The sequence below is a fragment of the Clupea harengus genome, chromosome 24, assembly GCF_900700415.2.
Source record: "Clupea harengus chromosome 24, Ch_v2.0.2, whole genome shotgun sequence".
Taxonomy (NCBI): domain Eukaryota; kingdom Metazoa; phylum Chordata; class Actinopteri; order Clupeiformes; family Clupeidae; genus Clupea; species Clupea harengus.
The window spans coordinates 190,932-263,020 of record NC_045175.1 but is presented as its reverse complement, the minus strand read 5'-3'; the positions used below and the strand labels follow the sequence as shown (position 1 = coordinate 263,020).

At 41.2% G+C, this 72,089-nt stretch overlaps 1 protein-coding gene and 1 long non-coding RNA gene across 2 annotated transcripts; one reads left to right on the top strand and one right to left on the bottom strand.

The window, feature by feature from the left end:
- Positions 1 to 16,515: 16,515 nt before the first annotated feature.
- On the top strand, positions 16,516 to 36,349 carry LOC116219336 (interferon-induced protein 44-like). The gene is made up of 7 exons (XM_031562589.2): positions 16,516 to 16,912; positions 17,109 to 17,142; positions 17,534 to 17,732; positions 24,697 to 24,846; positions 26,932 to 27,106; positions 34,793 to 34,893; positions 35,341 to 36,349. The coding sequence occupies exons 1-7, from the start codon at positions 16,570 to 16,572 to the stop codon at positions 35,506 to 35,508; spliced, it is 1,170 nt and encodes a 389-aa protein (XP_031418449.2). The 5' UTR covers positions 16,516 to 16,569; the 3' UTR covers positions 35,509 to 36,349.
- A 21,541-nt stretch (positions 36,350 to 57,890) lies between these two features.
- Positions 57,891 to 58,603, bottom strand: LOC116219339. The gene is made up of 3 exons (XR_004163166.1): positions 58,578 to 58,603; positions 58,268 to 58,333; positions 57,891 to 57,921 (listed from the first exon to the last, which is right to left on the bottom strand). It is a non-coding gene; the product is annotated as an uncharacterized LOC116219339 (long non-coding RNA).
- Positions 58,604 to 72,089: the final 13,486 nt, after the last annotated feature.

The following is a 72,089-nucleotide window of genomic DNA, read 5'->3' as shown; positions in this document are numbered from 1 at the left end:
CTAGAAGTCTGCTGTAGCCCTACAAGTAATGCTGATCCATTCTGTCCTCTGCATTTGGTGTCAAACTTTTACATGTTTGAACTTCGCATTCACGGTAACATTCTTCTCTGCATTGCATCTTGGAAATACGTCAATCCAAGCCAAGTATCTGAAGACAGTGTTGATATGTCGGTTTGTGTGAAAGAAATATGCTATATAATTATTATCATGATGTGTTTGTAGTTTGATATTAGTCTCAGAGGTTCCTTTGTTCTGATGAGAGGAATTCTATCTGTGAGAACAGAGATGTTAAACTCAGACCTGTCATTTGATGTTTAGGGTAGGACTGAATTAGGAGACCATGTGTTTATGTGAACTCATTCTGGACTGTTGTGTTAAAGTCTGGGTTTGGGGGTCTTAGGTAAACATTCTTATCTCTTGGAACCAGAGTACGGGATGGTACAAGGGGGGAGTGTTTTCCTGCATGTTCTGTGATATTGTCTCTGCATAAAGTCTGTTACATGGTACCAGGGAAGTTAGTGATGGGTTGAACAGCGTTCTGAAAGCACTGCGCTCCTCTCGTAGGAGTGTAGGTTGAAGAAGCGGTCTGACGCCATTCACTCGTCTTTGCCAGAGTAAAAGTCAATTATTTATTATATTCTTGGTTGTGTGAGTCTTAATTCTGAGGTTATTACAGTCCTAAAAAGGGTGAAATAAATCCCTAACAGTTTGGTCCATTCGATCCGGAGCTCAAGAAGGACCAGATGGACGGGAGCAGAAATACGAAAGCCGAGAAAGAAGGACAGAGAATGACCCTGCGTGTTGAATTGTTCGTTGGGCCGGTTGACGGATTTCTGCCCCCGCCTCACTGCCTTTGACGAGTTCCGAATCCAGATGAGACGCACAACAAGAATATTACGTAAGTAGCCTGGGGTTACTTATTAGAAAAAGATCGGGGATCTTTTTAAAGAGATCCGGGATCTCTTGTTAGCGCTAAAAACTTAGTCGGGGACTAAGAAACCTAGTCCGGGACTATGGTTATGTTGTAGGCCTACGTAAATGATGTACATCTGTGTGTGAATGAGTGTGTGAATGGAGTAAAGTAATTAGGCAAAATTAAAACTTTAGAAAATATCCGGATATTTTTCATAGACTCAAGAGATCCATGTGTCTCATTGAAATAGCCACCAGTGACTGTGGCTGATTTAACAGCACAGGTGGGGAAGGGACACATTGGAATTGTGATCATCATTGTGTATCATCTAATTATCATTGTATCATTATATGATAATGATGGTGATACTGCTTAAATAAAATAATACAAGTGCAGATCGATTTGAGGATGAGGAATTTTGGTCTGATCAACTAAAAAATCTCTATCCAAATAATCGAATTGCATGAATAGCCGCAGGGGTAGAGGCCCGGAGTTAAGTTTAGATTAGATTCAACTGTATAGTCATTGCACAGAGTACAAGTACTGAGACAACGAAATGCAGTGTAGCATCTATAATGAAGAATAAAGGAGTGGGATTTAGAAGAATCTCAGAGTGCTATAAATATATAGATATTATAGTAATGAATGGAAATAATTCCAGTGTTGCAAGAATTGTATTTGCAAAAACAAGTTAATTTGTTTCATTAAGAGATTGTTTGGTGCTCCGAGGCGAGACTAAACGAAGATTTGAGGGTTTGATGATAGGTTTGACGTGCTTGACTGTCCTGTGGTGTAAATCGCAAATGTCCGTATATTTTTATTCAGGGTGTGAACTTGATAGATGAAATGACGAACACGGTTGCGTTGATGTGGGCATTCAGTCATTGGAGCAAGATTATTGATCGGAACCTAACGTTTTAAATTGATATTTAAAACTAAAATAAGCAAGTGACCAGTTGTTGGCATAGTTTACTTGAAGGTATTTTGTGTAACATCTGTGAAGAGAGAGCATTTAAAATTGCTGAGAGTGCGACGCACATAAAACGAAAAAGATCATATTAAACTTTCTCTCGTTATCTTAGATCAGATAATGCGCCGTCAGAGGGCATAACAAGAGAAAAGTGGAAATACGAGATTGTGATGTGTTGTGAGCTATTGTATGTGCCAAAGTACTGAGTGACTAACATAGCCCGGAATTATTGTAGATTGTTTTTAAGACGTAAAATCGCTAAAGGCAAATTCGACTTTTTAAACAAACCTGTGTGATTGGCTGTTCAGACGGACAGAGAAGCACACGGGTGGGGGCTGTTAGCAGGGGGAACAGAGAACTCTGGCCTCTGTGCATTCTCACACACACACACGCTGTATTTTAAAAGGAGAGGAGATGAGAAGAAGTGTCAGATTGCACATATTAGTGTGATTTTATATAAATGGGCAGCGATTAAGAGTCATGGTGATACTTATGTATCAACTGGGGGAATGGTTAGCATAGTACATGAGCACTATACAACATATGTATACAACATTTTTTTTGTATGAAATGTGAGATATGTATTCGGCATAACTCAATTAAATTTCACAGTAGCAAAAGCACTGTGCAAAACAATAAGACCAACTTTTGGTGTGTCACAAATTATACTACAAACTAGGAAATGTAAAGAACCAAATACTGTTTGAGTTTTTTTGTGTCTCCACAGATACAAGGCCAGGTGAAGGTGAAGGTGACTGGGTGTTCATCAAAATCATCAAATGAAAGAGCTGGTCTGACGACAGGTGGGAGGGACATATCAAGTGTACTTGCCACCCCAACAGCCGTCAAGATCGCTGAATGCTCCACCTGGATTCACCTGTCACACTGTCACACTGTAAACTTCGTTCATTTTTTTTAGGATGCACCACTAGCGTTGAGTAGGGTTTCGTGCCTACTTGAGGGGGTTGAGAAATATAGCTCTTTTCCGTCTTAACGTCACCTAACCTCCAGGGAGCGCTCTGAGGGTTAGAGATTCTGGTCAACATAGTAGAGGTGTATCTGTGTTTATTGTTTTTCTTGTTTATTTGTGTTTATTGTTTTTCTGTATACAATATATAACTCCGGTAAAACAATGTTTAAACTGTTACTATTAATGATTCATTCAGGGGTAATGTTGGGTCTATGGTCCTCTAAAAGTGTAATTGAGAGAATCCATAAGAGGTGGATTTCATATGGGGAACGTTACTCATCTGTATTTTACTAATTCATTGTATAGATATGCATCTTTGCAAGCGAACAGACTTGATAAGACCAATTGCTATGTATGTACCTTAATGCCAACATCCTACTTTCACCCTAGACTTAAATCAAGGCTACTCTCATTCCAAGCAATGATCTGTGTTGGAGAGAAGTGTGCCCCAGACAACTGGGGCTACAGTAAGCCATTTTATGATACAGACGATACCCAGGTGCAGGATCTGTGTAACAATACCCACCCACTAGCAGAACTAAAAGACATGCCACAACCTAGCTGTCACCTTAAGTGGCAGTCCATTCCATATTCCTAATGTGTTTATCTATTAGAGGAACAAAGAGAGTAGGCTCTCTGAGACGGAAACAGTGTAATGAAATTGTCATCGATACTGCTATACTGTCATCAAACACTGCTTCCTCAGCCAACGTCGTACCCTGTCCATTGGGAACAGGTCCTTATGTTGAGGTTGGAATGCAGGGCATTGCCACTCTGACAAGGGTACCCCTAAGGTGAGAGAGGTATTGTGGTTGTGTGGTAGTATATGGTACAGTCATCTTCTTCCACACTGGGGTGGCGTATGCGCCCCCGCCCAGGTCATGGACCATTTTTGTGTTGTCAGTGCTATCTCGAGGCAGAGTATCTCGTAAGAAGAGATTTGCTGTTGAGAAGCATGACAGCGTGTGGGGGGGATTGACGTGACTGGTGATTAAAAGATTTGGACCACCAGCTCCAAGGTTATTTTGTTTCTGATTTAGGCCCTAGGAGTAGGAAAAGTCATGTTAAGAATGGAAACGCTTAGATAGGTTAGGATTTTGTTCACTGCTGCTGGTGGGGGAGTTTTGTGACTGATATATGTTGTATTTGGATATTGGATTATATTCATAGTGTCTCTGTGACTGAAGCCTTACAGCAAATGAAGGTTGTTATGTGATGCTTTATTACAAGACAAAGTGGTTAATGTTCCGTGGTGAAATGTGTTTGCTTGGTTTACATCTGGTACATGGTGGTAAGTGGTGTTGAAAGGTCTGTTCTCTATTGTAGCAATTTGTATACTTTTTGTATTTTTATGATGTGTATTTCTACATGTTTCAAAGTTCTCATGTCTAGTCTTGTATGTACTTCTGTGTGGAGTGAACTGTTGTCTGGAACCATCAAGATGATGATGCTTTAGTTATGTTTAGACTAGTATTGTTTTCATGATAAACAGGAGGGAAATGTGAAAGAAATATGCTATATAATTATTATCATGATGTGTTTGTAGTTTGATATTAGTCTCAGAGGTTCCTTTGTTCTGATGAGAGGAATTCTATCTGTGAGAACAGAGATGTTAAACTCAGACCTGTCATTTGATGTTTAGGGTAGGACTGAATTAGGAGACCATGTGTTTATGTGAACTCATTCTGGACTGTTGTGTTAAAGTCTGGGTTTGGGGGTCTTAGGTAAACATTCTTATCTCTTGGAACCAGAGTACGGGATGGTACAAGGGGGGAGTGTTTTCCTGCATGTTCTGTGATATTGTCTCTGCATAAAGTCTGTTACATGGTACCAGGGAAGTTAGTGATGGGTTGAACAGCGTTCTGAAAGCACTGCGCTCCTCTCGTAGGAGTGTAGGTTGAAGAAGCGGTCTGACGCCATTCACTCCTCTTTGCCAGAGTAAAAGTCAATTATTTATTATATTCTTGGTTGTGTGAGTCTTAATTCTGAGGTTATTACAGTCCTAAAAAGGGTGAAATAAATCCCTAACAGTTTGCCTCTCACAATAGATGTCAAAATTGAATGTGGCAAATTTACTGTAATTACTGTAAATTGAAGAATTGCATTCTTCAATCACTGTCTTTCACTGATAGCCTATGACTTACATAAAGAGCAGTAGCTACTGTAATAGTGGAGACAACTTGTTTTCAGGAACAGTTACATCTATGTTTGCCTTCTATAGACTCTATTACTATTAGAGATAGTGAGAAGTCTGCAAGCCAAAACAAACTAAATAATCTAAATAAACTTTCTGCTAAATTAAGAATATTTTTTCTTATTCAAGCATATCATTTTATTTGTCTGTCTAAACAAAGCATCTTTCCATCTACAGTGATCTAAATTACTGTAAGTAAGGTTTTGAACTGAAAGTTAACTGTTCTGAACAGAGTATCTAAACATTGGTAAAAAATGCTGTAGTTCCACAGTGTTTTGCTGGTAGTGAACATTGAATGGGACAGGTATCCATGAATTTTGGGAGGTGTCATTGCCAGCATTTGTATCTAAGCATAGGGGCAAGTATCCACAGTTTGGTTCACATGGTCTACTGGTGTGCTCCATGTGTTAAGTGTTTTGGGAATGTGAACATGGTATAGGTACAAGAACTAAAATGATTGGAAAAAACTGTAACGGCCTACATTCCAGCTGATGTTCTGCTTGAGGCTTGTTGTTACATTTTTGGTACAGTTGCTCACAGAAACGTTACATTCGTAATTTCACATTTTTCGTCCATTTAATATACATCACAAAATGTCAAGTGAGCTACCATCTGAACTTAATGTGTACTGGAGGGGGAAAATAACATTTGAAGGCCTAAGATCTATGAATTACATTTACTATGGTTCATTCACGGAAATGTTAAAAAAAGACCTAAGGCCCTAGTTTGGCGGCAAAAATGGCAGAGTATGCGCATATTTGTACAAGCAGTAAAGCAAGTGTTGCACACTTGAAGAAAGTAAAACTCTCAACAGTGTGCTGGGAAAGGTTGTCTTCATTTATTCACACTTTGCACGTATTACAGCTCACTTCACAAGCAACGACTGCTTCCTTTCGCTCTCTCTCGACAACTCCGTCTAGGTTAGCTTTTTCTCTTCCTAACCGTCATGAAAACTGCATTATCCCTGGTATTACATCGCCATCTATAGGCCAAAACATGCAACAGCATCGTAACTTAAAAAAATAAAAGGCCACAAAATCATGAAACGGGACCAAAGAAAAGACAAAATTGGGGCTTTGCCACTCCCCTGCTTAACTAAATGTCGTCCCGACATTTCCCGTCTCAGTTAATTCTGTCTTAAACAGTTTGATCACTTACAAGTTAAGAGTCCATTATTCAAGGAAGGGGGGGCGGTTAAGTGTAGAGTGTGCTAGAAGCTAGAATGCCTACGGAAAAGAGAAGGATTCAGGAGAGAGAGAAGCAGCTAAAGGAGGCAGCAAAGGGGAGCACATCTTTGCAGAGTTGGTTACAAAGAAGCACATCAGCTGGTGAGACAGAGACATTGCATTGTGATAATTAATTCATATGAAACAGGCTCATATTTTTAGCCTACTAATGGCAATTTATTCTAATTACGTTACATTTAAATGAGGAGCAACCACAAGCCTCCAGACCAGAGGGAAAGGTGGACCATGAGACACAGGCAGGCCTAAGTGCTGATCATCAAATATCAGATGAAAGGACCATGCTAGAAAGTACAGGGATAAAGACCCTCATGCTAAATAATTGTAATCTTAAAAAAAGTATAGGCTATTTGTAACGGAGCGGCTGCCCGTTACCGCTAGGGTAATACATCCGTGGCCAAAACATACACAGTTGACAGCGCGGGGTACATGGACACTGTTTATTGGCACACAAACAATAATCATACTTAACCACGATCAGTAGGCTTACCTCATATTGGACATACATCCACCAAAACATACTGGGACTGAAAGCGTGTGGCTTGCAAGCAGATGCGACAGAGGAACAACCCGATCAGAAAGTCGGGAATGACCTTTGAACGTCGGGCGCATCCACGTCAGACGTGCACAGGCCAAGTTGGTGTGATGAGAGGGGGTGTGACAACTGGTAACTGATTAAGAGTGCTGTGTAATATAATAGTATTGTATGTGTGTAAACCCGTCTGTAGTTATATAGGGAAACGTAGGGATTGAATAATGAGTTGGAATATGTATTTTATCGTTAATTGATTTGCGATGTGTAATGGTTCAGGCCGGGGTAAACAAATACCGGTACAGAACTAGTGTTCGGGAGCGACGAGTTAGGGGAACAACTTCCAACCCCTCCAGAGGATCTATGTGCATTGTTTAGTTTGGAGTGCTACACCTGGTTATGTAACTCAGGATAATTGAGAGTTTACTTTTACCTTGTTGAAGCTGAATTGTTTAGGGAATTATTTATTTATTGAGTTCTATGGTTTTGGAGTTTTTGTTCGTTTTTCTTTTCTCCATTCTGGCGTGTTTGCCTGCTGCAACCGGCATTAAAACCTTTGCCATTTACCAACAACCATCAAGCGAAGATGTCAAAGTTTACTCCGTAACATCCACCTTCGGTGAGGTGTGCACTGCCCCGCTATTGTTTCTGACATTACATGTGACAGGGCAACAGCCGAGTGATTCTTTTCCAAATTGAAACTGATTAAGACCTACCTGAGGGGCAGCATGGGGCAGGAGAGGCTGAATGGGCTGGCTATCCTGTCCATTGAAAAATCAGATCATGCATCACCACTTTTATGTTTGAAAGGCGTCGTTTAGCAGGTGTAACCTACTGTGCCTGCTTGTAGGTCTTGACTGTCAGATTCTGCGCCTAAACTAGCTATATCGTATCGTCTCATCACATGATCAAATAGAGACTTGACATTGGACAAGATAGGCTACATATTACCCAGCAATCATCATTGCATATCTGTACATGACAAAAATAACAAAGAAAATAAGAAATGATTGATTTAATTCAGGGGTTCTCAAACTTTTGTAAGCTGGGCCCCCCCAAAGCTGGTTAGGGGTAGTTGGGGCCCCCCCAGCGCGCGGCCCGCCGCCACCGCCCTCAACTACACCACCATATATAGATAGATAGATAGATAGATAGCATATTGTTATTGATAGGCCTGACATGTCAAGGTTAGGCTATTGTTAGGCCCATACAGATAATTATTATAACTATTTATTATTATTATTATTATTGTTATTATTATTATCAGTAATAGTAGGCCTATTAGTAGGCTATTCATTATTATCACCATCATTATGTTATTATTATTATAATTAATGATTATCGACCAATTATTATTATTGTATTATTATCATAATAATAATTAGTGTTATTATTGCTATCATTTGGATACTGTTATTATTATGGGCCTCTTGTGATCTTTACAAAAAAATCCTACAGGTCTGTCAATGTGAGACATAAGCCTGCTTTGCACTGCAAAGGTCCTCAAATCTTGGGGCAATGTTTGACAAACATATCCTCAGGTCATCCTCGATCTGTGCGCGGTTGCGGTATTTAGTTTTGAGCGCAGTCAGTCTTGAAAAGCCTGCCTGGCACAAATATGTCGACGCGAAAAGGAGGGGCATTTTTAAGGCAAAGCTGATCATTGCTATCCAGAATGACGAAATAGGGGAGATGCTTAAGTCTACTGTCACTCTTCAGCTGCTCTTTCATGTCTATTGACAGCTCGTCTGCTGAGCAGAGAAATGGATCTCGAACTTAGGCGAATGAACGGTAGTCCTCTTTGAAATAGGACCCAAACTGATTTCTGATATTCGGCGTGATACAGTGTCATTTGACATAGGTATTGCGCTGAGTTTAGCTCCTATTCTACACGTCTTGCGCGGCCGGCAAAATCAGTGTTTCGGAAATTGTATGGGGTCGGCCAAGCTTAGCGATTCTATGAGCAACTACATAAGATGCCTGCATACACTGCTTGGAGATGGTGGTTCGTTGTTGCTGGAGGCCATCACGTTCATGTTTAAAGAAGTCCACAGGCTTCTCTTTCTGACTTTTACGAATCAGAAACGTGTCCATAGTTGTGTTTGTTTGCTGATACAGTGTGTGTGAAGTTAATAAAGTTCTAATTTCAACGTCGTGTGTGGGTGTGAACGACACGAATAATGGATATGGATAAGGCTGTGCTAGGCAATGATTCCTAACAAAACTAACTGTACACAATGTAGACAGGGACAGCAAAAAATAGTATTCAAGTGCTGGTGTTTTATTTGTTGCAACACGGTGGATGATACAAAAATGTAAAGGTAGGTGTTAAGGAGAAAAGGGCTAGCTGCAGTTGGAAGAAGGTAGCTAGCTAGGCTAGCTCTCGGGCTACGAGCTTTTTCAAAAGACTGTGGAGCAAATTAATCCTTAGAATAGGCTACGAATAGACCCACTGCAAGCGCAGTAAGGTATTACTAAGGAAGGAGTGAATCTTTTAAAAGACTGTTTATAAAGCAATGAATATCTGAATGATACAGGAAACAAGAGAAATTGAACAAACTCTGCAGAGTGTCGTCTCAGGGTGAGCGCTTACCAATGCCTGCGTTTTTTTTTTTATACTCGGAAACTTATGTGCAACTCGCGTTCAAATGATAAAACTCCGTTTTGATTGGTGGATCAGGAGCAAAACCGTATTTGATTTGTTTGGGTCAGTCCAGCCCCTTGCATTTCGCCACTGAGGGAGCTTTCACTAACCAGTGACAGGTCGGCGGTAGTTCATTTTTTTCTCCGTCTGTGACATCGCGCCCCCCCTGGAGAGTGTTCGCGCCCCCCCAGGGGGGCGCGCCCCCCACTTTGAGAACCACTGATTTAATTGAATCAGTTTTTTAATAGTTTCTATAGTGTATGTACGATAAGCATATCTTTTTGTTATAGATTGCTACTGACGATTTCCCCCTAAAAATGATGAAAACCATGACAAAGACAGGTTTGCCATTTTGAGGGAATATATAGCATAGGGTATCCATGGCAGTCCCAAATAAGTCATGCATGATCACTGTCACAGTAATCTAGCTTTTTCTAACACAGCACAGGTACACTGAATTAAAGCCATTAGCAAATGAATAAAATACACCTTTTTCAACCACAAATAAGAGATACATAACAGCGACTTCACGCAGAGGCTCTGGCCTAGGGGCCCCCTGAGCTCATGGGCCTGGGCCCGTTCGTTAATCCATCCCTGCCTTGCCGCGAGGCCGGCCATCCTACACTATTTTAGAGATCCTTTCAAAGATTTTGCCTGAGCAGAACAAAAATAACATACCACTGCTTCTAGTGGGCCTTACAATAGTAATGGTAATAACAATAATATATAATTGGACAGATGATTAGCCAAGTACATCAACTGCAGACAAAGACAAAGAGCCAGAGCCAGACCCAGATGAGAACAGAACAGACTTGGAAAACAGGGAAAGGAGAGAAGACACAGAAAGTCAGGACAGGATGCCAACAAGGGAGGATATTGAGATGTAGAGTGAGGCATAATCCATAAATACAGATTTTAGTACACTCACTTTAGTACAAGATTTTTCACATTCAGTCGGGCCTTGCCGTCCTATTGTGAAGTTCCCAAAAAATGCAGAAGGGCGCTCTTTTCAAGCCCACTGGTATGATGATGACCCCTGTCTGGAATTTTCCCCACAGAATGATGCCATGCTCAAATGAATTGCTGTATTTGAGTGTTTTATTGGGGTGTTGCCCTTTTTTCAGGGCAGAGCAATTGCCCTTCTAAATTCCTGTGCACGTCCCTGCTGCTCCACCTATCCTCCATTAGTACTGGCCACTGGTCAATCAGTAAGGCTTCGGCCATCTCACGTGCTCTGTATCGGGGTCCTAGCCCACTGGCCGCCATTGTATGTGCCTACTGTATGCATGGGTACTTGAAGTAACCCTGTATGGTTGGTTGTGTGAGAAGCAACAGCATGCTCTGGAATTGTGCCTTGTACTCTTTTTATCACTGATATTGGTCAATAAATTGTATTTGTCAATAAATTATATTTATGGAACCCATGTCTCTGGCCTAAGGAATATGTAGCCTATGGTATATTAGGGCTGAAACACACCTAACACGTTTTTAAAACCGCAGGCGCTTCAAAAACATCTTGGCAAATTGCGGCGGGCAAAACAGCCGCAGGCGCACCAGGCTGTTTTGCCCGGCGCCTATGAAGCGGAGCTGCGTGCGCAACCTGCCTGGGCTGAGTGTGACATTGATGACCGGTGCGCCTCCACGCCTTGCGCTGAAACGTTGAGAATATTTCAACTTGTAACTGCACTTAAAAAACGCTAGAAAGACGCGACGGATAAAAGGCGCACACGAAAGGCCAGGTTACCATATGAAACAATGGTTTTGCTAGCGTCACATTTTTAGAAACCCATCTGGTGTGTTCGTGCCCTATGAGTGTCAAGAACCTGTGTTGCCTTGTTGATTGGGTAAGCTTAGTCTAGCTTTGGTCCTCGGGTGACTACCCTAGGTAGCATAGTCGTCTGTCTCTAAAATTGTATTTTTCTCGCAACTGTCACATGAGCATAATATACCATAGGCTACATATTCAATTGAATGAGCTAAATTCGTTTTCGCAAGGAGAATTTGTTCTCTCCCTTTTTTCGCTCCATGCCACAATGATCAAGTACATAATTTATAGCTACCCTACTCTCAGTCGCTTGTGGTTAGTGCTGACCTGAGAAAAAAATTCCACAGCGCAACAAGCACTGCAAACAGGCTTCATGCAGCAGTACCTGCGCCGTGAGAATAGGCGAGGATACCGCGCAATCAAACATAAATGGGTTGAGTAATTAGTGGGTATGGCAATCAAGCCATTCTTTAGCAGCCAATCACAATGATTCGACCACACCTTATTAACTTTCAGACGTCTTAGACCACATGTGTCAAACCCAAGTAATTTTATTTGACCCGCCAGATAATATCTAATGTCTATTAGAGCTGGCCTGCCGCGTAATTTAGGGCGGCACTATGAAACGAAATACCAAGACAAGTGCAAACATCTGGACATGAAACAGAAGCTCCAGAAGTCTAGTGTCGCAGCAGAATGTGTTCCTAAAAGCCTAATCACAAAGTGAGGCTGCTGTGAAGGCAAGCTTTATTGTAGTAGTGGAGATCGCTAAAGCAGCCCGGCCCTTTACCGAGGGAGAATTTGTCAAGAACTGCATGATACAAGTTTGCGACATCGTGTGCCCTGATAAAAGGCAAGCATTTTTAAATGTAAGCCTGAGCAGAAACACCGTTGCTGATTGTGTATGTGATCTTGCCACCGACCTACAACAACAGCTGATTTGTTTGAAAAGATTTCATCGCACACTCCCTTGCTGTGGATGAGAGCAGCAACACATCTGATACTGCCCAGCTGTCAATCTTCATCCGTGGAGTGGACTCGACTCTCTACGTTACAGAGGACATTTTGGGATTTAAATCAATGCATGGCACAACTACGGGATCTCTTTGAAGAGGTATCCAAATGTGTAAATTAAATGGGGCTGCCTTGGGACAAACTTGTGGGACTGACCACAGATGGAGCGCCTAAGATGTGCAGAAAAGAGAGGCATAAGAAATGAATGCCACTGACTGATGCCATTATTTAGAAATGTAATCTCTGTGTTTATAGGCAATAACTAATAGGCCTAAGTTTTAGGCTTTGTGTCCCAGATTCAATAGGCCTATGTTAAACTTAAGTTCATGTTTACATATGAAAAAATATAATATATCCTTTTTTTCAATAAATACTGAATATGTCCGGCACTCGACTTGGAACCAGTTTTTAATTTTGGCTCTCCGTGTATATGAATTTGACACCCCTGTCTTAGACGGTGACATTTTAACTCATCTTTTCCGGAGGAAGATTCAGGGCGTTCCCCATAACGGTGTCTCTTACATGTTTGATTGGAAAGTAAACGCAGAAGTGAAACGGAATTGAAGCAAGTGCATTCTATGAGAGTGAGGGCTGCGGAGCGGAAATACAGACTGCACAAAGACTTCTTGGACGTTTCTTGGAGGCTCTGGTGAGTTGCGCTGATATTTTTTAATTTCATGATGAGATCTGTGTTTAGTAGCCTAAACACCTCCTCGTCTTCTCAGTAGTAGTTGTAATAGTATTGGTTTTTTTAGGTGTGGTTGTTGTATTGCAATTGTATTGTAGCCTAATTGTTCTGCTGGCTGCGTTATTACATTGTTGATTTGACAAAAGTCAGACACAGTGTAATGTTATATGCCATTTGATTACATTACTTACAGCCTACATTCCAGCTGATGTTCTGCTTGAGGCTTGTTGTTCCATTGTTGGTACAGTTGCTCACAGAAACGATACATTCGTAATTTAATAGTTTTTATCCATTTAATATACATCACAAAATGTCATAAGTGAGCTACCATCTGAACTTAATGTGTACTGGAGGGGGGGGAAATAACAGTTGAAGGCCTAAGATCGAAGAATGACATTTACTATGGTTAGTTCAAGGATGTTAAAAAAAATGTCTAAGGCACTAGTTTGGCGGCAAAAATGGCACTTTTGCAACAACAGGAAATCAAGCAATAATGGTGTGATCAAATGCCCTATACCACATCCCTTCTAACTGACTGGTATAATGTTGATAGCCTATGTGTTTTTGAGCCTGCTCACTTAGCATGACAATCTAACATTATTTTATGGAGATCAATATAACCCATCTCACGTAAGCCTGCATTCTGGAGAATAGATTTGGACAAATATTTGGTAAATAATGTATCATAGGCTACACATTAAATTTAATAATATAAATTCGTTTAATGGAATACATTCACAACATTGGCAGAATAGGCCGTTACCGCAAACCATTTTCCCTGCCAAACTAGGGCGTCTGCGTCTTTTTTTCGCAAGGATTCTTTTTTTTCAAAAAGCACTGCAAACAGGTTTCATACCGGTGACATGTCACATCTTTCGGGGGAAACGTAGTGCATACACCATTGTATTGTTATACAACACTGTAATTTAAAAGAGGTATACCAAAAACCATAATTATTTATTTACCTGGTCGTGGGCAACCTAGGCCCTCTTTGACTGCTTCCTGTGAATTAGTATGCTAGCATTGATGAATAGAAACGAAATTACATTGCAATACCACCCTAACACGTCTATGGTACACGTAGCTAATACATGGTGCTTCATTGATTGATTGATTCATAAGTTATTCTTGCCATCCCAGAGGACGTTTTCATTCGAATAAGCTACAATTAACTGGATTGAAGTGAAACTAAATGGAATCAAGTGCCTTATAGAAGAGTGAGGGCTACACAGAGATAAAGACTGCACAACAACTTCAAAGACTTCCTGTTTCATCATTTGCACAAACATCATTTGCTTGCATACGCATGTGTGACGGTGGTCAAACTGTTTGCATAGTTGCATAGGTCAAACTGTTTGCATAGTTATCAACATATAGGCCAAGGCTATAAATGATAGCCTACATACAGGCTATCTGAATTTGCATCGTTGTATCATTTGAGCATCAGTTAGTATTGGCAGTTCACATGAGGCACCTTAGAGTGAGTGTGAAGGGAGAAAAGTGTGAGAGAATATGAGTGACTGATAAATGTTAACTTGTCTGTGAGTTATGTTAGTACACAGTGCACTCAAGAATAGATTTCTTCTTTATCTTTAAGAATGATAGACACAGGATTCAGAACTGTGGTATTGGATGTAGGGATCTATCAGATCATTCCAAATATTCCAGCCAATATACCTGACATTGTGTTTAGACAGTAGACCCAAGAAAAACTGGAGACTTAATACAAGCCTTCTTAATAAGGAGACAGTTGTACAGCAGGTAAAAGCTGGAATCCAAGATTTTCTCAGAATAAATGATAATGGGGAAGTAAACCCAAATATTCTCTGGGGCAAACTGATATCTCTTAGCGCAGCTATGAAGAAGGCAAAAGAAAATAGACTTAATCAGCTTGAAAAACAATTAGGAGAACTAGAAAAAATGCACAGCAAGAATCAGAGCAAACAGATAATGTTCATCTGATCCCAGTTTACAGACAACAACTTAAAATGTCTAAACCTGCTGTGCGGAGAACAAAAAACTGGAACAACAGAGAATCTGTGGAGGAGCTGTGTGACTGCCTGGATGACACAGACTGGGACATTTTTAGAAGTTCTTCCAGCAGTCTGGACGAATATTCAGAGGCTGTGACGTCATACATCAGCTTCTGCGAGGACAGATGTATTCCAACACGCACCAGGGTGAGGTACAACAACGACAAGCCCTGGTTCACTGCAAGACCCAAACAGCTTCGTTTGGAAAAGGAGGAGGCTTTCAAGAGTTGGGATAGGCCCTGACCTCTGTGGTAATGAAGACCTTTGAGCGCCTTGTGCAGACCCACCTCAAGGCCATCACCAACCACCTCCTCGACCCACTGCAGTTTGCCTACAGAGCCAACAGGTCTGTAGATGACGCAATCAACATGGGACTCCACTTCATCCTCCAGCACCTTGATTCCCCCGGCACCTACGCCAGGATCCTGTTTGTGGATTTCAGCTCCGCATTCAACACCATCGCCCCAGCTCTCCTCCAAGACAAGACATGCAGGTGGATCACTGAATTCCTGTCAGACAGGAAGCCCCGGACAATCAGCACTGGAGCCCCACAAGGCTGTGTGCTCTCTCCTTTACTCTTCTCCCTCTACACCAACAACTGCACCTCCAGCCACCCCTCTGTCAAATTCCTTAAATTTGCGGATGACACAACCCTCATTGGACTAATCTCCAATGGGGACGAGGCCGCCTACAGAAAAGAAGTCGACAGCCTGGCTTTCTGGTGCTGCCAGAACCACCTGGAGCTGAACGCCTTAAGAGATGGTAACAGACTTCAGGAGGAGCCCAGCCCCAACCATCCCCCTCATCATGTGTGACTCCCCAGTTAACACTTTGGAGTCTTTCCAATTCCTGGGAACAATTATGGCACAGGACCTAAGGTGGGCGGAGAACATCACCTCCACAATCAAGAAGGCCCAGCAGAGGATGTTCTTCCTTCGGCAGCTAAAGAAATTCAACATGCCGCAGAAAGTGATGGTCGAGTTCTACACAGCCATCATTGAGTCCATCCTCACCTCATCAATTACTATCTGGTTTGCTGCCTCTACTGCAAAGGACAAAGGCAGACTGCAGCGGATCATTCGGTCAACCGAGAAGGTCATCGGCTGCGACCTGCCGTCTCTTTCCACTCCAGGACCAGCAAGAGAGCATGCAAGATCATCGCTGATCCTTACAATCCCGGTCACCACCTATTTCAGAGACTCCCATCCGGCAGAAGGTTCCGGGCTATAAAGACCAAAACCTTGCGCCACCTGAACAGTTTTTTTCCCATGGCAGTGGGGCTCACAAACAAGCCCCCTGCATCACACTGAGTCTGAGTTTGCTAATTCCAATTCACTGCATCTTAGCCCTACACGTGCCCAAATTATTTATTATTATTTAATATCTTGTAAAACATTTGTCTTTTAGTCTTGTTTTTGCTTTTTTGTTGGTATGTTATGTGTTTTATGTCCTATGCACCAACCACACCAAGTTAGTTTCCTGTATGTGTAAATATACATGGCTATTAAAAATAATTCTGATTCTGATTCTGATTCTGATTTATTATTGCTATTAAGGCTGTTGATCTTGTCTTGTTTGTACTTGTACATTCTTGCCTATTACATGCTTCACACAGCAAAAAATAGAACCTTTGACACATTAATGTCATACTACATTTTATATATCATCTGTGTGTTTTTAAATCTATTTATATCAGACATCAGTGTGAAAAGAGGACAGGCCATAACTTTCTGGTGGGACGCAAACTGTGAAGTAAAGGGCAAATGGAAGAAGGATGGTCTGACATTGCACAATGGTGGCAGGATCACTATCAACCAATCAGAAGACTCTCTAAGCTTCAGCCTGACAATCAGTAAAGCCACAGGCGAGGATGAGGGTGGATACACCTTAGAGTTGTCTAACAGAAAAGGTCAGGTGTCAGGTTCTGCAAAGGTCAAATTACTGGGTACGTTTTTGAATTCTACCTTGCTTGAATTAGAATATGTGTGCTCATTGTAAGCAGTCATTGTTGTATTCTGGAACTAGCGGTATTATGTATTAACAGATGAAACACTATGATTGAAGCAGTATCATATGACATACTTAAGTGTCCATATTGACCACACAGTGCAACTGTTGATCATGTAATGTGTGTATTGCAGATTACGCTTTGGCTTGGAGAACAATGGACTGTCAGTAAGTTAACATTCAGCATCCCTTATTATGGTGTACTGAAGATGCTATAAATTGTCAAATCATTATTTTATACAACTAATTTATTATGTCTTATTTGAAAATCTGTGTCAATGCAAACATAAGACAACTAAAACTTGGTGTGCCTGCCTGCATTTGACCATTAGACTACTGGTGCCCGGTGTTACCTTGGAGTGTGAACTTTGCCTGAACCCCTGATTATGAGATTGCTTAGTGACTGGAGTTTCTCCAGAATAAATTCACAGCCTTGAACATTGAACTATTGAAAGCTCTGAGCAGTTTTTCCGAATAATTTGGAAAATAGGATGTAGGTTTCGATATTGTTTTTAAAGGCAGAATTGTGTGTGTGTGTGTGTGTGTGTGTGTGTCACAGAGCGAATGACGCAGTGAAAACGGCCCTGAGGGAGTTTAGACCCAGCAACCCAGAGGCACAACGCCTTCGCTTCCTGCTACATGGGCCAGTTGGAGCAGGGAAATCCAGCATTGTCAACTCCATCAACACTGTCTTCCAGGGCCGCATAAAAGTGAACGCTCATGCACCCCCAGGCACTGACACAACTGAAACCAAAACTGTAAGTTGACATATAAGGCAGCCAGGATTAAAGGAACACTCTAGTACAGGGGTCTTCAACCTTTTTCAGCCCAAGGACCCCTTGGCTGAGAGAAACACTGAGCAGGGACCCCCACCCCCGCCGCCCCAAATTTGGGCCTGATATTCATATAATTTATTTGGAACTAAGTGTCAGTCCCACACACACACTCCCCTACACATGTTTGAACAGAATTACAAATCATCTGTGTCACACAACTCGTTTCAATTTATTCTGTTTATTATTGACATTTTTTCTCCCTTACAGTTAGCCATCACTCTGTATTCAATTAGGGAGGGACAAAGAATTGAGTAGCTTGAGAAGCTTAAGTATGGATGAAATATCTCATACCTAGTGAGAAATCTGACTTTGAGAATTCATCATTCATGTCTTTGGCAACAACATTCTCCCTATGAAGCATGCAGTGCGTCATACATGGCTCTTGCACCGTCTGTGCACATCGCAACACATTTTGGCCAGGATTTGGCCATCATGTTAACGGAAAAAATTGTCGATCACTTTGTAAATCTCTGAACTTTTTTTACCTCCAGGCAGCTGCTTACAGAATAGAAAATCCTCCTGCATCTCATTTTGGTCGACAAATCACAAAAAAAGCTAAAAGCTGAGCGTCGTTTGACACATCAGTGGATTCATCTAATTGTAGTGCAAAATAATCTACCTTCGAGAGTTTTGCGACTAGTGGTGCCCTCACATCAGCTGCCAATTCATCAATAGGGCGGGCATTGGGATGCTTTTCAGTTTTTTTACGTACTCATCCTTCACAAACATTGTTTTGCACATATCACTAGCTGTTGGCAATATTAAACTTTCCGGAATTATGTATGGCTGTTTGGTCTGAGCGACATGTAATGCAACTTGATAAGAGGCTTTTAAAGCTAGCTCGCACACTTTGGCTGATTGTCTCATCAAGGTCTGCTGGCCCTCAAAAGATTTGAAATGGGAAATATTAAATGTTTTTTTTCTTTCAAGTGAGCTGGGTTGTCTTTGAGTGTCGTTGCAGCTTTTATGGTTTCATAGTTTCGTTTGATAGCACGGAAGAGCAAACCACGCACACTGCTAATTCTTCACCATCGGTCTCTTTGTAGGTGAAGGCAAACTTCAGATAATTCTCTGAATATTTACGTGTCTTCTCCCGTTTGCGCTTTTGGCTGTTCATGGAAGGGGTGTTGGCATCCTCTGAAGGTAGATCATCTGAACCGCCATCAGTGGTGTCTGACGAGGAGCTTTTGTTCTGAGAAATTACAAAACGATCAATTATTTCAAATTGTGTGGTTATGGCAGGTAACGTCTTTTGGCACCAGATAGCATGTTGCTAAAAGTGCATACCGGTATGTTGCCATTATGATCAAATGATCGCGTGAAGACTCATGGGTAGCCTATGTATTATTTTTAAGGAATAGAAAGCAATTTTTACCTTCTGTTTATGTTTATGTAGTCTTTTGGACGTTTTAAATTTTTGGACTGCAGATGAAATCATTTGGCGGAGCCCCTGCAGTACCTCCGCGGACCCCCTGGGGGTCGCGGACCCCCGGTTGAAGACCTCTGCTCTAGTATATAGTGGCTGTTACTGCTCTGGGAGGGTGTGTGTGTGTGTGTCTGTAGACTCCACAATACCAAGCCCTGATGATCAACAACCCTCAACCAGCAGTTTAGGGACAGATCCGCAGAGAACCACCACCTCTGAAAGCACAAGTCCTGTCATTGAGAGTCCATCAGCAGGAGGCAATGTAGAGACCTGTGTGCCCCCTCCAACTGATCCTGCTCTTTGGCCGCCACAAGTTTTAGTTTTAGCGGATCGTGTTGAAATAGTACGAAGGGGTCCATTTAAAATCCCATCAGATTTTAATTTTCCAAGGGGACTAGATGGCAGGGCGTTTCATAGTAGTCTACAATTCAAAACCCTCTCAAATGGAGAGAAAATCATGAGAAGTTGGCTTGTTTACTCGCAACAAAGCAATGCTGTGTTCTGTTTTGCGTGTAAGCTTTTCAGTTTGAAACCTATAAAGCTGACTGCAGATGAGGGCTACAGTGACTGGTCCAACATAAACAGTAGATTGAAGAGTCATGAATGTAGCTCAGACCATGCCCAGTGCATGTTTAAATGGAGAGAACTGGACATGCGTTTACAGAAAAATATGACAATAGACCACCAGGAACTGACATTGCTGGAGGCAGAAAAAAGAAGGTGGCGAAATGTTCTCAAACACTTACTTAAAAAAAACCTATCTCTTGCCTCAAGGAATTTGCCATTTAGAGGCTCTTCACAGTGTCTGTATGAGCCAGACAATGCTAACTTCTTAAAGGAAGTTTAGGCAGTTTTGATGCTGTGATGGAGAACCACCTGACCAAGATAACCGATGAAGGCTCCCGAACGCATTATCTTGGGCAGCAGACACAAAATGAACTGATCCAGATCATCTCCACCAAAGTATTACAAACAATCCAGACACAAATTCAGGAAGCGAAATATTTCTCAATAATTCTTGACTGTACATCTGATATAAGCCACAAGGAACAAATGTCCCTCATCGTGCGCATTGCTGATTTGGTGCCAAAGCCAAATATCAAGGAGTATTTCCTTGGGTATATGGAGGTGGTTGAAACAACTGGCCAGAACCTGTCTACTGTCCTTCTAGACAAGTTTAAGGAACTCAACATTCCGTTTGATAATTGCCGCGGAGAGGCCTATGACAATGGAGCAAACATGAAGGGGAAGAAGCAAGGACTTCAGGCTCGACTGCTACAATGTAATTCGAGGGCGTTGTTTGTTCCTTGCGCAGCTCATTCGATGAATCTTGTCATAGCTGATGCTGCCCAGTCATCCAGGGATGCCACTGGCTTTTTTGGCTATTTGCAGAAGCTATTTTGTTTCTTCTCAGGAGCTACACAGCGATGGAGCATCTTGACAAAACACGTCAACCTGACTGTGAAGTCATGGAGTGATGTGAGGTGGGAGAGCAGGCTTAAGAGTGTCACAGCTGCCAGAAGCCAAATAAAAGAAATCAGAAATGCGCTCATTGAGGCTAGGGAAACAGTCATTGACCCAGTCGCAAAAATAGAGGCTCAAGCCCTGGCAGAAGAGGTGGCCTCTTTTAGATTTCTGATGTGTTCTGTTGTCTGGTGTGAAATTCTTACGGCCACTAACCAAGTAAACAAGCTTCTGCAGACTAGTTCAATGCAGCTTGACATTGGTGTCAGGCTCATTGACAATGCCAAAACCTCCCTCTCCAGATACAGGCACTCTGGGTTTGCTGAGGCAGTGTCAACTGCCAAGGACCTTTGCGAGGCCATGAACATAGAGCCAGAGCTCAAGGAGAAAAGGCTCAGGAACACAAAAAGGAAGTTTGCATATGAGGCTGCAGACGAGCCCTTCAGTGATGCCCTCAAAAGGCTTGAGGTAACATTTTTCAATAGTGTTGTGGACTCAGCTTAGATGTCACTGCAGGAGCGTTTTGAGACCATGACCCAGGTCAGAGACAAATTTGGAGTGCTGCTTGATTTCAGCAGAGTGGACGGAATGTCAAAGGAGGACTTACAAAAAAAACTGCATTGAAGTGCAGAAGACACTGACTGAGAAAGGAAGTTCTGATATTGATGGACTTGAGATGGTTCAGGAAATCATCAACCTTCCACAACTGCCACCACAGACAACTGCCTTGGAGTTGCTCACATTTTTCCATGAGAAATGCCTTCAAGAGGTGTATCCAAATCTCTGGGTTGCTCTTCGAATTGCATTAACTCTCCCTGTTACAGTTGCCTCTGCTGAGCAGAGTGTTTTTCAAAAGTAAAGCTCATTAAAACATACTTACGTTCAACAATGGGGCAGGAACGTCCAAGTGGTCTTGCTGTCATCAGCATCAATGGTGAAGTGGCTCAGAAGCTGTCATATGATGATCTAATTAGTGATTTTGCCTCTATAGAGCCTCCCAAAACTGGTGGAAATGCTTGATCCATACAGAATAGCATTATGGCTCTCTCAAAAATTATGTCTTTGGTTTATTTTGATAACATTTGGTCAAAGAAGATTTTGCACTTTACTTGAATGTGTGTTTTAGCTGTTCTACATAGCCTACTATGTTTACAAAGTAAGTAAAGTTGTGACTTTTCGTCCTCTAAATCTTTGTTTTATTTAAGAAGATTTACTATTCTTGTTTGTACTTATTGATGATTATTTAATGTAATTTATTCAAAGTAACATTGAATTTGGGAAAAAAACATGTCTGGTTTATTTGGATACGATTCTGTTTACTGAAGAAAAGTTTGCACTTTCAAATGTATAGTGTGTGTTGGTTATTCTACTTAATATGTTTACAAAGTCAGCAAAGCTGTGAAGATTTTCTCAATACTTGAATGTGTGTGTTTTAGCTGTTCTACATAGTGTGTTTACAAAGTAAAGTAAAATTGTGTGAATTTTCTGCTTCTAAATCTTTATTGAAGAAGATTGCTTACTTGTATACTCTGCTATTAAGTTTGTATTTATGGATGACTATTTCATTTCTAAGAAGATTTTGCACATCCCAATACTTGTGTGTATGTATGTTTTGGCTGTACTGTGTTTACAAAGTACATTTTCCTTTTTCGTTTTAATAAAATGTTAAACTGGCAGAAACAAACGTTTTTTTTTCTCGGGGGGGGGGGGGGGTGGGGCATCATTAAGGAGTTATGCTTAGGGCACCAAAATGGCTAGCAGCGGCACTGCATGTTGTAGTAGTAGTAGTAGAGTTGTATGAATTTGGCAGCAAGGTCATGGAGCAACATATCTTTACCTCTGTGGTTTAAAAAAGACACATTTGGCAATCATGGTAGATCTGGCTGTGTACATTGTAAAGAAAGAACACAACATTCATGTAATTCCTAGGCAAACATATTTCTCTATCATTTAACTCTCTAACTGTATTTTACTCTAACGCAGGGGTCTCAAACTCAAATTATCCGGGGGGCGATGAGCGTCCAGTCTGGTCATTGGGGGGCCAGATTTTTTGTATCTGTTGGCTTGCCTATCACAATACTGCAGATATCACTTTTGAGTTGGCAAATCTACCATGTGTGATCAATGGTTAGTGTTGTTGAATAACAAGTAGCTGACCTGAGTTTCAATTCCGGGGCAATGCAAGATGCTCTTTGGATAAAGGTGTTTGTTAAAGTTCCAGGTGTTGCTTAGCAACGCATTACTTGCTGACTTCAATTCCGCTTCTATTACGTTAAATGACTGGACTACTTGCGCAATGATATGAAAGACATGAATTAGAAGCACAAAACCCGTTGCAAATGGCAACGGTAAACGTTGGGATGGCCCATTTAAATCAATGGAACTTTTTTTTTTTTCTAATCAATGGAACTTTTGATAAATTCTGAGGAGCCTGCAGGCCGGATGAAATTGCTTGGGGGGCCGGAATTGGCCCGCGGGCCGGAATTTGAGACTCCTGCTCTAACGGAACATTCAGAAGGCTTGCGTTGCGTGACAGATGATGGTGGGCATGTCTGGCGATGTTTATAGGGAGATTGACAGGTCAACAACCAATCACGCCGCTAGTGAGCTGTTTACCTTGTGGGTAGTTACCTTGCTAACATGCTTACATTATATAGCTGGCTCAGACACCTCGCAAATCACCTCAGACGTATTCTTCAGTTACAATAACAGGGTTTTTACATTGTATAGTATCGTGTGTGTGTGTGTGTGTGTGTGTGTGTGTGTTTGTGTGTGCTCCACTGGTCAATTGTTTTTACTCTTTGCTCTGACATACTGGAGCAGCTGTGTGTGTGTTTGCATATTTTCTTTCCTATGAACCATACATAGTCTTTTTGGCATGGACAGTTATCAAAATAAATGTTTTAAAACATGTGGGTTAAGTCAGTGTAAGTGCATGGATTACTGATACTGTAGTAACACGTTTATATTCCCCCATGAATATTGTTCTTCAACTAACAATACAATTATGTCTCTTTAAGCAGATTCTGAGTCCGGAGATTCGTTAAGCCTTTCAACAAAGAGAGTCTGATGTTACAAGGAAGTATCAGAGTTATTATAGTCTTAACTCTCCCAATAGTTTACCTCCCATTTACTTATGGCACTAGATCATGGGCTATCATTAAGGAACAGCGTCCCCTTGGCAACTTGCCACTATTATGTTGGGTTCCCTTTTCTTCCTACTTCAGCAAATGATGACATGTGATGTGATGTGGTGGCACAGCTTAACGTTTACGGCGCTCATTTAGTGTGTGATGTATAAATAACATCAACATAACTTTGTCAATATGCACTTGGTAACCTAAACCCTGCCCCTATTTGATAGAGGACTGTGATTGGACAGATTGGTAAGATTTCTTGGTGGCATGATTTCAGCACGTACTTTTTTCAGATAGGAAGATAGAACTAATAGAGCATTAGGAGAAAAGCAAAGATGCTTTTCCATTTCGGTGTGGTATGGTTCTGTTTCATCATTGTTTTTTTGGATGATAATCGAACAAAATGCAAATAAACAAAATTACGATTTTGCTTTTCATTGTGGCACGTTCTCTTCAAGTCACACAGTGAAAAGCAATTCCTCTTGTGCATCGCATTTCCACGTGGCACTGTTGCTCCATGCTACCCACTGTAAAACAATACGCATTGAAGATTGTTTTTCCCCTCATCAGAGTCATGTTTGCATTTCAAGGAAGTACAAAATCCGCTCTATAGCACTGAATAGCCAGCAATAGAATAACAATGAATTGTTCCTATGTGTATGTCAGAGCTGATAGAGAGATACATACATTTCTTTACATTTAATTGCCTCTTTAATGTGTCTGCCATGATGATCAATCAAACATCTTGTCAAACTGAGATTTAGGAAGTTAGAAAGAAAATTTGTCTGGAGGTAATATAATCAATTTGTCAGTAGATAATCACGTATATTGCTTGATTGCTCACCACTTTACCTTTCAGTACAAGACGCACAAGATTGAGAACCAGCAGGGAAACGAGTTGTCTTTCGTCTTCAATGACCTCATGGGTCTAGAGAGACAAAAAAGGTGTGGGGTGCTGCCTGACGACATCATCAGTGCCATAAAGGGTCATATCATAGATGGCTATGAGGTAAGGTAAAACAGAAACATACACATACAGTACATACATACTCAAAAAAGTGAACTCTGTGAGTTGCTGAATCAAATAAATGTACTTATATTCAATTTAATTAACATTTCTGTGTTTGGTTTTAAAATCTAGTCCACTTTAGTAAGTCTAACTTAAAATGAAAACTTGTTAAAGCAAAAGAAGCCAGCTAAGTTAATTCAACATAACACTGTTGAGTGAATGGCACAATCACCTCTAAAATGTAGTCCACTTTAGTAAGTCTAACTTAAAATGAACAATCACCTCTAAAATCTAGTCCACTTTAGTAAGTTTAACTTAAAATGTTCAATCACCTCCTAAATCTAGTCCACTTTAGTAAGTCTAACTTAAAATGAAAACTTGTTAAAGCAAAAGAAGCCAGCTAAGTTAATTCAACATAACACTGTTGAGTGAATGGCACAATCTGTATATATTCTGTGATGTTGAAACAGTAGTGCATGGTTTAAGAGTGATATAACTGGTCCTACTGTATTTGTCTTGCGAAAATCAAGCATATATGAGTACATGTTAGCTAGCTAACGAGCTTGCCAATTAACAAAATGCTACCTGACAGACATACATTAAAATAGCGATCTTGTCGTCAGAGAGCAATAAGGATCCGGAATAACCGGTGAATAGGGCAATACGCGGGTGGCATGACTAGGCATTAGCCAATCAGAATGTTCGTACTGTCGTTGCCATATAATACATTTCAATATTTGATAACTAAATGTAGATGATTTGCCTGACAGTCCTTGAAGATACATGTAAAAGCTCAATTACTAATAAATAATAATTTTATATAAAACTAATAATGCTTTCTTTACCACACCCAGAGTTTGGTATGTGTTGAATGAGATCACGTTGATATTACATGATGGTTGTCGTTTTCCATTGGTAATAAATAATATTACAGCACCAAGGTATGGCATGGTGGCTCAGGTCCTTGCACTGCCGCCTCACAGCAAGAAGGTCATGGGTTCGATTCCCGCATGGGCCACTGTTGGTTAGGGGGGCAGGTCCTCCCCAGACCTTCAGTGTTCAGGTGGGCTAGGTATCTCTGTGTGGAGTTTGCATGTTCTCCCAGTGTCCACAAGAACCCCATCAATCCCTGACCAAGATGGACGGTTCACTTCACTTGGTCCCCGGGCGCTTAAAAGCTGCCCTGGGGTCCTGGAGGAAGGACAATCCGGGATGGGGAAATGCAGAAGTCAAATTCACGGCGATTGTTGACATAGCTAGGCTTTATACCAATGAAAACCATTTAGGTACTCCTTATTCAAGTCAGTTAAGTTGGAAATACAAGGAGTTGTTCAGTTGGTGTTAGTAAATCCAGTTGAGTTAGAATTACATAAGTGAGTTAGGTCAGTGTAATGAAGGTCTGTTTAGTTAGATGAACACTGCCTGATCAATTAAGGCTAACTTGACTAAATAATATTGTAATTACTTAATACAGTCTTGATGGTTTTACATAAGTTAGTTATTTCCTCTGTAATAATAGTATTAAATTAGTTTGAACACAACTCAGTTATGTGGAAATCATTGACATAACAATATTAAGTAATTTGAACAACTTCTTTTTTTGAGTGCATGCAGGCATGTATGCAGACATATCTACATGGCATAAACTAGACTATTATTATTATATACCTACAAGGTTGCATGCATGCACATTGGTTGCATAAATGAGACTATTATGATAACACATAAAGGAACTGCCTTTTACTGAAAGGTAACATTTCTCTACTCATTACTCACACTTCCTGTTTTGTTCTGCCCAGTTCAACCCTAGGAAGATGAGTTTGACATTTGTGGTTTTACTATTTGTGGAAAATGGGAAATGGTAAAGGCATTCTGTTAGTCTGTAAATAAAAGTAACAGCGTTTACATTTGTGAATCACTTATATGTGAATCAGGAAATGCATTTGTGAGTTGACAAACCCTTCTCCACAACTATTTTGGGTTGAATAATGTATCACAGGGACAGTTGTAACAAAGGCAATCCGTATTTAGATACAAATTTGAGGAAAAAAGGAGACATGTTTTCTGCTTTTTTATCTGGATTAGTTCAACCCCACATCTGAGTTGAAAACCGGGAGGTACTACAACAGCAACCCCACTCTGGATGACAAGGTCCACTGCCTGGTGTGTGTGATTCCTGCAAACAAAATCCCTCTGCTGGAGGAACACGATATCGTCATCATGAAGATGAAGGAAGTGGGAGACGATGTCAAAATCCTGGGTGAGAATCGTTAAAATGCAAAAAAAACTTAACTTAACCTGAAATTTAAAATTGACAAAGACTATTGATGTGTCCACTGGTTGTCAAGATAGGGATTAGCCAATGCTGCTTACTTTGAAATGAATAACTTATTTTAGTGGAGGACATTGTGTTTTTCAATTGATGTCATACTAAACTTAAAGTGTAAGACTTAATTTAATGTACAAAAACTTTCCATTATACCCGTTTCTTTATCATGTTCATCTGTTCTTCCCTTACAACACTTTTATACAGCTTTCAGTCCATTGGATCAAAACAACACAAACCAGTACGCAATGTATAAATGTTTAGCGGGACTGCTCAGTTTGCACTTGATCAAAATGTGTTTTGATGTAAATGTTCTTCACAGAAATGAGACTTGGTCGAAACATGTCTTTAAACCATTCATCACATTAGTAAACATGGAAAACATGCCTCACCAACACAAACACCATGGTTAACGAGTGTGTTAGATTTCAGTGAAATCTGATGTTTTGTCCCCGAAGCTCATTTCTATGGCGTTGTAGTGAATGTGATTTCATAATTCACCCTTGTTCTTAGTGTGGTTCTACACACTGTTGCTTTATGTAATTTAAGTAATGTGTTACGTGTATAAGTATGACTGTTCCAGGATCGCGGTCCCTTTAAATACTCTGTTGTTGTGATGACGTGGAGCCCCATGTGTGTTAGGTTACAGGGCAGCGCCATCTTGTCATTCATTCCTGTTGGTATGTCAAAATAAACGAGACACACACTTGTGTACTCCACTTGAGGAATTGCCTTTTGCGTTTAAATGCAACTTCCACACTGGTGACCCCGACGTTTGTTTGCTGGACGTATTCACAAACACGACTCGACCATGACCGCGAACGCTGTTACCCTCAAACTCCCCGAATTCTGGGAATCGTCAGCGTCGGCATGGTTTGCCCAGACTGAAGCGCAGTTCGCGTTGCGGGAGATAACCGCTGATACAACACGCCAGGGCCGGCGCTCATTAGTGGCCATGAGTGTCGGCCGCGTAGGCAGGCTGCTTTTTATCCGTGACAGCATCTCCGGACAACGTTTCCTGTGCGACACGGGTGCACAGAGGAGCGTCCTGCCTGCATCCCGTTTGGACATGGTGACCGACAGCCATGGCCCCCCGATGGAAGCTGCTAATGGGACCCCCATCCGCACGTATGGAATAAGGTACATTGAGTTGTGTTTTGGAGGGCATCGTTTTGGCTGGGATTTTGTCACGGCAAAAGTCGCCGTTCCCCTCCTTGGCGCTGATTTTTTGTGTGCACATGGACTGTTGGTGGATGTTAAGAACCGCCGTTTGATCGACGCTGTCACGTTCTGCTCTTATACGTGCACACTCAGCGGGGCTGACTCCATACGACTGTCTAGCATGCTCTCCCCATCGGATGACTTCCACCGTTTGCTGGCTGGTTTTCCAGCACTCACTCAGCCCACCTTCTCTGCGTCTGCTGTGAAGCATGGTGTGGAGCACCATATCGCCACTACTGGTCCACCCGTCTACGCCCGTGCTCGGCGCCTCGACCCGACCAAGCTTGCCGTTGCTAAGACTGAGTTTTCAAACATGGAACGCATTGGCATAGTCCGCCGATCCGACAGCCTGTGGGCGTCACCCCTGCACATCGTCCCCAAACCTGGTGGCAGCTGGCGCCCATGTGGCGACTACCGGCGGCTTAATGAGGCAACGACACCTGACCGATACCCAGTCCCGAACATACAGGACACATCAGCACACCTGGCCGGTATGGTGATTTTTTCTAAGGTAGACCTCGTCCGGGGCTATCATCAGGTGCCCATGCACTCACTGGACATTCCGAAAACAGCAGTGATCACGCCATTTGGTCTTTTTGAGTTCTTAAGGATGCCGTTCGGCCTTAAAAACTCAGCCCAATCTTTTCAGCGCCTCATGGACTCTGTTTTACGTGACCTGCCTTTTCTTTTTGTGTATCTGGACGACATTCTGGTAGCGAGCACGTCCAAATCTCAGCACCTGTCGCACCTCCGAACACTTTTCGAGCGGCTCAACCAACATGGCCTGATTGTGAACCCTGCCAAGTGCCAGTTTGGTCTCTCCACCATTGACTTCCTGGGACACAGTCACCAAGGACGGTGCAGTCCCTCTCCCATCAAAGGTGGAGGCGGTCACGCAGTTTCCACGGCCGCTCACCGTGAAAGCCCTGCAGGAGTTCCTCGGCATGGTGAACTTTTACCACCGTTTCATCCCTCGAGCCGCTCAACTCATGCAGCCCTTGCACGAGGCCTTGAAAGGTAAGCCCACGCACGCTGTGGACTGGACTGAGTGCAGGGACAAGGCTTTTGCTGACACTAAGGCAGCCCTGGCGCAGGCCACCATGCTGGCACATCCTTCAGCCACAGCCTCCATCGCCATCACCTCGGACGCCTCGGACTACGCTGTCGGTGCCGTCTACGAGCAGTGGGTAAGCGGGGCCTGGCAGCCGCTTGCTTTCTTCAGCCGCCAGCTGCGCGCTAACGAGCGTAAGTACAGCACTTTCGACCGGGAGCTGCTGGGTCTCTACCTCGCCATCAGGCACTTTCGTTTCCTGCTGGAAGGTCGACACTTCACCGCCTTTGTCGACCACAAGCCGCTAGTTTTCGCCATGGCAAAGGTGGCCGAGCCGTGGTCCGCCCGCCAGCAACGTCATCTGTCCTACATTTCCGAGTTCACCACGGATTTACAGCACGTGGCCGGTAAGGACAACCAGGTGGCGGACTGCCTGTCACGGGCTGTGGCAGGGGCAGTCCATCTTGGTCTGGATTACAGCCGCATGGCAGCGGAACAGACCACAGACCCAGACGTGCACACCCTGAGGACCTCGACTACAGGTTTGACAATAGAGGATGTGGTTTTTGGTGAAGCCGACACCACGCTCATGTGTGACGTCTCCACGGGCAGCCCTCGGCCGATCGTTCCCACGGGGTGGAGACGACGCGTTCTTGACGCCATCCATGGTCTCTCCCACCCTGGGTCGAAAGCGTCACAGAGGCTGGTGGCGGCAAAGTTTGTTTGGCACGGCCTCAAAAAGGACGTAAGAGACTGGGCTACCACTTGCATCGAGTGCCAACGGGCCAAAGTACACCGCCACACTAAAGCCCCGTTAGAGTTGTTCCCGGTGCCAGAGAGGCGGTTTGACCATGTTAACGTGGATCTGGTTGGCCCTCTGCCCTCCTCTCATGGTTTCACCTACCTGTTGACCATGGTTGACAGGACCACCCGTTGGCCCGAGGCTGTGCCACTGATATCGTTGGCATCTGTCAAGATGACACGGGCATTTATCGGCACCTGGGTTGCCCGTTTCGGCACCCCTTCAGACATATCCTCTGACCGGGGCGCACAGTTCACGTCTGAGCTGTGGAACGCGGTGGCCCAGAGCCTCGGAGCGAAACTCCACCGCACGACTGCATACCACCCGCAGGCTAACGGACTCTGTGAACGATTTCATAGGTCGATGAAGGCTTCTCTTCGTGCCGGCCTCAAAGACAGCAACTGGGTCGACAAGCTCCCGTGGGTGATGCTTGGCATCAGGACTGCACCAAAGGAAGACCTACAGTCCTCATCTGCCGAGCTTGTCTATGGCCAGCCACTGCGGGTTCCAGGGGATTTTGTTCCTGCCTCCACCGTTCCCTGGTCTGCGACTCTCTAGCGGGCCGCGCTACTGGACAATGCAAGGCTTTTCGCACCTGTCCCCACTTCCCGTCACGGCCTCCCTCAGTCGCACATCCCTGCTGGGCTGCAGACGGCTGAATACGTTTTCATTCGCCACAACGCTTACAGGAGACCGCTACGACGGCCCTACGAGGGCCCATTCCGTGTTTTGGAGACGGGAGACAAACATTTTGTGGTGGACATGGGTGGTAAACCAAAGCGACTCTCCATTGACCGCCTCAAACCAGGTCATTTGGACGTTGCTAGGCCCATTGAATTGGCCCAACCCCCACGACGCGGGCGTCCTCCAGCTCTGCACCCACCCCCTGCTCCCCTCCCTCCCAAAACTCCCACACTCCATACCCCACACCCGTGTCATGGTGGTACACCTGCCACGGTAGTGTCGCCTCGACCCCCTGTAAAGCACAGCCGTTCTGGCCGATTAATACGACCACCTCGCCGATGATTTTTTTCTTATATGGTGAATTCTGGGGGGACGTGTGTAGTGAATGTGATTTCATAATTCACCCTTGTTCTTAGTGTGGTTCTACACACTGTTGTTTCATGTAATTTAAGTAATGTGTTACATGTATAAGTATGACTGTTCCGAGATCGTGGTCCCTTTAAATACTCTGTTGTTGTGATGACGTGGAGCCCCATGTGTGTTAGGTTACAGGGCAGCGCCATCTTGTCATTCATTCCTGTTGGTATGTCAAAATACACCGCGTTCCACATTATGCAAATTACACTTTGCTCAGATTTTCCTAAATAGTAATGCACAGTCAGTCAGTATCATTTTCAAGTCATCAACTGTTAGAGTATAATTCAAATTTTATTGAACAAACCTCCTAATGATAACAGTATTTTTTTCAAAAATAAAAAACTCAAAATGCAGTGTTCCAAATTATTATGCAGAATTTCAGAGTTTCAAGATATTTTATAGGTTGTAAAGAACAAAAAATTGTCATTTGTTGAATTTGCAGCATTAGGAGGTCATATTTACTGAAATCAAAAAAAGTTTGAATCAAAAACATCTTAACAGGTCAAGTTACATGTTAACATAGGACCCCTTCTTTGATATCAACTTCACAATTCTTGCATCCATTGAACTTGTGAGTTCTTTGATAGTTTCTGCTTTAATGTCTTGATATGATAGCCTCCCAGAGCACCTGCTTGGATGTGAACTGCCTTCCACCCACATAGATCTTTTGCTTGATGATGCTCCAAAGGTTCTCAATAGGGTTAAGGTCAGGGGAAGATGGGGGCCACACCATGAGTTTCTCTCCTTGTATGCCCATAGCAGCCAATGCCCCAGAGGTATTCTTTGCAGCATGACATGGTGCATTGTCATGCATGAATATGATTTTACTACGGAAGGCACGGTTCTTCTTTTTGTACCACAGAAGAAAGTGGTCAGTCAGAAACTCTACATACTTTGCCGAGGTCATTTTCACACCGTCAGGGACCCTGAAGGGGCCTACCAGCTCTCTCCCCATGATTCCTGCCCAAAACATGACTCCGCCACCTCCTTGTTGACGTCTCAGCCTTGTTGGGACCTGGTGGCCATTCACCAACCATCCACTACTCCATCCATCAGGACCATCAAGGGTTGCACGACACTCATCCGTAAACAAAACAGTTTGAAAGTTAGTCTTCATGTAGTCCTGAGCCCACTGCAACCTTTTTTGCTTGTGAGCTTGGTTTAGGGGTGGCCGAATAACAGGTTTAAGGACACTTGCCAACCTCTTGAGCATCCTACATCTTGAAGTTCGCGAGACTCAAGAGGCACCAGCGGCTTCAAACACCTGTTTGCTGCTATTCAATGGCATTTTAGTGGCTGCTCTCTTAACCCTACGCATTTGTTTGGCAGAAATCTTCCTTATTTTGCCTTTGTCTGAACGAACCCGCTTGTGCTGTGAATCGGTGACAAATTTCTTCACCGTCCGATGATCACGCGCAATTCTTTTGGAAATATCCAATGTTGTGATATCTTGACCAAGGTATTGCACTATTTGCCGCTTTTCAGCAGCAGCGAGATCCTTTTTCTTCCCCATTTTGCCTGAAACATGTAGCTTGCTTAATAATGTGGAACATCCTTCTTAAGTAGTTTTCCTTTGATTGGGCTCACCTGGCAAACTAATTATCACAGGTGTCTGGCATTGATTTCAATCATCCAAATAGCCCTGAGACACAATACCATCCATGAGTTTAATTGAAAAACCAAAAAATTAATGTTTATGACCCTTAAATACAATTTGCCTAATAACGTGGAACGCGGTGTAAACGAGACACACACTTGTGTACTCCACTTGAGGAATTGCCTTTTGCGTTTAAATGCAACTTCCACAGCGTTGTGTTTCTTAACTGGGGTAGGATTGAAGCTAAGTTAATCAATTGGCCTTTTAGCCCGTTAAGATTAGCGAGCTGATTGAGAACAGCAAATATCGGTTTGTTAACGGCTGATCCGCATCCTAATCATGTGGTTAATTTCAACCAGGCTAAAGTTATCATGGCATTTGCGCGTGCACGTCCTACTTCAAAAGGCAGGAAAGGTCGATCACCAAAACCATGATTTTCTAACGGTATATCGGTAGCGCTCATACAAGAATAATGGATCTTGGCGATCGCAAAGAACTCTCTCCCTCCGCTAATCTAACTCTAATATCAGTCCTTGGTCAATGGGATCCCTCCTTTTTCCGGGGGTGTGGCAAGCTTATCCAGCTACACTTAAGTTAGCCTGCCCTGGAGCAGGTTAGTGCTAATCGATATGTAACTATGGTGATTCATCAAAAGTTGCTTCCACGAACCAAAAAGAGGGGCGTTTTTTATTTTAGCCTGAAAATTAGCTCGCTAAACCGCTTAGCGAGCTACGACGAATACCCCCCTGAGCTAACCCAAACTGAAAACAAATGTAAAATATCTTTGAATAAAAGACTTGACTTCAAAATGTTGTTGGGTCAGGACCTCTCCAGATTTGATGAATTACAATTAAAAGTAGGACTACATACAGTAAACTGTAGAGTCCCTAAATGAAGACATGAGATTATACATTTTCTGGGCACCAGGCAGTCAGGAGTAGAGGTGTTGTTCAGTCTGCTGCCAAGATCCTCCTCCCTCTCCTCAGGTGTCCTTGGGTGCAAAGGTGTAAATTAGACAGAGAAACATACATATAGCAGCATGAATCTGGAAACAACCAGTACAGGGAAACAGACAACCTTTGTATATGGATAGTAAATGTTCTAGTCTCACAAGACCGGCCACTAGCCCACACTACACAAAGATAATTAAGCTACAGATACCAGGAAGTATATACATGCATATACATGTGTATGTAATGTTCAGTCACACTTTGTGGGTTTATATACTGTGTATGTGTCACGTTCCTGCTGAGCTCCGCTCTGGCCACGCCCCCTTCAGCACTCACTCTCACTTAGACTCCCAGCTGCAAGTCATCAGTGTCACTCACCGTCCCAGCTGCACTGCATTCACATGTCCCAAATCACACAATCACACACACCTGATTCACTCCCTATATATAACCTGCACTCCCTTTACTCCGTGTCTGGTGCATTCCTGACGTCTGATGAGTATCGCCATAGTTCGCATTCAAGTTTGTTTTCGTGTCTTTCATAGCCTCAGTTATAGTTTGTTCATAGTCTTGCCGAGTTTGACTTGAGTGTTTTGTTTTATGCTAAGGCGTGTTAGTTTAGTTAGTTCAAAGAGTAAGACTCTGTTTATTTCCTTTCTGCGCCTTCTGTGCCTGTTTCCTGAGTTTCATTCAGTGCTTCAAGCCTGCGCCCCTCCGTGGGTTTGTCTACGTGCAAGAGGATCTGTTCCTCATCATCTGTGTTCCCCTACAACCTGTGGTCTGTCGTGTTTGTTCCCTGGCTGTCTATCTGCAATAAACTCTGTTTGCAAGAAACTCCAATCTCTGTGTCAGTCCGTTCCATGACAGTATGTGTATATATGTGTGTCTTTTTTTACAGAAATCCCCCGTGTAGTCTTGATGACCCATGTGGACAAATGTTGTCCTTTGGTGAATGAGGACCTGGGCAAAATCTACTTTAGCAAGAAAGTTAAGATAGCAGTGAGTTTTTATGTGTGCGTGTGTGTGTTTACCCCTATAATATAACATGTTAATGTAAATGTAAACCTGAGGTGCTGAATTTGACCTCAGACCAATTAGATTGTAGTCGTAGTAAGGGGTCATACAGTGGCCATACCTTTTACAGTCAATGCTGAAAACAAGCATTCTAAGTAGCATACAGCGCATGATACTATGACTAGCTGGCCTGAACAATCACTGTTGTCAGAGTACTGTGAACTCTGAACACAATACTGACACTTTTCCCTAATGAGTATGTGGTGTACAAATATGGCACGTAAAGAATGAAACCGCTATTCAGTGTCTTTTGTTAGTGTATAATTGTACAAATCGATTTTCAATATAGACAGAAAAGGTAAAATGACCTTTAGGTGTGATGACCAGTAAACTGTGCTCTGAACGCTCTGTGTGTGTGTGTGTGTGTGTTAGATGCAGGACTGTAGTATCAAGCTTGGTGTTCCCATGAACTGCATCTTCCCGGTGAAGAACTACCATGAAGAGAACTGCCTGGATAAGAAAATGGACTGTTTGATCCTGGATGCCCTGAACAAGATTGTCGACTTTGCCAATGATTATGTGAAGAAACAGATTGAATAGAGATGGGGGAGTTATTTCTTGCCTTCTTCTAGATAAGCAGAACTGCACACAACTTTTCAAAAACTTTAAACTGTTTAGATAATTGACCTACCCCACTATAAAATGTGTGATAGACTAGCAGGTCAGGTGATGTTCATGTCTGCAGCTTGTTCCTTGTTTTGGACTCTTATTTTGCCATGTGTTGTTTTCCTGTTCCTTGTGTTAATTCCTGTTAAGCCTTGTGTTTACTTCCTGGTTAACATGTGTTTCTTTTTCTGTGTACTACATACTGGATTCTTGTGGTGGAAAAAGTGTGAACGAAAACACAAAAATCTGTCTGTAAAGAAAATCATCAATCAGTATAACCATGACTACTAAAAACTACAAAACATTATTTAGACTATTGAGATGATTTAGATTATGTGTACTCTATTTTTGATTGTGTATCAAGTATTGCAAACATACTGATGAGAGTTGTATCAGAGGGACTATCCAGATGATGGTTGAACGCACCCCACTGTCTCCCAGAGGCCATTCATTCTTAACCTGGAATCATGCTGTTTCTCCCACATGGGCTACTCTAGAATACCATGAGCTATTGGGTTGGGCCTCGGTATTGAAGGCAGGCGCAGGTGGCTGACCAAATATGATATGAATATTTACGGGCCCAACTGATCCTCCACTTTAAAAAAGAACACATAATCCATGGGGAAGGGCCCAGGAAGATTTAGTGAGACAAGAGGGGTTAATCAGGTGTATAAGAAGAGAATGCAAAACTCTGTAAAAATCTGAATAGTCTCAAGACTTGCTTAAGTTTATGCTGTTGGTATTTTACTGTCAAAATAAAGCTTTTTGCTCCCAACTCTGCCTGACTTTTTCGAAGATTTTTCCTGAACGCCAAGAACAAAGAGTTTTATCCAGATCTGAAAAGAAGACTTTTTACTTCATCACAAACCTACAAATCAGCCACAACATACTGGCTTAGTAGATACTGTGCTATGCTGTATGAGACTAAAACTTTCTAGAAGCGTTTACAGCAGTGTTATCATTTAGACTCATTGGTGTTTACAGAGAATATGAATTTTCATAACTGTACAAAATAAATAGTTTTGTTTATTTGGTTCTTGGAGTAAGGAAAACTCATCAGGACAAAACTGAACAGTGAACCAACAACAGGAGACAAGGAGAACAACATGTATGCAAAGATTCAAAAACCACCTCAATTAGTAGGCCAAAGATTGAACATGTATTACTATCATATTATTATCATTTCTTTATCATTCATCAATTCGTCCTTTTGTTTCATTTCATTAGGGTGCACCCAATTGCGGTTTGTTGTATACATGCTATATAAGTACAGTGCCCTCCAAAATTATTGGCACCCTTAGTGAATATGTCTTTGCTGTTTATCCTCTTGGTCTTTCACTCAAAATATTCACAAAAATCTTACCTTCTCAATGAAGTAAAATTATTGAAAGAGAAAAAAAATGTTGACATTAAATAAATATTTTCCCCCAAAACATGTGTGCCACAATTATTGGCACCCCTTAATTTATTGTTTTGTGCAGCCTCCCTTTGCCAAGATAACAGCTCTGAGTCTTCTCCTATAATGCGTGATGAGGTGTCAGGGAATTGTTCACCCTTTACCAGGACTGTATTAACCTCAGAATTAAGACACACACAACCAAGAATATAATAAATAACAGACTTTTACTTTTGCAAAGAGGAGTGCAGTGGTTTCAGACCGCTGTTCCACATACACTGACTCTCTGGTAAAATGTTGGACCCTATATTCACAGAAGATGTTCACAGTTCATACCTGGCAGACACTCCCATCTGCTCTTTGGTTCCCAGAGATAAGAATGTTTACCTAAGACCCCCAAACCCAGATTTTAACACAACAGTCAAAATGAGTTCACATAAACACATGGTCTCCTAATTCAGTCCTACCCTAAACATCAAATGACAGGTCTGAGTTTAACATCTCTGAGTTACAAAACCCCCACATTCTCACAAACTCATCCTTCCTCTAAATGAGAACAAAGAAACATCTGAGACTTCCATTTAACAAACTAATATCAAACTACAACACATATCATGATAATAATTATATAGCATATTTCTTTCACATGAGGTTGGTGAACACATGGTATGGGATCTGAGACCATTCCTACATACAGTATCTCTCCAGATCCTTCAGATTCTGAGGTCAACGTTTGTAGACTCGGCTTCAGCTCATCCCACATATTTTCTATGGGGTTTAGGTCGGGGGACTGTGATGGCCATGGCAAAACCTTTATTCTGCGGTCGGTGAACCATTTTTGTGTTGATTTTAAGGTGTGCTTCAGATCATTGTCCAGCTGGAAGGTCCAACCACGGCCCATTTTAGGCTTACTGGAAGGGGCTGTTAGGTTTTCATTTAATATCTGCTGGTATTTGATGGAGTACAAGATACCATGTATCCTAACAAGATGTCCAGGGCCTTTGGAAGAAAAACAGCCCCATAACATCAAAGATCCGCCACCATACTTTACAGTGGGTATGAGGTGCTTTTCTGTATGGCTATCTTTCTGTCTACGCCAAACCCACCTTTGATGTTTGTTGCCAAAAAGCTTTATTTGGTCTCATCTGACCATATAACTCGGTCCCATTGAAAGTCTGACTTACATTTGGCAAACTGTAGGCGCTTTAGTTTGTTGTTGATTGACAGCAGAGGGTTTTTTCTGGCAACCCTCAAAAACAACTTGTGGTGATGTAGGTGGCGTCTGATGGTAGTCTTGGAGACTTTCTGACCCCAAGACTCAACTAACCTCTGCAATTCTCCAGCTGCCATTTTGCCAGTCGAACCATCCTCCTCACGGTGCGTGGGGTCAATTTACAGACAGGTCCTCTTCCAGGCTGATTCCTTACATCTCCTGTCGCTTTAAACTTTTTAATTATTGCCATGATAGTGGAAATGGGTATTTTCAACTGTTTAGAGGTTTTCTTATATCCATTTTCTGATTTGTGCAGCTCAACAACTTTACGTCGCACATTGTCACTGTGTCCTTGGGTCTTTCCCATAGTGATGAGTGACTAAGGGAATTTGGCCTGTGTGACACTCATATTTATACCCCAGTGAAACAGGAAGTCATGGTTGACCACTAAAGAGTTCCTAATCAAACAGGTGATCTTAAAAATGTAAAACATGATTGGAAATATATTTCAGTTATATTTTAATTACAAGATTTTCTAGGGGTGCCAATAATTGTGGCACACATGTTTTGGAGAAAAATATATATATTTTTTTTCTTTCAATAATTTTACTTCAATGAAAAGGTAAGATTTTTGTGAATATTTTGAGTGAAAGACCAAGAAGATAAACAGCAAAGACATATTTTTTCATAGCCTGTTTTGCTCATATTCAATAAGGGTGCCAACAATTGTGGAGGGCACTGTATGTGTATGTGTGTTTCATTTACCCATTGATCCACAAAATCTTACTAGCCTGACTGTGGGCACCCAGCAGGAGCAGAAGGATATTGAAAGCAAAACAAACAAAACCAAACAAATGTAGTCCCAGTTGCCAAAGCAAGTTACATGCAGCAGCAAAAAACTAACCTTTAAGTTAACTGACCAGCTAATGTTACAGTGACAATTTTATTACATTTTAAGCTGTGTATGTTTCAGATTGCCTCTGACAGGAGTCAAATATTTAGTAAAAGAGAATTCAAAGACCGAGACTACAGTGAGAATAATGATGACAACAACAACAATAATTTATGGCCACTTTCTCTCATGTTCTGCTTCAAATCTTCAATAATAATCTTTAATCTTGTGTGAAACATCTGTAAGATTAACCTTTTCTCAGCACATTAGATGAGGAGAAGGTCTGTAAGATCTTAAAGATTCGTTAAAATTAAGACACTTTTCATTTACAACCTGTTTATTTGTTTGTCTGCTTTCTGGGTCTGGGTCCACTGTTGTTACTCTCCTCACTGCCAATGCATATATATATTGTTGCATGTTGCAGGACTGGTGTCATTTCCATATTCATAGTTTACACAAAAGTACACAAAAGGAAGGTTCAAAGTGTTTGTTTCATTACAGCTTCTGATCATAGCCCTTTACATGGCCGCACCAGATTCTCTGAGATCTGAGATACCCCAAAAGGACAAAATCACTGATTGTAATGCCATATATATGATCTTGGAAGGGTATTATACATTGCAGGATCGTATAGAATGACTATGATGTGAAGTTTTGATTTTATGACTATAAAGCCACTCGTGGTGTTTACCACATTTTTGTCTCCCAGCAAGACAAAACGGGAAGACTGGAGGTTTGTCTGTAGCCTACTCTCCTCAGCTAATAGTTCCCTTCGTGGTCAAGCACTCTGTGTGCTAATAGTCAGCTAATAGTTTCCTTTATGGTCAAGCACTCTGTGCTCCTAGATGTACATGTTTGGTTCTGTACAGTTTGTGGGTGGGTCATCCATAACGACAACCATGCCGTTTGTTCATGATGTGTCTTCTCAGCAATATGCAGCAGTGAGTAGGCCAAGAGTAGGGGGGTGTTTCATATCTGAACTCAACCTAGATGATGTTAGATGGCTTTGAGACCAGCCCTTAGTATTATAGAGGTTTACATTATATTAAAATATAATTTGTCACCTTTTCTTTTTCCAAGATGTGTACGGCTAAACAACTTTTCATTTCAAGTTTAGTAGGGTTGAAGTACATGGTGCGCTAGCCTGTAGAGAAACTCGCTGTCTGGTATTGACTTAGTGTCTGCTTTACTATCTACCTAGACTACTTGTAACCTACATTTTAGTGTACAATTACACTTTCTTCTCTAATAGTAAGCTACAGTACAACCAAAAGGCTTATCCTTACATTGTCACTATATGGGGCGGGCGTGTCACCACAAAATTAGTCTAGTGTTGCAATAGTTAATTCCAAGATACAGCAATTTGAAACGAGAGTGTGTCAATATATGCATCTGTCACCGAAATATTACACTGTAAAGCAACTTATGAATATAACTTTGAAGGTCAAATAAATGCCTTTGTGCATTTAAGTTTTTATCAAGGTGATGGATGTTTTTTCCGTTCAGACACCAGTTTTGTCAAAGCCAAAGTTTCCGTTTTCATCAGTCTGGTAATTTCGGGGCAATTGCTCGGTCATTAGCTTAGCTTCGTTTTGGAGCTTGACATGGTTTTAAATTTGCAAGTCACAGAAGAGTTCAGATGTCTTAAGCCCCGTCACTGTCATACACACCTGTGGTTTATACCTTATTTTCTCAACTATTAACTGCACCGTATATACTCTATATGTAATTTTATAAAACAAACCTGTGTATTGACCCCACCCATGTATTAACCACGGCCATGTAGTTGTGGTGTGAGCGCTACTAGCCATTTAACAGTTGTATGAAGTAGGGATGGGCATTTCAAACAAACAAAAAAACTACACCCACACCCCCTCCCCGCACGCATGCACGCACACAAGCACGCACAAATACCCCACCCACACTCCTTAGAAAATAACAAGTAAAACATTTGTGTTCAGATTGTCAAGCCAGTATGCACCGTTTTTTCCCGACTTCACCACCAACTCCAGTTAGCTCACTTCCCAAAACGTGGGATTGGTTGATAGAATTAAAAAGGGGCAGGTGCCGAGCCAGTGGCTGTCCTGTAGGCAAGAGGAAGACATTCAAATATAGTCATATCATATAGAGAGAGTGAGCAATGGGTTATCAGCAGAGGAGTTAAATGTCTCCTTGTGGGCTGATCAAAGACTAAATGCACTACATTCTGGATCATCTGCAGCGTCTCGTCACACGTAAGCAGCCCGGCTAGAATAGCAGTGCAATAGTCTAGTCTTCAACAGACCAGGGGCTTCACAAGGAGGTGCATATTGATAGAGTGTGATCTTCCCGCTGAACTGACAAAACCTTGGGACAGAAGCCTTAGTTGGCGTCAAGTTGGTTGTTAATATTTTGGTATGACTGGTATGTCTCATTGACAGAAGTAATCATGTCAAAAGTTGCAACATTAACTGAGATCTGAGGGACACAAGTATGACAATGGTGCATGGTCTTCATCTACAAATTAAAACTCTAACCTCCACAACTCTTACTCTTTAAGACACAACCTCTGTGACGGTGAGAAAGAGTTCATTACGGAAAGACAGATCGTAGTGCAGAACGCTCTGAAGAGACATGGCATTCACGTTCCTCATGTGGTGAGCAGCTCTGCAAGAAGTTTGCATTCGTCAGTGTTTAAATAGATTCTTCATCAGGGTCGTAAAGTCCTGAGAACATTGTAATTTTTTTCCATGGTGGTCTTGACAAGTGAAATGGCATTTGTTCTATCACAATGTATATATTTTAAACAATTTGTAATAATGTAATTTAGAAAGAATCACAAAAAGATATTGTTTATGATACTGTTTCAATGTTGTATGTTATTTTCTCAGAAAAACGTCCCTCGTGTGGCACTGTTGGGTTCTGGTGGTGGACAAAGAGCCCACACCAGCTTCCTAGGTGTTATACAGCAGTTAAATAACGAAGATCTCCTGGACAGCTTCCTCTATGTGGCTGGAGTGTCTGAATCCACATGGTCAGTATCTGTTTATGTTTATGGTATTTGGCAGATGCTTTTGTCCAAAGTGTCTAACAAAAAACTATTTTTGAAAGATTACAAGCCAGTAAAGCAATACACATAATACAACAAAATAAGCATAATAATATGTACAGTTTTTTCCAATCATTTTCACTTCATACCATGTCCACATTTTCAAAACTCTACACATGGTGGGCTTTACAGACACCTCAGGACATCAGTTAACCTTTGGTGTAAAATGCACTACAACCACCAAAATACTTCATACTTTACAGCGACAATTACAACTAAATTGTTCCTTCCTACATGTACCGCACCCTTTTTGTATAGGTGGTAACAAGGCTGTAAACAAAACAAAATAATAAAACTGAATACATTTCCAAATCTGAATAAGCTGTCTTATTTCAAGTGTGTACTGTAATTTCAGTTGTCTGTCAAAATACTGCATATTTTATCTAAAAGTCTAAAACAGTGATATAAAATGTATTACATTACATTAGCATAACAACTCATGATTAAATTCTTGAATGTACCAAGGCTGATGACAGAACGGACAGCAAGGTAGGTCATGCCACTGAGGTACCACATCTGAAAAGTGTCTCGGCTGCAAGATTGCTGCAGAGAGTGGGCAAAGACAACCGATGTTCATTCAGGTTTCTCTGACCTGTTGCCTGTAATGGTTCTCAATGGACTACCCCCCGTTTCCCTAGAATTGGTTGCAGTCACTCAAACATCAGTTTGCTTCCTGACCCCAGGTGTCTGATTTGGTGGTCACAGCGGCTGCTTTACCATAAAATCTCATGTTCTCACACAGGATATGCTGTCATTTCTTACACAGGTGTATGTCCTCATTGTACCAAAACCACACATGGTCAAAGGATGCAGAGAAGGCTACAAGAGAAGCATTGTTGAGCATGTCGGCGGGGACGGGTCCGACATTTTCCGAGGCTGTGCGGTGGCTCAGGGAGAGAGATGAGTATGGGAATCTTTCCCTCTCTGATGTCTGGGGTGTGATTACTTGCAGAATCAAGGGTGTATCTGTGAGTATAAAAGTACTACAAAGTATGTTTTTATAATTACCCTACAGTCTATATACAGTCTACACATAAAGGCTCAATTGCAGCAATTAGGCAATTAACACCAATGAGGCTAGCCTGCAGTTTTTGTGTGTTACAGTCTACCAGAGACATTGCATTAAGACTCTTATGACCACCGCCCCTTGAGGTCTCTCTCCTGAGATGAACTCTTATTATATTGCAACCTTTTAGAGGTTTCCCTCTTTGTCTTATTTCTACTGTACTTTGCCCTTCAATCTTCAATCCAATTGGCGGTTGTCATGGGTGATCATGTCAGCCCTATTAAAACTATCAAGCAAATGAAAGTCAAAATGAAAAGTTCCTCAGAATGTATGACCTGTCAAGAAGACTGACTTGCATTCTGATTTGTATTCTCATTAAGGGAATATCTTTTTAAACATGCCCTGTTCCTACACATATGCATGGCAGTCATTGATGGACTCAATAGGGAAATAGAAGACTGAGGTTTATAAAGTATAAAGTTTGATGTATGAATTGTTTTCAAAAAAATTATATAACATGATCTATTGTCATTTTTTCTCCATCAGCTGGAGACTAGGCCTTTAACAGATGACAAAGATAAACATGGAGCCAATCCGTACCCTCTCTACAGCGCCGTTGAAAAGCATTGCCTTGACAACAACATGCTAAAAGGTACAACACCATAATGCACACACACAATTGTGTTTGAATCCCTATACAAGAAAACGAATAGGAAACAGAATGTGTGTGGGTGTGCACTGATTGTCATTATTAGATGGGCATACTGAAACAACATCTGTCATCATCGACTACTGCAGTGGCAGTGGCTCACATGTGACACTGTGTGTATGTCAAAAGCACAACTGATATTAGTTCATCAAGACATACCTTATACATAGGTTTACGGGTAATCTGTTCAAAAGCACAACTGATATTAGTTCATCAAGACATAAATTATACAAAGGTTTAAGGGTTATCTGTTCAAAAGCCCAACTGATATTAGTTCATCAATACATACATTATACATAGGTTTAAGGGTAATCCGTTTAAAAGCACAACTGATATTAGTTCATGAATATATACATTATACAAAGGTTTAAGGGTAATCTGTTCTCCAGCCCTGACAGTTTCTAAACTGCAAAATTCTTCTTCTGTAACAGAAATGTGGTTTGAGTTCAGTCCCCACGAGTCTGGATTCCTAGAGCATGGGGCTTATGTTGATACATCACTGCTGGACAAGAACTTTGATAGGGGACATGTGAAACCTTCCAAGGCGGAGCCAGTGGACATGGTTCAACTGCAAGGTTTTTGTTATCACACCCTAACACAGGATAGGTGCTAGGAACAATGGGGAGGCTACTGTTGTTCTAATGCAGAGCTATTGGCTGGGCCACACACTTTAGACAGGGGAGCTCTTACCGCTTAACTTTACCCTCTACGTATCACTGGTAAAGACTGCGGTTTTATAGTATCAACAAACTTCAATCCCCAGTGTCATCAAAAACTGTTAACCTTACCATTTATGTTAACATTACTTTGCTATAAGATGAAACAGTAAGTGCTTACAGTTAAAATGCCCACCTGGAAATAAAGGTTTGTGGCCATTTTTAGCTAGCTCTCAATATTGGCTTTTCTTGAAGATGTAGCTAAAGATAAGTTACAGAGATATAGATAGAATAGGGCTCTGGCCAGCATCTACTTTGCCTTCTGGGCTCTTCAGCATTTCTGTATGATCATGCCAAACAGTCATTATAACATAAATCTTTGGACAAGACAAATGTGGCCTTCAGATTTTCTCGGCTAGGGCACTGAACATGTTATGAATTTGAATAGCATCCTCAGGACCATCCATTACTATTCTTAGAGAAGAGATTTACTTTAGCCTTTGCTTGATATGCTCCAGTTGTAAGCTGATGGATAGCTGATGGATACATACTCAATAACCAGCCAACTCACATTTGCTTCATTTGTTTTTCTGTACATTACTTGTGACTCAAACAAATTGATGATGAACTGCCATTCTCAATCAGAGTCATTTTCATCCCCCAGGGAAACTTAGAATACCATGATTAACATGATTACCTATCCCCTTAACCATGAATATCTAGTGACATCTAACCCTGATTTTTGCAGGAATTTGTGGATGTGCAATGGGAGATTTAAACAAAATCATAGAATGTATCATAAATGTTATCTGGGACTGGATCTCCTCAATTGGCCTTGGTATGTTACTTTACCAGTATAACCCTTGCAACTTCAGCACAATACTTTCCACACAGTTCATTTTATGTAATCTAAGGTCAATGTCTTTTTAGTAGTAATGAATCTACTAAATGTTTCGCCTTGGAACTCTCACACGGCAGACCTGAATTATAATCTAGCACATTATGTATGTTCTTACCAAATAATAATGAAGTATATTTTATATCTTACAGTGTTACGCAATGTTGATGAGCCAGGTAAATTGCTTTTATGTTTGCTATACATTATATGTTAAACCTTTATATATTAATACCAGTACAGGGTATTGGTCAGTTAAAATATTGTGTGTGTGTGTGTCTGTTTTTTTTTTTACTTAAAGGAAAGGCTGACGTTGTATTCATATTGGCTGACTTGATGGAGAGTTATGCAGACACTGAGCACAGCTTCCTTGAGTTGGAAAGCCTGAAACATCTCCTTGGAGGTACAGCATTTTGAGTTTCACACATCTTCCAATCTAAAATGACTGAACAGTAGAACAGTGTCCTGTTCAAACACATAAAGCAATGGTAGTCTTAAAAAAAAATCATTATACTTTCATAATCACTAAACATGACATAAGCACACATCATTTATTTTAATAATATGATATATAAAGATGCTGAATGGGTTCGTCGGGTTTTCTATTGTCCTGAAGGAATTTATTTGTATCTGTGGTTATGAGTGATGGAGTTGAAGACGTTTGTGCTGCCATCTAGATCACTACCAAGAATTCAGCCCCTCACTCAAGGGAGTGGATCATGAGAGCTGGAGAAACATGAATGATCAAGACAAAAATACATTTGTGGAAAACCTCTGTGATGAGCTGGCAGCTTCAGCAGACAAGTGGGGTAAAGGCCCTTTGGACGTACCCGAGTCAAAAAGCATATTTGATGATGGTAAGAGCCTTTGTTTAAATCTTCTGATAGCAGCTGATGCAAGGAAGTAGGCCTAAATGTTTTAACCTTAAAGCAACACTATGAGGCAATTTGCTACTTTTGAGGGAGGTTTTATGGGACACTAGTTTTGGTTTCATCTTCAAATATATGTTGATGATATATGGTCTGTGAAGGACAGATAAACACAATTGTCGTTACCACTTACCTGTCTAGAATCCGTCGAGAAATGTCAGCTAACTTTATCGCCAAAAGACGGCAGTTAGCACATTAGCAAGCTTTTATCAATGACAACTTGGCTGTTGTAGGTCTTTGCAAGGTTTTATATGGCTTTCAGCTAGTTAACTCGCTAGTTTTAGACCAAAACGCTTAACTGCTGCTTTGAAAGGTTCTGTTGTGACATGGACTGAGGTTCAGTTTTTGTAAAGCAATATGCATCATATGCATTGATGGTTCTGAATTTGTGTGCAAATGCCTACTGTGTTCAAAGTTAAAGATGAGGAAAGGTGGAAAAGTACTGGTTTCTATCTGAATCAAAACTCAAGGCTGAAGTGCGTTACACGTGGTACATATTGGTGCTTACTTGACTGTTTTAGGTGAGTTAGGTTTCATAACAGTGGGATGGTTCATTTTAGGGGAGTATTTGGAGTACCAAGATTGTGTTTGCCTTGAACACCACTGTGATTACATTTAATATTAAAATAACGAAGTGTGAAATTGGAGGTTGCTGTTTGAAAATACTGACGCTAATGTATTTCCTTTTCAGTGTGGTGGGTCTTCACATATATTATATGGAAGATGGCTAGCTGGGAATTTGGAACTATACCTAATTTCCTCTACCGTTTCCAAGGTGACTGCACTTTGAATAGAAAAGTTTGAAGAGTACAGAAAAAAATAAAAAAATAAAAAATTTCCCTCATCTGTGGTAAATGTTGCTATAGATCCTGACATACCTGAGAAGATGACACTAAATGAAGAGATGCATCTGATAGATGCTGGACCACCTAAACTCACCATATCCTTCAGTCCTGAGACCAGCCAGGGACATAGATCTTATCATATCCTTTGATTTCAGTAGCAGAGACCCTTTTAAGGTGAAATGACCACATGCAATTCTGCATTTTAATCAAATAGATAGTTAATTAGTTAATAGATACTTAAGTAATCACAGTTCTTTTGTCATGATTCCATTAGATCAGAATTCCCTGTTGTAAAATCTGTGATATAATGGAATAATTGCAGCAGAAGTCATTAAAAATGTCAAAAAGCAACATTTAAATCAAGGTTAATGACATCTCAAGACCATATTATACCCTGTTATAGCCATCGACGGTACCCTACTTGAAAGTTGACAGCAGATTTTAAATAATGACACAATAAAAGTCAACCTTGATTTGATACAATACTTCACCTGCCATGTTACTGTAGTAACACAACATGTTCTACTGTGTGCTGTGGTGTCCCATATTCAGAATCTGAAGGTGGCCAGTGAGTATGCAGCCATCAACGACCATCCCTTCCCCAAAATGGACTTTACAGAACTGGATCCTAAACGGCCAAAGTCCTACAATGTTTTTGAGGAAGAGGGCAAACCAACTGTAATTCACATTGCCCTCTTCAACATGGATAACTGCACAAGTGAGTGACTCTCTGTGTGCTTTACTGAGGAATAGACACACTTCACAGCTCAATTCACACTGTAACAACTCCAAATCACACACAAAACAACTGTCTACAAAGGCACCATGAGGTTATTTCCGACAACAAAGAAATTAGGGTTGTTTGTCCTCATATATGTAACTGGTCACCAAGTAACAATATTAAAACAGAGAAAGAATTAAGCCCTCCACTCAGTTAGGTTACTGACATTTTGTGGTCTTAATGAAATAAATATACATGGTACATACAATATACAATACTCTAGACTACAAAAAGTCTACACTCCAACTGAGCTTAATCAACACAGTGAACATGAACACGTAACAATGTTGTCAGCATCACTTACATATGTAGCGCCCGCTAGTGTTGTACCTCTGAACTAGTGAAAAATAACCACAAAGTCATTCAGTTTTCTTCATCAAACAGAATGGTGTTTACTCGACAATCACAAAAGACAGAGCGAGAAACCCGCGATTTCCCCTGAACTAATATCCAGAGACTCAAACAATCGATCCTCAGATCATGGATTAAGGCAGAATAACTAGATAACTGATGACTTTATCAGAAACATAATATTGGCTGAATTAATTAAATATCTAAGGCACATTAATACCATTTAAACATTTAACATTCTCGAAAAGCCAACTATTTGGATGTTTACCGTGTAACAAATAAAGAAGTATTCATCACCACTAAACATATGTCAATTTTCATTCTCACGCTGTGCTCCATCTGTGTCATATGTTGATATGTTATCAAAAACCTGAATCAAACATTTAAGGCTCAATTTAAATCGATGTTTGGTTCATAATAGCTGAATGTGCTAGCTGAATGTACCATGTAACACTAGCTCCCCTGCATTTACTCTCAGAGCGCTCCCCAATATCTTTAATTACATTAAAACATCCCTTTGTCAGAAAATAAAAGGCAGAGATCTGTGTGATTTATGAATACCATGACTGGACACTCAACTATGTAATGTGATGTTGTCATTTACACTGCAGCCCTTAGTGTTGGAAATACCAAAAAGCTGGTCTGTGCATGTAAGCCTAATTGTCCATCCCTACACTTCTCTTTCTCTATACCAACATTTTATATGTTCCTCTTCTCTTTTCTATGCACTCATCTCCATCACGGAGATTTCTGCAAATGCCTACATGTTTGTACCCTTCCTCTTGGTCTACCTCATGCTTTCCTCTTGGCTTTCTCACCATGGCTGTCACACTCTTCTTTGTTGTGCACCCATTTTTCTCATACTGTCATTCCTCTCTGTCTCAACCTACAGCTCAAGAAACCATTGAAAAGGAAAAGGAGGAATACAAAACCCTCCAATGGCCCTACAAAGACAGGGCAAAGATTGATCACTTGGCACATCTGGCAGAAGTCAATGTGAGCATGAACAAACATCACATCCTGGAAGAGATAAGAAAAGCTGTGCAGCGACGCAGTGTTCACTGAAAATGGCCACAAGGGCCTCTGTGGGTTAACCACTTATGATCAAAATTTCAAATGTAATCCTGCCGGGCTGATTTCATTGCTTATAGGAGAAACATAATCAAATCAAACTACCCTGCTCACGCTGGCCTATAACAAATATAACGAACACTCGTTTACAAATACAAAATGGAAAATAAAAATACTAGAAAATAAATAAGTCTTAGTAGGAACCAAAGACCTACAATTTTGTGTTTAGAAATTTAAATTACATTATTTATATTTGTATTTCATTTTACATGATATGTGCCATCATGCTGATATTAGAAAACAATGCACGGAATCAGGACTGCCGGTAATGCAGTCTAAGAGGGTGCTGGTTGAGATGTGATTTTTGCCTTAAAACGTTGGTGGTCTTTGTCTCTGTCAGATCTAGGAATTTCCAAATAGTCACATTGCATTTTAATAAAAGAATATCCTGATGATTTTGCTGGTCTGAATTACTTGGAATTTTGCACATGCACACACAAAGTCGAAATCCTGACCATACCCAGTAATTAACAGGTAAAAAACTCTAACCGACAGTCTGAAGCAGCTGAGTTAACTCTGACTCGGCATGGGTAGCCGACCTGCTGCTAACCTTTGACCCATCTCTCAGGGTATCCTGACTCCATACTTACCCTCTTTCCAAGGCCCACAGGTCATCCATCCATTTCACATCACCATCTAGCTATCCACCCATGTGCTACACTGTATCACACAGCATCGTCACCATTATGTATATGGTCAGCTGGCTTAGTTCATGATGATGAAGGACCCTCTCCATCAGTCACATGACACTTTCAGTCCGGCCTATAGCACGATGCCATCCTCTCTCCACCCTCTGTGCATCCACCTTCTGCTGCTGTACCAACCAACCCCTTTCTGTGTCACGATTCGGAAGGCAGAGACCCAATCGCAGACCAAATGCAGGGAGGAATTCAGTATTCATTCAAAAGGTTAAAGCACAGAAGATCCAAGGCAAAAAACTAAGAAGTCCAAAACACACAGAAACTCAGGAGTCCAAAACCAGGCAGGGCAAAAAACATCAAGACACAGAAGTATGGTAGAGAATGGATACATGGAAGCACTCAGCTAAACAAGACAGAATCTCTTACCGAACAAAAACTGATGAACCGACAAGAAACACTAGACAGACTGAACTTAAATAACAAAGGGGGAAGTAGACAAACAAGACACAGGTGAACTAAACAAGGGGAATTAACAAGACACAGGAGGAAGCAATCAGGGAAACAAACAGGGTAAAGATTGGGAACAGGTGAGGGTAAAAACCAGGAAGTGGCAGAGGGCAGGTGGGGGCGGAGTCTCAGGACAAAGACAGGAAACACATGGCCGGACAAGACAAACACAACAAGCACATGACAACATAAACAAACAGGAAAAAGCACATGTCAGGAATCAGGAAACACAATAGGGAAACAGAGCAGGATCCTGACACTCTGTCTCTCTATAGCCAAACACAAACCTTTCCCCTTCTCAGGAGGAGTCTTGCAGTGATTTCAGTTAAGTGGTTTTGACCTAAAAAGGTGCTGAACCACTGCAGCCACAAGAAGGCACACGTTGGTGTGTGTGTGTGTGTGTGTGTGTGTGTGAGAGAGAGATATAATGGAAAGACAGGATGCTGACCCTTTGAGCATCAAGCTGGTTTTCCAGCAAGTCCTCCAGTTACCGTACCAGTGTTATTCTACCTTCCATGACATGACGCCTAATGACCAAGGCAGGGTCAACAGGGGTAGTTGGCTGTAAGGAAACACTTTCCCAAACCAATGGCGGAACTGGGAGTGGCCGAAGGTTTCAGCGTGTTCGTCTCTGCGTTTTGCTGAAATAAAATATTTATTAATCTGTGGCCACTCAATTAGTAACTCTGCCTTAGTTGGTAGGTGTGTGTGTGTGTGGTTGGTAGGGGTGTGTGTGTGTGGTAGGTGTGTGTGTGCAGTTGATGATTGCGAGTGCATTTTTTTGGCTATTGTGTCAAACACAGTTAATAAACTCCCTTTGAAATGGTGACATGTACTGGAGCCTATCCTTGAACTCGACTCAGACTCAACCTTGAAGACCTGGACTCAGACTTGGGTAATGGGGACTCGACACAGTCTCTCCTTTGGTGACTCAGACTCAGACTCAGACTCAGACTCTGGGAACTCGAGACTCAACTCGGACTTGAAGTTTAGTGACTCAACTACACTGCTGTGAAATTAGTATTTGCCACTCTCTTTCAAAGTTTTAAATCTTTGTGTCTCGGCCAGTCTTGCTTTGAGTCTGAGGGAAGAGCCCTGATCATATTGCCCAGTGTCCGATTAAAACGTTCGACACTGCCATTTCCCATTGGGTGGTATGGAGTAGTATGAGACTTTCGCACACCAGAGAACCGAAGAAGTTCAGCAATCAACTCGCTTTCAAAACTTGCACCTTGGTCACTGTGAATCCTCTCAGGGAATCCATAGACGCAAAAATACTTGTCCCAGAGGACTTTTGCCACTTGTTTGGCTGATTGATCCCTGCATGCAAAGGCCTGAGCCAGTCTGGTGAAATGGTCGGTCATTACCAAAACATCCACAGATCTGTTGTGTGAATCTTCAGCTGACCAGAAATCAATGCAAACAAGTTGCAGTGGTCGGGAGGTGACAATGCTTTCAAGGGGAGCTCTCCCTGCAGGCTCGGCCATCTTGCTCACTATACAACGCTGACATTGACGAACGTACTCGCTCACATCTCTATCCATGTGCAGCCAAAAAAATCTCTGTCTGGCAATGCTCAGGGTTCTTGACTGACCTTGATGACCCGCACTGTCATGTACTCCTTTCAAGACTTCAGCCTTCAGGCAATCAGGAACGACAAACTGTTGGCGTCTTGCATTTGAAATCTGATCACGTGACACTCTGTATAAGACGTCATCACTCAGAACAAACTTTTCCCAATGTTTCAGAAGCCTCAAGACTTGACTTGACTCCTGTGCTCTTTCCCGTCTGGATGGTCTCCGGGATCTCCCCACAAAAAAACGAATGCGAGACAATGCATTATCTCTAGACTGTGCATCACAGAGATCTCCAACAGCAAAGGCAGGCAGGCTGGGCAGACCATCAGGAATGAGCTGGGGTAAGTGAGTCCTTGCTCCAGAGGTCCATTCAGTGTGTGACTGGATAACAGCAGTGACTTCCTGTGTGGACAAAGACTGAGCTGACGTGTGAAGGGACTGGGCATTTGTAGCTACAAAACGTGTTGGTCTCTCTGCCATTATAGACTGGTCAGTGGATTCTCTGAAAGTCTGTTGAACAGCTGTGTCAGACAAAACAGCAGCTTCTCTGGCAAGTTCATGAAGTGGTTCACTGATCAGTCTGCGACCGACACTTTTGCAAAAAGGGACACGACTGAGAGCGTCAGCAACAATGTTCCTTGGGCCTGGCACATACTTGATGTCAAAATTGTAACTGGCTAGTTTTGACACCCATCGCTGCTCACAACAGTCAAGTTTAGGTTTAGTCATAATATGCGTCAGTGGATTATTGTCAGTCCACACAGTAAAATCATGGCCTTTCAACCAGTGGCTAAACTTGTCACATACTGACCACTTCAGTGCAAGAAACTCTAATCGATGGGCTGGATAGTTCTTCTGTGACCGAGTTAAGGACTTGCTAGCAAATGCAATTGGTCTAGCCACTGAGTCACCTTCACGCCTTTGAGATAAAACGGCCCCAAGGCCATCCAATGAGGCGTCTGTAGACAGCAAAAACGGTTGACTAAAGTCTGGGTGAGCCAAAACAACAGAATCGATGAGGGCCCGTTTGAGTTCAGCAAATGACCAGCGGTTCATGGTCAGCGGTCCAGTCAGTCAACTTTAGTTTGCGACTCACTACAGCACACTTTGGCTTTCGGCCTTTCTTCTGTCTCTGACCAGCCAGCAGCGGGAACAGGGGCTTCGCAAGAGCTGAGTATCCTGGGATGAAGTGCTGATAAAAATGTAGCATGCCAAGAAAGGACCGCACACGTTTCTCAGATGGCATCACTCCGTCAGCCTCCATCAAGTCAGTCACAGCCATACTGCTTATGCTCTCAACTTTGCCTGGGTCAGTCGAAACTCCATGCTCGTCAACGATGTGGCCAAGGAATTTGACAGACTTCCTCAAAAAGTAGCATTTCTTAGGCGCCAATTTCAAGTTGTGAGCACGGAGTCTGTTGAACACCATCTCAAGACGTGCAAGGGCAGAACTTTCATCAGGAGCAAAAATCTAAATATCATCTAGATAGCATAACAGACTTAGATAATTTTGATCACCAAAAATAGAAGTCATCATTCTCATGAAGCTCCCTGGACTGTTACAGAGCCCGTGTGGCAGCCTGTTGTATTCGTAGAGCCCCATAGGTGTAGTGAATGCTGAATACTTCCTATCGTCCTCATGTAAGGGCATGTTATAAAATCCTGAAGTCAAATCCATTGTGCTGAACAAGGAATTACCACCCAGTGCTGCCAAGCAATCGGCCTGATGTGGCAGAGGGTGAGCGTCCTTCAAAGTCCTCTTGTTCAGCCACCTGAAGTCAGTGCACACACGCAAATCACCATTCTTCTTCCAGATAAGTACTAATGGTGAGGCATACTCACTGGTTGACTTTCGAATGATCTCTTTTTCTTCCATTTCACTTAAGACTTGGCGCAGTTTTTGGTACTGGCTCGGTGGCACACGTCTGAAAGGAAGTCTGAATGGCTTTTGGTCAATCAAGTGGATTCTGTGAACAAACTCTTCTGCTTTTCCGCAGTCAAGGTGATCGCGTGAGAAGACATCCTGGTAACGAACAATAAGTTCTGACAACTTGTCTTTACATTCAGACGACGCATCACACAGGCTGATATCCAGCTTACTCAGGCCAATGGACTCTAGCTTCTCCCCAGCACATCTCACATCAGGACAGACAGAGGTATCAGGCACGGTGGAAGTGCTTTGATGACCACTGACCAGGTCTAAATCTTCCAAAGCGACACAGGGTACCAGGTCAGCAAGCTTAGCGTTACGTCTCAAAAACAAAGGCTTTTCAGAGACATTCACCACTTTCAAAGGAACCCACCCATCACTGCACTACCAGGAGACACGTGAGTGGGTTTCGGCAGTTTTCCCCACAAGAGATATTCACAGCCGGGTTGAAGGCAAGTGGCCGAGTTGCAACGTACTGTACCTATCTTGTCAGGCATTTCACCATCACCCCATCTATGCAAGCCAGCCAGCATGGAGAGAAAATGCTCGGTTTCAGTATCGGTGGATGACGGTGCTGAAACTGCTGTCCAGTATGTACTACACTTCTTCGACTCACGCAGTATGTGTTTGATCACATTGGTTCCAATTATCATGTCATCATGTTGTCCTTCAACTACAATCGTCGGCACAATCATTTTGCAGTCATTAACTTCCATATTAATGTAGAATGCTGACTTTGGATGCACTCGTCGACCTCCAACACCAATGAGAGTCACATCGGTGGAGAATCTATCTGCTTCACACACTGCCCCAGCAGAGAGCAGGTTACACATAGCAGTATCACTGACTGTACATGCCATTTGAGCCACTATCTAGCATACCCCCAAGAGTCACTTTGCCTCCCACTTTCACTTGTACGTAAAATAAGCTGTCACTGCCACCCACATTCTGAGTATTTTGATACACAATGTTTGCTGATTGAAATTGAGAAGAATTGGCAAAATTAAAAGCTGAATCAAAAATATCCGGTGTCTAGCGAGTGGGAGGATTCTTTATGACCTGTATTGCCTCCCTCTGAATTACAGGTCAGCTAGTTTCCCGAAGCTGGGCTGAGTTGGGGCAGGGCATTGTTTGGACAGTGCTGCCTTGAGTGACCAGGGGCCAGACACTTGAAACAGAAATGGTCAGATCTGCAGTGAGACAGGGTGGAGTGATTAGTATCTCCACAAACTTTACACGGCGGCGAGCTGAAAGGGCTGGAGCGTTTCTGACTACGCTCAGGATTACGCGGCTCCACCCTGGCCAAGACTCTCTCAAGCATGCTCGTCATGCGGCCAAGGACTCCATCATCAGGCTGCTGAGCATTCTGTAGCGGCAGGATGTGCTGCTGCGGCGAGATACGCTGTGGGCGCTGGACATGCTGCTGGACAAAAGCAGAGCCTGAGCATGAGCTAGAAGTCGTGGCATGAGAACATGGCGGATACATTGACTGGGGTCCGTCCCCATGAGAATCAGAGTGTGCACAAGTGTGTGAATCATTGTCAAGCACAGCTGCAGGGTAACTTTTCAGCTGTGGGACATTGTAAGACATCGCAGACGCTCCATCCCTCTGATACTCATCTATCTGAGTGAATGTCCTTAGAGGTTCCACTCACTGACAGGCTTGCATTTTAAAAATAGAGGCAAGCTGTGGATCAGGACAGTGCTTTGCAAACATTTGTGCCACTTCTCCACTTATGTCCTCCATTCTCCTACCCTGACGCCGCAGTCCACTCATCAGCTGTGTCTGCTGCTTTGTTTAGTCTGATCCAGTAGTCAACTGGATTTTTCTTTTTGCTTGGGCAGTGTGGTGTAGAAATCTTGCAACGGAAGTGATGATGAAGACTGACTGAAATATCGCATTAGAATGTCGTATATGAGATCTGGGTTTCTGTTTCACATCAAGTGTGTCATCACTCCTCAGAGCTACTTTGACTACGTCTCTTGCCTTTCCTTAAAAGCCTTCCTTGTATCTCATCTGCTGTTCAGCTGTTGTGTAAGGCTGTTTCTTAGGTGAGCTTTTGTCATTGGCAATCCATTCCTGAACAGAGTACTTGTCAGAACTATTTTCCCCTAAAAGTCACAGGTTCACGTTCAGTCTGACATGAAACTACTACTTGCGTTGTTCTTGTTGTGTAGGGCCTGGAGTCAGAACAGTCGCTGGTTTGTCAGTCAAAGGTGTATCATGTGCATTAGTACGATCAGTAAGTCCAGAAGAGAAAAGTCTAGCTGCAATGGAGTTACCTATTTGCTCTCCCAATTGGCCTATCATATCAGTTAGGTGTTGCATGGCAATGCTATCACTCACTGAAGTAGAAGTTTGTGCATTCTCCCTCAAAAACTGTTCACTAGGAGACCAGCCCGGGCTCACACTACGCCCCCTGTTCCTAACATCACCAACATGTTCTTGAAGACCACCTGCACCCTCACTTCCATACCCACTAGTCAATGTGTTAGCATTCAGACCATTCAAATGAACACCCCTGCCCCTATTTATGGAGAAGTCTTTAAACCCATCGCCCTGACTGCTATTTCCTTCAGCCATGTTACCTTGAGTAATACAGAATTAGAAATAAAAATAATAAGAGGAAAATATAGCTGCAAGCAGCGATGCGGATTCCTCCTAAGATTGCGAAACCAGGGGAAAATGTATATTCTTCACAATTTTGGAAAGAAGAGTAAAAGAAGGAAAGAAGAGTGAATAAGGGAAAGAAGAAAATAAAGAAGTGTCTTGCTAAAGGACGCTTCGACAGGGAATTGAACTTACAACCTTCTGATTACTGAACGACTTCTCTACCCCTGTACCACTGATGCTCAGGTTAATATCTCAAAGATTTGCTTAGATATTACTTCACTTTCTGTGAATTTGAATTTGAGTGGCTGTACCGGACAAACGGTTGTGAGGATCAAAATTTTGTTGATTAAGTTTTGTGAGGCTTGGTCTGAAGATCCTCTCTAGTGATTTTGAAGAAGATTTGACCAAAATTGTAGGAGGAGTAAGGTTTCAAAAGTTTTTTGATAAAACCGGGAATAACAGAAAATCTATACAACCGAAAATTGGCGCCATTGAACGTTGAATTCGCCTTGATCCAAGGAATCCAATGGTACCTCATTTTTGAAAATCGGTCAAACGGTTCAAAAGTTACAGTGTTAACAAAAGTCCAACTTTGACCCGTTGGTGGCGCTAGTGTGGTCTAGTGGGAGACCTGAAACTTGGTGTGAGTGAAGAAGGGACTGTCCTTAATGAGTGTGCCAAATTTCAGAAAAAGTTACCATACGGTTCTAGGGGCTGCCATTGACTCCCATGGTACAAGAATAATAATACCTACAATAACAATAGGGTTCCTCCTGACGGAGGAATCCTAAATATAAATTACTAATGCAGAATATTGCTGTCACACTACCTGAAAAATACCACTTAACTGTAGTATGATTTCGATATATATCAATATTGCACACAGAAATTAAAGAGAAATGGCTAAACAGTGTACAGTAGTGAAGCTACACTTCATGAGGTTAAACTACCATCGATATATTGCAAATGCAGTGTTAGAGTATCCCCTAGCGGTCATACGGAATCACCAGAAAATTCACGATGCACATCAGGAACACAGCGCAGCGCAGCACCCACGGCAATCTGCTTGCGGAGCTGATCTAGATGATCCAGAAGAAGTCACGGCACCAGTGTAACGACCCTCACTCTCGTGTGTATCAGTGACAGGGAATCGGACCCAGGGGTTCTTCACAGTGGCTTTTATTGTCTGCATTCACAATAGAAACAAATAATCCATAAAATCTTTACTGCAAACTCGACTGCTTACGTACGTCTCAAACAGGGATAGACTAGCTCTCAGGTACGAGTTAGCAAACACTGCCTTACTGGCTAACCTCATGCGTTGCAAAGCATTCTAAATTATATGGAAATCAAAATGCACGGCTCGTTAATCTTCGTGCAAACCAAGGGACTAAATAAACCAAACAAAAAGACAGACAACACTGGCATAGCACACTGAATGATCGTATAGTTTGAACACTTGCAATATATATATATCTATATATATATATACACACGTTCTTAACCATTTACATTTTGTACAAACCACATACCTGCATTCACAATAGAAACAAATAATCCATAAAATCTTTACTGCAAACTCGACTGCTTACGTACGTCTGAAAAAGCACAAAACCAAACTCAGGACAATGCTCACCCTAACGCATAGCGCAGCGTGGTTGCCGCCAAAATATACTTTATGTTGGTTACAACCTTTACAAATCACCTCCTATCGTTAATTTGCTAGAGCATCCATTAGTGCAACTTATATACATTTACATACAATCCATAGTTAGTAAGTAAAAACATGTTCATTTATTAAAATATCAAATTATTCACAGAGCGCTCCCAAAGCTTGCTTACCTCAAACAGGGATAGACTAGCTCTAAAGGTACGGGTAGGGCAAACGCCCAAAATGCGTTAAAGTGAAAGAAAATAAACAAGCAGTCGCGCAGCCTCATATTGGACCTTAGTGAATGCAGTATAGTATTTGGGACATTTCCAGGTTTCACACAGAACATCAAAAAAACATTGGATCACAATGGTATGTGAAATACAAATTTTGTTTGAATTCACTTAATCTAAAGTTAGGTTCATTTCAACTCTGTTACACACGGTCTGTGCATGTTTCTCCTTGTCTTTGTCTTTACTCTGTTTTTGGATTTACTAGGATCCTGGACGCTATAATACTTAGGACTTTTGGGATTTTTTCAGTTTTTTTGATTACTGGTTCTGACATTGTGAATACCTGATTCATGGATGCCACTTCTCTTCTCTGTCCAGGGGTACGTTCGTCGTAGGATTGAAGCTAAGTTAATCAATTGGCCTTTTAGCCCGTTAAGATTAGCGAGCTGATTGAGAACAGCAAATATCGGTTGTTAACGGCTGATCCGCATCCTAATCATGTGGTTAATTTCAACCAGGCTAAAGTTATCATGGCATTTGCGCGTGCACGTCCTACTTCAAAAGGCAGGAAAGGTCGATCACCAAAACCATGATTTTCTAACGGTATAATGGTTCTAAACTCAAAGAAAACGGCTCTTTTTTTTCTCCGCTGGCGAGTAGGAGATGAACATGAACGCTTATGAAGAATACAAGACCATAATCATGGCGAAATTCAACACCACCACCGCTGTGAGAGCAAGGTGTGTTGGGATGTTTATAGGGTGATATCTATGTATGAATACCTGATGGCAAGTGTCCACTGGTGCAGAGGTTTCCTCTACCGGTTTGAATCTGCATGGTTGCTAGTTCAAATCCCCTCACCTCCTTCCTCGATGTAGTTTTACATTTCCTTGGAAGTCGCTTTGAATAAAAGCGTCTGTTAAATGACTAAATGTATTAATAACAAATGCAATAAATTGAAGCAGTGAAAATAAATTGTCTGTATTTCTCTCTATTCTTATCATGAGTCCACCTTAATCATTTTCTACAATAATGATACGCTATGGTGTACTAATAACACTCATATAATTATGAGTGCTTTGTTCTCCGCATCACCGACACTACACAAATGTACCACTCGCAAAAAAGCGCAAGACAGTCAATGTTCGACTGTGGTGTTTGCAATAAATGACTGGAGAAGGTCTTGTAAATTAATGATTCCTTGTCGGCTGAATCGGTAGCGCTCATACAAGAATAATGGATCTTGGCGATCGCAAAGAACTCTCTCCCTCCGCTAATCTAACTCTAATATCAGTCCTTGGTCAATGGGATCCCTCCTTTTTCCGGGGGTGTGGCAAGCTTATCCAGCTACACTTAAGTTAGCCTGCCCTGGAGCAGGTTAGTGCTAATCGATATGTAACTATGGTGATTTATCAAAAGTTGCTTCCACGAACCAAAAAGAGGGGCGTTTTTTATCTTAGCCTGAAAATTAGCTCGCTAAACCGCTTAGCGAGCTACGACGAATACCCCCCAGGCCAACTTTTTTCTGCCCTGTTATTGTTTTTGTGAATCTCAAGTATCAGAGAATGAATCTGTTTTGTCTACTAAAGCTTTTTGTTGTGTGTGAATAAAGACATATTAAATGAACTTTTCATGTTAAGATCCCTGCGATCTAAGAGACATTTTTCATTTTTCATAACAGTGTTTTGTTATGCCACGGGTTTCCCCGTTTGTTTGATTCGCCATGTGTTTGTTTTGTTTCTGTGATCAGGCCATGTGCGTTTTGTTATTGTCCCAGAGACTCCGCCCTCTGCCTTTTTCCCCGGCCTTTGCTTCTGTTTCACCATTATCTGTTTTAACCTGAATTGTTTTCACCTGTATATATCATCTTTTCCCCATCTTACCTTGATGTGTTGCCTGATTTGTTTCTCCTGTGCCTTGTTAATTCCCCTTGTTGGTTTCACCTGTGTATTTTCTCTGTTCCCCCTTCTATATATTGACCTGTGTTTCTGTAGTTCGCTGTCGGATCGTAATTCTTTGTCTGTGCGAATCTATGCCAGAATCCTGCATTTTTCCGAGTAGCCTACCTGGTATCGTATAAGTATTTCTGTTTTTGATCTTCTGTGTTTTTTACCTTTGAAGCTCTGTTCTGTGTTTTTGCCTGTGTCAGGGAAAAGACCCTCAACAGTTAGCAGATTAAAAACACAAATCAGCATGTAAGTGAACTGGACTGTTTTCGAACAGGGCCCCGACGGAGACAGACACCTTAAGTCTGTCTGACGTGCCATGCTAAAAACAAGTCCTTTTATTCAAACACAATGTTTACACAGTATGACAGTCAGGACGCTGGGATGCACTTAGGGTTACTGCATTTAAGCTGAATTCTACTTCTGCTTAGCAACGAGTCATTTTACAACCCGCTCTCTCCTTCTGCCAGAAAAACATCACGTGAGGCATCTGCTTTCACATTCTCTGCTCACTCAGTGTTTTTCCAAAATCAACCTACACACTTTACAAACAACATTTTGAACAAGCCTTTTAGCTAAAACATTCATGATAAAATATACTAATACTTTCTTTAACAGCCTGCTTGGAATTTTTGCGTGTTCTCTGTTGAAGGAAATAAATCCTCAAGTTTTTTGCAACCTGGTCTGCGATTGGGTCCTTGTGAGAAAGCCTAACATTTAATGTACAACCTGGTTATGCGTTTGTCTGCTTTCTGGGTCCGAATCTGCACCTTGCTCCACTGTTGATATTTCCATTTTTCCATTATAGTTTACACAAAAGTAGACAAAAGGAAGGTTTAAAGTTTGAATCATTGCAGCTTAAATTATAAGTAAAGATAAAAAATCTTTGCTGCAAGAGCAGCCCTTTACATGGCTGCACCAGATGATCTTAATCTGAGATACCCTAAATGGACAAAATCACTGTTGGCTGACTGTAAAGCCATATATGGTCTTGGAAGTGTATTACAGAATGCAGGTGACCCAGTTATGACTTTAGGTCTATAAAGCCACACCTGGCCCTATCGTTACCTCATGCTTGTCTCCCAGCTCTCTGTAGAAGACAAAAGGGAAGACTAGTCATTTGTCTGTACTCGTGGTTGGTTTTGCGCAGTTCATTTCAACATTTCAGTCATGGGTTGTGTTGTACAGCGGGGAGAGTGTAGAGTCAGAATCAGGAGAGGATTTTAGTGTATGTTTGGATTTGGTAAATTGCCATCAAGTTAAAAATATAGGCCTTGGCAGTCATGGCTGATGTTGATCAAGTGGTGCCAAACATGCAACAAGTTCTGATTGAGTAAAGTTAAATTAGTAAGTTTTAATTGGCCATAAAAAAAGCCAAACACAAGAAATTGGGTAGAACTAGGTTCCTTAAAAAAGGCTGATCAGTGATTCTTACTTGGAGATCATCCATGGACCATCTTCTATTATGGCTTAATGACTGCAATACATTTCAGATCTGCACATTCAGCCTCAGGATTTTAGTAGTTGACTCAATGTAATAAAGTGGAAGACAGAATACAGTACAAACCTACAAGAACTGCAACATATGCAAACACCTGAAAACAATGGTACTCTCAAACGCACTGTAAACTATTCATAAAAGTGAGGTAACAACATTACAATGAATCTATTACGTGAAAACAAGTGTTTTTTTTTAGGACAGACTGTAAAAATAACTTCAATTATTTTGGTCACCTTACATGATTTCTTTGAGTTTATGTCCTGAAAAAAGCATGATTGTGAATTTGTTCAGTATAATTGCGTGTAATATGGTTGCCTCGCATTTTTCGGAGTAGTTTCCAGAATATACTTTTTTGCAATGTAAATATTATGTAAATGTAAATCCTACACCTTATATCATGTTGCCCTTATTCATACATAATTATACCATTAAGTTCAACAATACACCTCAGCTGCTGTACATAATTTCCTCCACCAATGAGGTTATGTTTTCGGTTCAGTTTGTCTGTCTATTCGTTGTCTGTCAGAAGGATTACATGAAAACTACCAGGCTGATTTTCATTAACCTTGGTAAAGGGGTATAGTATTGGCCAAGAATAAACCCATTACATTTTGGAGCGTGTCCATGAATAGTTTATCACTTTCGTTACATTGCGAGGTGGCCATGGTTGAGGTCTACGCTCTCCGAGTGCCCTTCTAGTTTCATATTGTTTTTCTGTTGGCTACACACATAACCCTAACTCTAGTTTACAAAATGCACAAAATATCAGTGGGCAAGCTTTAAATGACTTCCTTTTTAGGCCAGACATAAGTGAGAGCGCTGTCTCACTGAGGCTCATTGAGACTCATTTAGCTGATGCATCGCCTGCACATTCTAAAAGTTTTTTCTTTTCCACTGCATAGAAATAGTAGATAGCTGTGCTAGTGTGTGTCACACATTCTTCAGCCACAAATAATGAAATCCAAGGTTACATAGCAGTTTGTTGGCATAGCAAACGTCACTCTCAACATGCAACCTATTAGCAAAGAGAGGGCAAGTTGAACATGTCGAAATAAAACAAATAGAAAGCCAAAAAGGACTTAATGTATTGTCATCCTTAGAAAATTACAGGACTAAAACATCTGTGTTCAGATTGTGAAGATAGTATGACTTAAGTATTGATTGCTCTGCTGATGATCCTTATCTACTGAAGTGACTGAATCAATTCAACAACATTAGGTCAAGACCTGTCCGCAGGGTGAAACTTTGCCTTACAGAAGTGAAAATAAAATCATGACCACCTCTATCCCTACTGCTCATGACGATTCTGATTGGGTATAATTTGTTAGATCCCTCTCAGTAGGTAACCTCAGAAACGTGATCTCTCCTCCGGTGTGTCCTCATATCGCTGTTAAAAAAAATCCATATCCACATCCATAGCATGGAAGGTGAAATATCTCTCCAAGCTGTCATTCTGAATTATCTGTTTATCGACATAGGAAAACGATACAATTTACTGAAGAAACAGCATCCTTAACATCCACGCGTCTTAGACAGTGACATTTTGCCTCGCATCTTTCTGGGGGAACACAGTCCAAACAACATTGCGTTGTCATACAACACTATCATTTAAAGAATTATGGCAACAATTTATAGTAGACGCATTTTATGTATTTTAAATCAAAATACACCCATGGCGTGCTGAACGCCGACTTCAAACTGGCCACGGGAAACCTAGACCCTCTTTGACTTAAATGCCTTATGTGAACTAGTACGCTAACATTGACGAATACAAACGAAATTACGTTGCAATATCATCCGAAAACTCCTATGCTACACCGTCTTCCTAAACACAACTTCAAAGTGTTGTGCTGACTCGTTGATTTCCCACGAAGATTCAAATGTATCTTACAAAGTCCATGTTCTAAACTCAAAAGTGAAACTGAATCAAAGCAAGTGCTTTATATAAGAGTGAGGGCTACGCAGAGAGATATACAGACTGCACAAAGACTTCTTGGACGTTTCTTGGACAGGCTCTGGTGAGTTGCGCTAATATATTTTAATCTCATGAGAGACTTCTCATCTCATGATGAGATCTGAGTTTAGTAGCCGAAAAACCTCTTCTCAGTAGCAGTTGTAGTAGTTTTTTTTGTTAAGTGTGGTCGTTGTTTTGCAGTTGTATTGTAGCCTAATTACTGTTCTTGCTGCATTATTACATTGGTGGTATATAACTGAAGTGACACTGATTTGATTTTGGGAAAATGTAGCGAAGTAAACGAAGAGGCGTCACAGATAGCAATTACCTACGCCTCTGTAGATCCGTGTAGACCTAGTGCCAGGTAGAGGTTTCAGCTGAAACATTCCAACTGGAAGCAATGCAGTATTTCTATCAGCTTACAGATTCGGCCCAAATCCGTTTGTTCAACCTAAAGCCCCAGAAGATGTGTTTAAAAGATGGTATACTGATTTGGCCCGAACCTGTAATACGGATCTGAGATGATTGGGAGAAATAATTGGAATGGAACACATTTACAAATTGTGGGGGTTCACTGTTCAATACTGGACACTTGTGTCAATGTTAAGGCTGAGATGAAGCTATAGCATCATTTTGATGGGTTATTTTAACTGTGCTTATTAGTTTGCATAACCCAGCTGCAGGTATAGTAGTTGTATAATTTGTGGTAAAGAGTCAGTTGCAACCATACGAATTACGACCAGGCATCTCAGTCGGATAACTTTTTTCGCTTGTGCTACCGGCTCAGTCTAAATGAGCCATGGGTTCTCTCTCGGAATCAGCCTACGGAAAAAACAGCGTGGCAAAACGAAGGTTTGTAACTGCTTTTTACTTCATAGTTAAATCATTCAGAGACAACAGCAACAGAGTGGAGTTAGCAAACTTTTTGTGAAGTGACAGAGTAATTGAGAACTTTACTGTAACTCTTACAAGCACATGTTGTTAGCTATCTATCTGTTACCTATTTTGTCAATACAGTTACAATAAGTTATCTTTTTATGTAAGTGTAACGTATGGGCAAGATAAATGATAGCCATAACTTAGGGTGACCAGATTTGAGTTTGTGAAAAAGAGGACACTTCAGCGGCGGCTAAATATGTCCACAGACATAGACTATACAGTATGATGATGTATTTATTGACCCTTAAGAACACTACGGTGCAGAAACAATACTGTCATGGCTAGTCAGCTGTCTTAACTGGAGCTAGACTATGGAAATAAAGCTTAGCTATGGAGCTATGAAAACAAAGCTTAGTTAATTCACATTTTCAGAGGTGAAAAGTGTAGGTAATTTTTGAATCCCTGCCAGACCCATTTTTTAGTTCTCAAAAAGAGGACATGTCATGGCAAAAAAGGAGGTTTGGTCAACCTACATAACTATTTCGAAAGAAGTATACTGATGGGATATAATTTTATACCATATATTGAAGATTCAGTCTTAGGTTTTAGTCAATCAAGATCCAGGTTTTAATCTTATACAGTGGTGGCCAACCAAGGGAGACAAAGCCTGAACTTCCACTCATAGCTTCACCTCAGACTCGTCTGATTTATTCCTTGTAGGATTTGCTCTTAAAAGCTGAGTTTAGGGGTGTTACAGTCTATTCAAATAAGCCCTGGATAGAAAGCTTTGTCCCGACCTGGGGGGGAAGGTGAGACCAATGTCGGCACCTCACTCCCCCTGGTCAAAATCAAGTATATCCACCCAGGAACTGTTTACATGCTAGTTAAATCCAAATAAAAGTAACAATTATAACTAGGTATAAGATCATTGAATTATTGACTGGCATATTCTGATGAACTATATCGGTCCCTTCAGTCCCCCTTTTTAAGACTGTCTGTCTTAAACATCAGATCATTTAACTATTTTGTTTTTCTTTTTCTTGAGTGAGTGGCTTTGTTCAGTCTTTGTCTCATAAATGTGGCATTCTCTCAGAAGTAATAAGTACATGTACATTGTAACCAGCAGGGAAATGAAATCAAAACAGTGACAACAAAGAAAAACTTAAGGACTCACATGATAACTAACTAAAATGAACTAAACAAATGTTAGGATTAAACAGAAGATAACGGATTATGGGAGATACATTACATTGTTACAACATCTTAAAACATTTCCTCTCTGGTTACTGAGGTGTACATGACGTACTTTATTGTAATGTGGGTTGACGGTTGATACAGTTAAGTGTGTGTCTGTGAGCGAGTGTGTCCGTGTGTGTGTGGTGTGTGTGTGTGTGTGTGTGTGTGTGTGTTTGTGTTGATGTTTCAGTTCTTCGCCTCATGTGGTCTTCTCTGTGTATTGTGTCTTGCCTTTGTTTAAAAGCAAGGGTTGACTTTCCTTGGGAGGGGGTAGGACGTGTGTGGTTCGATGTAGGTTCATTTGACAAGAATGAATTCCAACTGTTAGATATTTTCGAACGTGAAGAAATACTTTGTCTTCTACTTTCAGATCAACGGTGGATATAAATGAATATCGATCAGATGAATGGAATTCCCCCTCAAGTTAAAGATGAAAAGTAGTCCCCTTTCTCAGCCAGGTTTTTTATAAAATATAAAAAATTGATAAACAATTAAGTATTTCTGTGTGAAGTTGTATTGGCCTACAAATTGAGCTATTGGAAAAATGTAAGGTTATTATTTGGCCAGCGTAGTCAATTATTTAAAATGCCGTTCTGAGGAACAAAGTCGACGAAATTAGTGTTGTTACCCTCGGGGGGAACAGTGCATACACCGTTGCATTGTTATACAACACTGTAATTTAAGTATGTCTAGGCTGTTCTCTGAGGTGCAGATTGCCACAGGTTGTCCGGTAAGAACAGAGGGATGCCAAATTGCCAATAAAAGATTTATTTATGCACACACACACACTCTCACATGACATACGCTCATCATATTTGAAAGCCATGATTCCCGTGATGTGAATAACCTTGTTACTATGAACCTTGAACCGTGTTAACCGTGGTTTCTATAGTGATTTATAAATAACAAAGACATAAAGATATGAATAATTATTTGTTATAACACAAAGGGCTCCTGTCCTTGACCTGGATCTGTGCCGTTTGTATTTTGCCATCAGTTCCTGGAGTGCTGCCACTACTTTACCCACTGGCCACAGGGCACATCGAAGCTGCTGGTCTATGATCATGGCAATTCTGCCAACTGTGAGTTTGTCCCTTTCCTGTTGCCACTTAGAACGGGTCTGTAGTGAGAGAAGGTAGTTCCTGATGAATGAATCATTGAACAGAGGCTGCTCCTAGCTTGCCAGTTTAGAGAAGACGTTGGTTTGAATTTGAGCAAGCGGCTAGCTAGCAGTTGCTGACATTATCTAACTAGCTAGCAGTTGCCTACATTATCTTAAAAAAAATACTTTGATAGTAGGCTTAGTGTTTTATTTAAGCAGTGTGTGTGTACATATATATCCTATGTGTGATGGTTAGAATATTGATGCCATATACAATAACTCACTTATGAGAGCTATCCAAAGACTGGTGGCTGCCTTAATGTACTGTATTTAGCAGTCAACCTCCCTTACTCTACGTTTAGATGCTTTACAGGTAGCTGTAAGCCATTAGATGCCTGAGAAATAATTCATATCTATAAATAACAGCTCACCTTTATCTTTTTAACCAGATTTGTAAACATGTCGTGATCAATATTTTGCAGTACAATAGCCTTGGTTAAACATCGAATTACGGTAGATTCATGCTAGCATTGCGCTAAATAATTATAGACAGCTAACATGAATTAGTGGTGTTAACATACAGTTATTGTATATGGCATTAATATTATTCTAAAACACCTTCACTAGTTGTTTTAACCAGATTGGGAAGCAGGTTGAAAACAACATTTTTGAAGTAAAGTGCCTTGGTTTAAAACAGCTAAAAGCTAGCTACATTAAGTTGCTTGCTCAAATCTCAAATTCAAACCAACGTCTTCTCTAAACTGGCAAGCTCGGAGCAGACTCTGTTCAATGATTGGCTCAAGGGGTGGGAGGCGGGATGCGTGCTGTCTTGAAGTCGACGGTGAGGGCTCAAAACACCATTAAGCTGAATTGCGCCATGAATGACAGCTTTTTTTAATTAAATTTTTTATCGCGGAGTTTTTTTTTGCCTTAGGCGCTCGGGATTTGTTGTAGGCGCTCGGGAAAACAGCGTAGGCGCGCGCCCAAATTTTCTCTATGCAGGAAAAACCCTGCCCTGTCCCTCATGGCTGAATGGTAAGTAGCTAGATCCCATACTTTTGATATAACTGTGTTCCAAAGTCTGAAAATCAGTGTGTAACCTTAAGAATGGTCACTACCGAACACATATTTTTCTTCAATTAAGTAAACTTTTTGGGGTTTTATGCAAAGTATTATGTTTGTTTGTGTGTACACCTCTTCAAAGATGTATTTGCTAGCCATGTACTTGCTAGAATTATTTATTTATGCTCAAAGTTAGCTAGAATTGTCACTACCGAAACAGTCACACTACCAAAACATATGGTAAAGTTTCGGTAGTGACATGATCGTTTCGGTACTGACAAAATGGAATGGTAGGATGAATTGTATAAATTGAACTTTGAAATTTGGTAAAATTTTTATTTTTATTGATTTCATTGTGAAAACCAAGAAATATTTGTAAAAATACTCTTCAGAGAAGGGAAGGAAACACAATCTGAACAGGTTAATAATAATACCTCTTTTACCATAGTTCATTACTATGTTTCGGTAGTGACAATTTTTGGGAGAGGAAAAACATTCCAACACATTCTGAAAATACAACATAAAAATTGACGGTTCTTTTACTAGAAATGTGTACTTTAGATATGGTTCAATATACAAACGGACAAAGTTTTGGGAATAAAACATACAAATTTTCAAAATATTTCCAACCTGACTTTGCACCAATTCGATAGAATGGCCCATATATGCACTATGAAAGTTTCTAAGCTCTAAAACCGTCACTTTTCAAGATATTCAAGAATAAAATATTTTTTTTTTATTCGCACGGGGCGCAAAAAGTACTCCTCTAGCAGGCTCAAGTTGAGTATGCTTTATGAGCGGCACGACTTTTATCAACGGTTTCTGGCTAATTTGACCCTGAGGAACAAAACTAGGGTGCTGTCGTTTACTGTCACCTGAGTGAACATTGAGATTTTGCCACGCCCTTTTAGCACACATGCTCGTCCATATCTCAGCTTCTGGAGGTCGTAGACACTTGGATTCGGTCTCAAAATGACCGGAATACACATGTTTATATATGCACTATGAAGGTTTCTAGGCTTTAAAACCTTTACTTTTCGAGATATTCAATATTTTTTTTGGGGGGGGGGGATTCGCGTGGGACGCAAAAAGCTTTAAATCTTGAATGTCTTGAATATCTCGAAAAGTAAAGGTTTTAGAGCCTAGAAACCTTCATAGTGCATATATAAAAAATCTAAATCTTGATGTTCGCTCGGGTTACAGTAAAACATCACCCTAGTTTTGTTCCTCAGGGTCAAATTAGCCAGAAACCGCTGAGAAAAGTCATGCCGCTCATAATGCATACTCAACTTGAGCCTGATAGTGGATTACTTTTTCGCCCTCCGCAAATTACAAATAAATAGTCTTTTCGTGAATATCTCGCAAAGTAAAGGTTTTAGAGCTTAGAAACCTTAATAGTGCATATATAAATATGCATATATCGGTCATTTTGAGACCAAATTCAAGTATCTATGACCTTCAGAAGCTGAGATACAGATGCGCTGGACGCGCCCTAAATCTCGATGTTCGCTCGGGTTACAGTAAATGACAGCACCCTAGTTTTGTTCCTCATGGTCAAATTGGCCAGAAACCGTTGAAAAAAGTCATGCCGCTCATACTTCATACTCAACCTATGGGCTGCTACTGGAGTAATGTTTCTGATTGTCTTCCCTCCCCTTATTTATCTCTATCTATCTCTTGAGGTTTCTTCCTGTTACCAGGGACTTTTTCCTTACCCCTGTCAGCATTGTACTTGCTCCAGGGGGATTCATGCAGAATAAACACTAAAAAAAAAACTTTGGCTGTGTAGTATCACTGACCTTTTGACGTTTTTAGCTTTATCTTATATCTAACGTTACCACAGCCAACTGTTGCTAGTTACCCAGCAATAGGTTACTGTATCAAACTTATTTTCAATAAAATGTCCCAATACTAACATGCTAGTTTGACAGCTGTGGGTTCTAACAATAGCCATGCTTGTTGTTTACGTTCATTATGATGTTGGGTGTTTTCTTATGTGTGAATGAACCATGCCGATGTAGTTAGCGATGCCCATCTCCTGTTCCCAACGCTCTCACTGGTGGAGTGGACCCGTCCTGAGTGGTCAGGCAGTGACTCTCAATGGTGGAGTGGACCCATCCTCATTAGTCAGGCAGTGTGCATTCATGTGTTTTGGAGGAGTGGCTTTGGAGGGAAGTCTGAAGGGGCTAGGATTTATTTCAGTTGTATACACTCAAAATCAAGCTCACTCTTGCTGGTTTCTCCAGGATCGCCTACCCTGCCTTTAATGTTGTCTGATTTTTGTCCTTCATATTTCCTTACAACATAAAGCGCTATGGCCATTCAACTTCTAGACTGAAGTTCATGTTTGAACTACAGACATATTCACAGGTCACAGTTTTTTTTTTTTTTTTGTGAGACTAGAGGACCAGTTCCTGTTTCACCATGGCCTGGTGTCGCTTTTGCCCCGCTATACTTGGCCCCAAAACCATTGATGTCACGTCTGCCCCTTTGCCCCGGCTACAACTTGCACAGAGGACCCCTCATTACTATTATTATGTTGTTGTTTTTCTCTTGTTTGCAAAAACATCAACTTGCTTGCTGGTTTGCATAAGCATGTTTCTCTCTCTTTTTGCAGGTGTATTCTTGGCTATTTGGTGGATATATTTGTCTTATCTGTTTTCTGAGACTCAGTCATGGGAAGCACACCTTCAAGTATGTCCAGTTAATTGTTTTTAGTTACTCCACATAACAGAACTTGAAAAACATGGATTTCACTTAGTTGATGAATTAAGAGAAAATGCTTTATTTGTTGTTAACCTGTTATGGATATATATATATATGTTGACTGATCTCTCTCTATTTTACAGAAACAATAGTATACAGAGGTAATTTAACATTGAACCAAGACAGTCATTTTCTCTAACTCTTTTAAATCTTTTTAATAATGTGTCAACATAAATCAATTTACTTAAATACTTTTGAAATTAGTAACTTAATCCATGTACAACAGTAACAATGTTTTTGTTATTTCTGTTTTTATTAATCATTCATTATTAATGGCTTTTTAAGTATTGTGATGCAACAAGTCATAATGATACTTTTACAAATATATATATATATACATATTAGATGTTTACTAATCTCTCTCTGTTTTACAGACCGAGAACCAACAGGTAATTTAACATTGTTGCAAGACGGACATTACTGTATGTCAATTTGTCTGTAAATTCAAAAAGCATTATCTTCACGCATACAACTATGGTCAAGCTTGAATGACACTTTTTTATCGTTAGAAAACATCTTTTAAATAACATCATCATTATGTGTGTATGTGTCATATGCTTAATTCATTCAATCAATCTACAACATATGCCTTTCAATATACAGATTGGTTGAAGTGAAATAAATCTAAATGTATTGTCATCCATGTACAACAATAACAATGTTTTAATTATTTCTGTCATTATTAATCATATTAATTAGTAATGGCTTTTTAAGCAATGTGACACAAGTCATACAAATACTTCTACACACACACACACACACACACACACACACACACACACACACACACACACACACATACACATATATATATATATATACATATATATATATATATATATATATATACACATTGGATGTTGACTGATCTCTCTCTCTGTTTTACAGAACCAGAACCACAAGGTAATTTAACATTTATCCAAAAGAGAGACATTACTGAATGCATGGTATCTATATGTAATCAAAAAACACATTCCTTCATCTGTTGTTTGTCACTTAAAAATAAGAAACCACTTAACCCTCC

Bases quoted from the DNA above. Each gene is read 5' to 3' on its own strand.
- LOC116219336 (XM_031562589.2), top strand. From the start codon at position 16,570: ATGCTTCACACAGCAAAAAATAGAACCTTTGACACATTAATGTCATAC. The intron at 16,913-17,108 runs GTACGTTTTTGA...TGTGTATTGCAG, and splicing joins TGCAAAGGTCAAATTACTGG to ATTACGCTTTGGCTTGGAGA. The intron at 17,143-17,533 runs GTAAGTTAACAT...TGTGTGTCACAG, and splicing joins TGGAGAACAATGGACTGTCA to AGCGAATGACGCAGTGAAAA.